Genomic DNA, 60,104 nt, shown 5'->3' on the forward strand with positions numbered 1-60,104 from the left:
GGCGCGATGCTATGCTCCGTCGGTAACTTCTCCGACTCCTTCTCATCTCAGCTCAGTTCTCAGTTCCAAATTTGTTGCCGCCGAGTTTGATACACAGACTGAATGAGTAATAGATACAATAAAGACCTAACCACCGTAACATCTTCACTGTTTACTAACCCTGTCTCTTGCGGGTTTGTGACGTCGCACGGTGACACAGCAGAAAAGAGACCGACAGGAGTATACTTCACTGGCAATGGGAAAAGAGACAATCGGCATCTATTAGCGGGTCTTCCCAGGTCTGAAAAACCTGCGTCAATGTGCTAATTTCGGTGGGAAAGGGGAAAAACATTGTCTGGAGAATAATGCATGAGGGGGCCCCACCCCCTTGTTTCACCTATAGGCCCCTGTAATCACTAAGTGTGCCCCTGCATGCTGCACATTTACATCTCAGTCAGCTATCAGGGCCCATTTTAAATTCAAATTAACTTTATTAGCATGATTTAAAACACAAAAGTAGTAATCATGGTAAACTACGGTTTTTATCTACGTCACGCCAGGCAAACATCAAATATTAGCCGACTAATAATTACACAGCTGGGACAGGATCCAATTAGACTCTTTAAGCAACTTAATGTAGCACGCGTCCTGAGCATCATCACAGGGCACAGACGCGCGCATTGGCTGAGGCGAGAGAGAGAGAGAGAGAGAGAAAGAGAGAGAGGGGGGGCAACCGTCTCCCGGTTTTATTGCACGAGGAGTCGCGAGAAGCCTCTGATGACAGACAGACAGCAGATCTGCCGCCTCACTGACTGCGACACCTGAACGAGCACCACACAGAAACGAAGGCGAAGAAGAAGAGGAGGACCGGTGGCTTTCCTAAAAAAAAATAAAGAAGAAGAGGAGGAGGTGGAACGGAGGAAAGCGGGGGCAGGCAGCTGTGTTCTGTGGCCGGGACACAGAGCCCTTCCTCGGGGAGAAATCACCGCCACGACCGCCTCATCACATCACAGCTCGGGGATGACAAAGGTGGGTGACGGTGTGCTTCCATTGTGTTATATCAGCATCCCTGTCCTACATGGCGCCTTTAATCCTCCCAGTAGAGTAAAAGTAGACATTTCTGTGTGGTTTAAAGAAGAAAACGAGGTCGGTTTGGTCAAAGAGCAGCGTTTATGTTTGTTTTGTGTTGTTTCTGCGCTCCTCTGTGCGATATCTGGACTATAACGCAACGTTTCTATAAACATTTATTGATGAATAAGGGACACTTTGTCTTCAGGAGACTGTTTTAACACAACAAACGCGTGTGTGGATGCGCGGCGGAGTGATTTCATTCAACACGACCCCAAAAAATCTAATCAGATGTGGCCCACATTTGGAGGGTGTGAGACCTTTAGAGCAGATTTTTGTTGTTGTTTATGTCCCGTGACAAGCCTCATATGTGTGTGTGTCTGTCTGTGTGTGTGTGTGTGGAGGAGGATGATGATGAGGGTAAGAGAGAGGGGGGATGTTTATCGTCTCCTTGAGCGCCCGAGGCTCGTCGGGATGATTGATTTCTCCCGTTCAGCCAGATTATGAGTGTGAACACCTATGCCACACCGGCAAATTAATTAAACTGCACGCGAAAGATTAACCGCGCGAGCTTATCAACGCGGACCCCTCGCGTGCACCCGGAGGAGATGCATGGATGGAGGGAGGGTGACAATTAATGACAAACTATTTATATCAGGAGGCTGATTGCACGTATGCGTTAGTAACAACAATTGTTGCACGCGTGTTCAATATTTTCCACAACGCAGGTTTGATTCCCCTCCATTAGCTGATTGGGTTAGAAGTTTTTCCATCTGATCCTGTTTCTCGGGAGTGGATCGATTAAATATTTTGTCAATATGTCAGGCAGGTTTGTATTGGAGCTGATTAATGTATCAGCATTAGAGTCATTGATGATGAAGAGTTGTTTGACAGTGCAGAAGCTCGTCTGACAAAATCTGCTTTGAGTTTAATGTTAAATAATAAGTCGATTAATCGATTGGACTGTTGACAAAGAATAAGTCAGGGTTTGTGTAAAGCAAGAAAATTCATCTGTGTGCGGGACATCTTTAAACTCTACGTTTGGATGAGGACAAACTTCATGCGTAAAATCCTTTAAGGCGAAAAAAGGGTGTAAAAAAGCCCACGGAAACAAACAGATGAGGCCTTCTTAACGATAAAGATTGATAACCGATTGGTAATTAATGTCAAATATGGAACAAAAAGTTGCTTGTCAAATATGAGTCCTTTCTCCTCTCTGTTTCACGTGACTGTAAATTGAAATAAAGTGGGTTTTCGGACACTATAAGTAGTTCTCTGAGACTTTGGGGGACTTTAATGGCACCATTACACAAAGTGCCATTTGAGCCGAGCGTGAGACAAACATACTGTTAAAGCAGAAGTCTGAATCTGCTCCTGTCCATCTATCCATCTGTCTCCTCTCCATGTGTCCGTCCCTCTCCTCCTCTGTGTCTCCAGGAAGTAGGCTAAGAGAAGGGAGGTGACTTAATAAACCCTTTTTTTTGCAGGCAGGTCATTTACAAGCACAGACCTGAAAAGCTCCTTTATTTCTTACCACCGTGTCCACAAGAAAGGCACAAGACCGAGTGATGAATGTGTGCTCTGTTTGGAGAATAGCAAAGCAGGGATAACAATAGAGGTGAAGGAGGGGAGGAGGAAGGGAGAGAACAGTAACACACACACACACACGTACACACACGCGCGTACACAAAGCCCCTTGAAAAAAGTCGATATGATAAAGTGTGCTGACTAAGATTCACTGCATCGTCGTGTTAAACCTCATCACGAGAGTCTTTTCGGACGGAGGATGCCCTTTAAAGGCCGCCGCTCTGGGGAAAAAGGTTTATTTATACAATATGAGACGATGATGTACAGCTCTGGGGCTGCTGGCTGGACACTGTGTCGCTGAAGATGGTAGTTTTCAGGCCCCGAGCCAAAAAGGCCGCACTGTTTACTGCTCGCAAGGAAACATCACGACTCAGAAATGTTGGTTTGTAACAGAACTTCTTCCATTTGTCGAAGTGCAAGGGCTTGTTAGAGACGCTGCCAGCTCAATGTTTCTTGGTTCAGAGGCCAGCATGAGTCATGTCCAAGTGACCTTTTGACCCCTCAGTACAGAAATATGAGCTAACATCTTGGAGAGAGTTACAATCATCTAGTTACTATAAGTAAAATTTTAATCTTGAAGATTTTCATTGAAATGTCTGTTAAGTCTGTCGCCCTATGAGGTATCACAATGGTGACTGATGAAAGCCTTTGCATTAGCAGTATTACAGACTGGCTGTCTGGTGCGAAATCACAAGCGGCGCCCAGTAAATTAGCGTGTTGATGCAGGTTTTTCAGACCAGAGAAGACCCGCTAAATGATGCAGATCGTCTCTTTTCCCATTGCCAGTGAAGTATCCTCCTGTCGGCCTCTTTTCTTCTGCTTCACCGACAAACACACCGGAGACAGGGTTAGTAAACAGTGAAGATGTTACGGTGGTTAGGTATTTATTGTATCTATTACTCATTCAGTCTGTTCATCAAACTCGGCGCAGACAAATTTGGAACGATGTTTGAGCGCTGCTCCCGCAATTTATCACCATAGGTGGCGCCAAAGAGAACGAAACTGAGATCTTCAAGATTACTACTTTTATTCTTTAGCCCTGAGTAGTGCAAGGTAGGGCTGTGTAGCCTGAGCAGTGTGACGCAGGGCAAAATAATCCCATTTATCAGAAGCAATAAATGGATTAGTAAGCCAATAGAAAATTAAATGATGATTATTTATGAAGTAAAACATTTCAAAATTTAATGGTAGTCATAAAATTAATCTTTGCGCCTAATTATGAATTATTGTTGTGATAAATTGAGTTATTATGAAGTATACAAGGACAATAAAAGTGCTAAATTATAAGTTCATGAAGCAACAGATGTTCCAATCGCAATTTACAATCATAAAAACAAAGAAAATCTGGGAATTCTAGCAATTTTAGACTCTAAAATTTGGGAGTTTTTCGTGGGATAAAAACTGCGAATGTTTAATTCATCATAAAAATCTTTTTACTTTTTCAGGCTGTCAAATCATGTTGTTTTAAATGTATTGTTTCGGCTCTATGGCTCAAGTTAAAGGTCGTAAGACGGAAGTTTTACATGGTAACTTTTGTTAGTCAGTTTCATCACTGATGTGTAATGATAGGTGCATTCTTCACTGCTCGTTCAGCCCGTGATGTTTGAAACGTCAGGATGATTTTCATAAATCCTGACACAATCAGAGAATTCACCTTGATTGTTTCACCCGCCAAGCCAAGGGAGAGGAACATCTTACTCGCCATGACGAGAGACGACAAGAGGCAAAAAAAAGGAGCGTTAAATAAAAAGGGAAGAATTGTACTGTAGCGCAGATAAACAGGGGTTTCTTCTTCTTCTGTTATAAACAGGAAGTGCTGTGTGTTTGGGTGCTGGATGTTGTGATGTTTGAGTCTTCTTGATTTGTGTCAGTGGAGGTCAAGAGTGGTGTTTAAGATGGACCGCGAGCCTGAGTGATTAGAGCCCTTGTGATTAAAAATTTACATCTCAGCTCGCCGCATGAGAACCGAGGGAATGTGTGTGTGTGTGTGTGTGTGTGTGTGTGTGTGTGCATTTATTTTGCAACATGTGGACGTGCGCCAGAACCAGATTAAAGCTCCATGTCTCACAAACCTCTTGGTTTGACCCTGGCTAGCCTGCAAACACAAACACACACACACACACACACACAAGTACCCTCACACACAACATGCACTCGATCTCCTGCTGGGTTAATGCTGGCCGTGAGCCGCTCTTCTTGCAGAAGCATATAAGCACACACAAACACACACACAGACACAAACACACACACAAACAAACATTGAACACGAGCCAACTTACAGCCACTTTGATGCATTAGAGCAAAGGTACATTTTCACCTCATTGTGGCCCCGGACCAAATTGATTTTGACGTGCCGGCGCGCTCGTGCACACAGACAAACTTACATTCAGATTAGAGGTGAGATTAGAGGTGATGCATACACAGAGGGGGTGTGTAAAGCTTAAAAGTGACCCCTCACCCCCCCCCTCGCTGTCTTATTATTGAGTCAAATCGATCCCCCAGAGAGCGCACAAGCACCCGGCTGAATGAGAGACATGTGTACATCAGACAGTCTTGTTAACGAGGCTCAAAAACACTGTCAAATGATAATAAATGTATTCTAAAGCGCCCTTTATCCCCTGTCAGAAATGTAAAAGGCTTTTATTGTGTTTGCGTGTCAGCCTCGGTTCTGTCTGCAGCCGCTGGTGCCAGATGCGGACAGATGGACGAGGGTTTTGTCGGGGTCTGGGCCCGGCTCCAGGGAGCTGCCCTTGGTGCGAACGTTTTCATCTACTTGTAGATGTCGGACAGACAGATTCCAGCGGACCCTGGATTAAAATGGTCTGGGCCGGAAGATTACGGGAGCAAAGGCCTGTATCTGGATGTCCCTTCTGTTCGGCATAAAACGGAATGCATTATTTATTATTAATGCTCGGAGCGTCTCGGTTTGGCTGTTGTTGTTGTTGTGGTCGGACACGTGTCTCTGAAGTAGAGACAAAATTTGAAGCTTGACCCGGATTTTTTTCATTAAAACTGTGATTATCTGATCCGCAGTGTTTTAGGAAAGCAGAGCCAAGAGGGGAGTTTACCTACATGTACTCAGAATACTGATAGTACCGAGAAAAGGGACTTTAAAAAACAAGAGTCATTCAGTTCACTGAGAAAATACATGATATATTGATATATTGAGGTTTGTAATCAATCTAATAACCAAGCGTGATAATTAATATTGGTTATTGTTGTTTAACATTTATAAATGAATAGAATGTGATGTATTATTATGCTTAATGTTATTTTTAAGACTTTGCTTTATTGTCTAATTGAGGTGCAATTCAAGCAGCAGTTTAAGAACATTAACTGTTAAATAGATGAATTTACAATCTTCACCTTGCAGTCACTACTCAGGGATAACAAAACCTCTATAGAGCCTGAGAAGCAAAACCCAGGGCAAAACGCACAGGAATATTATGTAAAACTATTTTCTATAACTTTACTTAAAATCATTTTTAGTTTCCTTTATTGAAACTTGATACTTTCTGGTCGATACTTTCTGACTAAGGTTCAGTTCAAGCATCATTAAAGGACAATATATGCTGCAAAATAAAATAATATTAAATCGTTTTTTAAGCTCTGAGTTGTGACTGCAAGGAAGGCGCATCTATTGAGCCTGAGAAGCAAGACCCAGGGCAAAATGCAAAGGATGTTATGTAAAACTATTTTCTATAATCCTACTTAAATCATTTTTAGTGTCCTTTATTGATACTTTCTGGTAGATAACTGTTGTTACCATTACTATTTGCAGACTTAGCTTTATTGTCATATTTCTGACTGAGGATCACTTCAAGCATAGTTTAAGGACATTATTAACTGCAACATCAAATATTTTTAATGAATTTATAACCCTGAGTTGTGATTGCAAGGAATGCACATCTATGAAGCCTGAGAAGCAACACCCAGGGCAAAAGGCAAAGAAATGTTATGTCAAACTTTGCTTTATAACCCTACCTATAAACTTTTTTAGTTTCCTTTAATGGCTGTAATTAAAACATTACTATTTGAGGACTTGATTGTCGTAATTCAGCTTCAGTTCAAGCAAAGTTTAAGAACATTATTAACTTTAAAACAAAATACATTTTTACATTTATATTCCCTGAGTAATGACTTCAAGGTAATGGAGCCTCTGTGTAGCCTGGAAGATGACGTGAATTATGATGTTCTGTATAGACTCATAGAGAGCGACTTCATTAAGAAAATACAATCTGAAATTGTAAGAGAATTACACCTTACATGTGAGCCCTACAGATTATATAGTCGTATTTTTTGGTTCAATTTAATACAAGAGATAATTTTGTATAATTAAGTTATGTTTAAGTTTTATGTTTTACTTTCCCAACACTAGGAGGCAGCAGAGAGTTCGCAGTAACAGGACTCGTGTAGAGGTTTTTGTGGCTGAGTTGCGAGTGTGTTGATAATAGCTGACAATATTTACCTTGGGTAAAGACTCCTGCTTCCTGATAAACAGAGATTGGTAAACAATGTGTCTTCTGCTTATAACATGTGGTATGTGAGGACATTCGGACACTCTTTTAAATATTCAGTGAGCTAAAAGTGAACACCATCAACAGATATGTTCAGGCCCACGTAACTAAAAATGTGGAGCAGAGGGATTCATATTCGTAATCGGTATGACAGATGTGTTTTATTTTGTTAATTGTATGTGGCCTGTTACATGTGCAGAATTTACCCACTCATGGTCCATTTGGTTAAAACTACATGTAAAAATGTTACGAAAGAAAGGGTTAACATGTTGTAGAAGAAAACAAATGATAAGTGATGTTTCATTCTTGACCTTGGGAACAGCAGCCAACAAAATAATTTGTAGTCCACGTCCATTTCGTAGCTGTTGCAGGACTTTCAATCACAGTAAATGATCTTTGATTGCAGGCAAAGATGGACGCATGAAGTCCTCAGTGGAAATGTGAATTTGAACATTTAGACCCCTCATCCTCGAGGATAACGACGTCTGCGGAGGAAGATCGCGAAGTATTATTGACAGCTCCGACTAAAGTGACCTTGAGTTGAGACTTTTATCAACAAATTGTAATATCGAGCACAATTTTTGCCCAAAAAGATGACATTGCGACTCATTCTGATTAAACTAATCGGATTAGTTTTTACATAACTGTACCTATAATGGGATTATTGCCTTAAATGGGATTACAGTGAATTATTGGCGTGCACACACACCAGATGTCATGTTTACTCATTGAAAGCTGGTTCCTAACCTTTCCCTGATTGAACTTTTCCTGTCCTGTGTCCCCAGTTTGAGAAGTGAGGGCGTGTACGTGTTCAGGCGTTGTGTTTGCGTCCACGGGGTGGCCCTCCTTCTGGTTCGGTTTCCCATGAACCCCGAGGAAACCCAAACCCCTCTGAGGAGAGAAAGACGAGGCTTGTAGAGCACAGAGCGCACGATCAAACAAAGCGCTATCGTCCAGGTGAACAAATGAGACTGGTCAGTGAGGACACAGTGTGTCCGGGGTCTGAAACAACGAGCCATTCGATACGTTATCTATAGAATCTGTCGCACAAAATGATCCAGGAACCAGATACGTCACACTGGATATCACCTTTCAGCGCCTTGTCCGAGCTTGGAGACGACTCCACTAAGTACAGTATATAATAAGGAACTTTTCCAGTTGTCTGGTTTTGATTGTGTCTTTATCTTCGCCTCCTCTGAGTAAAGCGAAGGCCTTCAAACTGAGCTTCTTTTTATTACACCGCCTCATATTTCCTCTTATTAAACAGCCGACAAGGTGAAAGCTGAAACACTGGGACGAGGATTAATACAGGACACCTTCAAGGTTTGAGCGAGGCTGACGAATGCGTTGCTATTCTTTGTTCAACATGAGCACAGATCCTTTTATACACTTCCTTCCTCAGGATTTAAGAGAAACGACTTCTTTGAAATAATTTGTTGACGTAATACTTGGGATTGGTTCGTACAAGAAAGGGATTTTACCTCAAGATGTTTTGTGTTGTTCATTTTACCCGACGACAAGATTATTTAGCGCTACCTGAACACACCAGAGGAGCTTATTTTAAGACACCTGGATCATTGCTTTTCAAGGACTGTGATTAAGGGCCGCGCCAGCACAATCGACTCTTCCTTTGATTTCGATTTTTGTTTCCTTTTGATTCATCTTCTTTCATTTCCTTCGCACACATCCTGAAACAATGTTCGGTCTAATAAACAGGAGAAACTTAATGAGTGCGTCGAGCTGCCCGGGCAGGCGAGTAAAAGCCTCTGTGAAGTGCTGAAGGTGTTTCCTCCTGAGCCGTTCAAACCCTGCCAGTGTTAGTTAGGGAAGGAGTTTAAACCAGCGGGGGCAGGCAGCAGTGTTTTGAACCTGCAGAGCGTGTGTGTGTGTTTGTGTGTGTCCACGTGCCCTTTGTTTGTTTGTGTGAATGTTTATGAGGTCTGCTTTCTTGCTGTGCATGTGGTTGTGCTTTATCTGTTCACACCTGTGTCTGTATTTATATATGTGTGTGTTTGTGAGTGTGTGTTGGATGGAGGGTTACAGAGGGCGGCCACCCCTGGAGGTTCAAGTCTGGCCTCTTAATTAATCCGTTTTTTGGCCGGAGGGTCCCTGTTATCAGGCCATTACAGAGAGCCTGGCTGCGTCCTAACAGCACGATCCCACTGAGCACAACGCAGGTACACACAGGAACAAGCACACACATTTGTTCCTCTGTACCTGTGAGGACGCTCTGATACTAACGCTTTCCTTCCTCCCAAACCTATCCTTTAAGAAGTATTCCAGTTTTGAGACATTGCAAGAAAGGAAGCAAGAAACATCAGCCGTCAGACGACAAACAAACCTTCAAATTATTTTCGACAGAAAGAAAGACAAACTAACCCAAACTATGTTGTTCCCATCCATCAACAGGCTGGCATCCTGGTTCAACTTTGACCTGCTGTGTTGAACGTACATGTACGTGCATGCTGTTCGCTCGGTCACTTTTGAGTTACCTCCTAATAACATGTTAACATCTGGCTAACCTTCCTGTATTGGTCATGTTTTTGCGCCATTGGAATTTGTTGTTGTGATGTTGCAGTCTGCAGAGATCTGAGATAGAAATGATGGCCAAAAATACAACCCAAGAAATACCCAAATGTTCCTGTAACCATCATAAAAACATGTCTTACCCAAGGCTTTAACTTAAAGTTAACTTAGCCTGAAGTTTAGCCCATTGGTGTTCCCAGCACTCTGCAATAGTTTGTTTTTCCGAGGTTTATCTTCAAGGTTTTTTGAAATCTCACAACTGACTATCTGCAGCTTGATAAAATTTTTAGCAGTGTGAAACCAACATTTAAATCCAATATTTCCACAGATCGGCAGTGGCTGGTGCAGACAGGTCACAAATGAGGCTAAGCTTAGCTTAACCTTAATTTAAGCCTAACCCTAAACCATATTTTAACCGTCAAACTGGCCTTTTAAAGAGGACCTGCCAAAATGTCCCCACAGTCCAAAACTAACCTCAATCTGTAACACACGGTCCTCACAAAGACATACAAACAAGAACACACAAACACACACACAAATAAAAGCAGGCATTGCAGAGGACACACAGTAAATACAGGTGTGCAAGCAGTTGGGTATTCACATTGGCATTCCCACACAATAAGTACACATAAACACACAAATCCCAACACACTCGTCTCAACTTGGCGCTCGCACACACACACACACACACACTTTCTCTCTTCTACTTTTTCTGTCGACAACACGCAGCAGTATCAGTTCAACTGGCTGACTGCAAAGGAGTCTGGGTGTTTGGTTGAGATGCTCAGGCGGTGTGTGAAATCTGATTACAGTCTAACACAGCTTTCCTCGGCGGCGGGAGGGCGACCGCTGTTACTGCCGCATCACTCACCAAGTCTGGCTGCCTTCAACCCAATATTCCACTTTCCCTCTGTGGGTCTCTTTGTCTGCATAACTACTCTGTAATTCAGAGCTGCAAGCTGGCCCCGTGGTTACACAGCATCTGAAAGGTCACATGTTTGATCCCTGCTACAGCCCACATGTGTGATCTGCTAAGGTGGTCATTGATAATGTAATTATTCCACTACAAGCTAGAAGCAGGGAACACAGCCATAGGACATGTTGTGTTTTGACATGCACAGCTTTTGATCTGTAGTTCTTTTCACCTTTACTTTAATGCGTCATATATAGAGTCAAAATCTGTAGTTCTCTCAAAATAATACGTCCTCAGTTTCACAAAAGTTAACTTAGCATTTCTAGCTTATGACCGGTTAATTTGTCGACAGAAACGTAGCCTGTTGCTAGTAGCTTATTTAGCTAATGTTATAAGCTTACTAATTAAGCAAATGTATGAGTTTGCAAATTAAGATAACAGGATTCCTTTCACTTTTGTGTCATATATACAGAGTCAAAATCTGTAGTTCTTTCAAAATAATGCGTCTTTGATTTCTGGTAGATGTTCACAAAAGTTAACTTAGCATTTTTAGCTTGTGACCAGTTAATTTGTCAACAGAAATGTAGCCTGTTGCTAGGAGCTTATTAAGCTAACGTTATTAAGCCTATTATGGTTAAAAATGCTGTGTCAAGTTTTATATGTAGCTAGTAAGCAAGTAAGTTTGACATGCTAATGTTCGCAGCTTATCTTAGAGCGATAACATGTTTTGACATGCACAGCTTTTGATCTGTAGTTCTTTCAAAATAATACGTCCTCAATTTCTGGTAGATGTTCACAAAAGTAAGTTTAGCATTCCTAGCTTGTGATTGGCTAATTTGTTGACAGAAATGTCAGCTAGTAGCTTATTTAGCTAACATTATGTGCTTGCTAATTAAGCTAATATACGATTTCGCAAATTGTGATAATATGGGATTTGGTTAAAAATGTTGTGTCCAGTTAAGAGCTAGTAAGCTAGTAAGTCTGACATGCTAATTTTAGAGCAGATATACACGTAGTTTCATCTATTTCTTTAACTTGTAGGTGTTTTTTGGTCTGTTTTTTTGGTTTATTTTGTTTTGGAGAGAGTTGAAAACAGAAAAAGTCAAAACAATTAAGAGCCTTTTGCACATTGTTTTAGCATGTGAAGAAATCCAAAGCCTGCCATGGCGGGTTACAGCCAAACAGTCAATTAATTTAAGTAGAAGAAAGCATTTGAATATCTGCCAACATTTGTTTTCTCCGTAGTCTTAGAAAAATAGTTTTATTAAAGCCTAAATGAGTTACAAAGCATGACACCGTTTGTGCATTTTGGCATTCACTGAGGGAGGCGAGCAAATTACTTCAACTTTTGTGTAGAAGATATTTAACCGTGGAAACAAATGTATAGACAGGCGGCTTACAGGAAAAGGAAAGTAAATCATGAGGGCTGTCACATCTGTTCGATGTGGAAGTGTTGTCCTTTTTATTTTTCTGTCTGCTGTTTCTGCTTGTTGCCTCCGACGACCTTCTGTCAACACATTTCCTCGCACTTCAACACATTTTCTGTTTGCCTCTCGTCTGTCTGATCCTTATCCATTTGAATATCTCGGTGTCGTCTTCAGTGAGGCGGAAACACATTTGTATATACACTCCAGCAGAATCCGTTGCCGTGAAAATAAGCAACAGTTATATTTTCACTGCAGTCTTATAAATTATTGTTGTGTAACTCAGCTTGGTCTCACTTCATTCACCTCAATCTAGAGACATTTTAAGGGTCCACAAATAAAACATGGCCACACCTCCCTCTTCCCACTCTTCCCTCACTTGCCAAAATAAATACTACTGCCTGACTTATTTTCTATCTTGCCTTCCGTCTGTTTTTTCTTGAAGCTCCATTCGCGCCTGTCTTTTTGCTCCACACCAAAGTTTTGCCGCAGGCAGCGTGCCATCTGCTTTGGACATTTTTAGAATAAGGAGAACTTGTGAGAACAGCGTGTTTATTGTTCCATTTTGGTTAATTATTCAGACTCTGGCTCTCACTTCAGCACGGTCGGCTATCTGAAGGCATCGAGCGACACAAAGCAGGACTGACACCCTGTGAAGAATCTGGAATTTGGAATCCGTCGCTCCGATTTCTGCTCCAGTCCAGAAGTGACATTTGGAGCTGACAGCAGAATGAAGCACTCCTATTGTCATTCCAGCAGTTGTCCTTTGACCCCTCGGCGATGATGAGTGCGAGAGCTGAGCCTCAAAGCCGTTACAGCCACATGGATGTGAGCGAAACATTTGCAAGAAGCCATCTTGCATGTCATATTCATAGCAGGGGACTGTTTATGAGTGGCAGCCGGCCGAAAGAGGGCACATGTGCAGTCTCGCAAAGCTTAATTCAGAGTCAGTTTTACAGCATGAAGCTAACTGCAAAACAGAATCTGTTTTGTTCTTGCTTTCCAAATGGACCCAGTCCCAGCCATGCAGTGGCAATGGATGGAATTAGGGGTCATGGGGAGGACAGTTGCTAACACTGGTGCCCCTTGTCCCAAAAAATGAGCCTCTGGGATACCCATGTGGTAAATAAGATAGAACATGGTAAAGTTCCCTCAACAGTGCTCAGTATGGCTCGTCAAAGCTTAATCCAAAGGCGACTGGACTTGGTTGAAGTTCTTGAAGATGTTTTACCTCTCATCCGAAAGGCGTCTTCAAGAACTTCAAACAAATCCAGTCGCCTTTTGGATTAAGCTTTGAATTACCTGGATGACTGAGAACCTTCACAGACTCTCTATAGCTCTTCTCCATGATTAAGAAATTATTAAGTTCCCTCAAGGGTGGGTTCTAGTAGAGAAAACATGATAAATTGTCCTAAAGTTTGCCCGTCCAGTGGAAAAAAACATGGAAAAGAGCCCTCGAGTTTACCCTTCTTCCAGTTGGAGAAATAAGAGTGCCAGCTAGTTCAGCCTTCTAGTGGAGAAAATATGTTACATTTCCCTCAAGGGTGGCAGTGGAGAAAATGTGATAAAGTAATATCTAGTTTTATCTTCCAATTGGGAAAATGAAAGTAAAGTGGCCTCTAGTTGGCTCTTTAGGTGGATAGAGTCGGGCTCAGCTGTATTTGTGTTTGGTGCCAATTAGCAAATGTTGGCATGCTAATACTAAACCAAGAGTCATAACATTCTAATCAGTACGTGTATCAGTATTAACAATATGTAGACAAACAGGTGAATGGAGAATATGTTCAAAGACAGGTATGCACTCCAATTGGCAGCTGGCTTCCATAACAAATAATAGAGTAAGGTGTACCATCGTTGGTTCCCTTCCTAAATATTCAGTTCCGGAGAAACACTTCCATTTCTAATCAGGAGTGGACTTCCTCGCTGCCGACTCCGCTCAGTAATTACTCCTGAAACACAGAACACAATATTATGGCTTATTTGCTTTTTAATTTGCAATTATCACCGCAGACCCAACCAGAATTAACCGGGGACCTCTCCTCTATCAGTATGATAAACGGGTGATTTGCTTGCTCCGGGGATAATCAACAAACTAGACACCCAATTAGGCCCATTTGACCCAATCATAATTGGATATGAACGAGGACGCAGCAATCTCCAGTGCTATCTAATGGCTCGCAGGGACTTCCTCCATCAGAGCCATGTTCTATTGATCCAGTATCTATTGATCTTGCTTATTGCTTCTTGCATGGGGGCTTATAAGCTCATTAGCCTATGTTGTGTTTGTAAATGCAGCAATGTGGGTGTAAATCCGACCAGGGTTAGGGTTCAGCGTCGGGGGTAATGGCAATCGATTTCAAGATCAGACCAATTGAATATTGTTTCCCTCCGATTGCAGTGTTCTGCTTTGCAATGTGGTCAATATTGTTTCCTACAACAAAACTGTTTTACATAGTAATTAAACCTCTAAGTCTGCCGCTGTTGGTTTCTGCTGCAGGCTTATTGGTTTTATTCACCTCATGGCTGTTCTACTTTTAATAATAAGAACCTCCAGTAAACACAGTCGCCCCTCAGGCCAGTAATAAAGCCTTAATGAACCTGTAGGTGTGTGTGAGCGTCTGGAGAAGTTAAATCCATGTGAAAATCTCAGATCCCTCAGCAAACACTGGCGAGGTGCGCAGGAGGAGCGCCAGTACAGCTGCTTAGTCATCAGCTGTTACAGCACCAGGTGTGGACGCGCCAACTGTGTGAATGTGAGCCTCTATAATAAGCATGCTTTTACAGCTGCACGGGAGGAAATAACGTTATTAATAAAGTATTAATTCTGGCTGAATAAATAGTTGGACAGACAATTTCTTGTATCAAAAACAATTGTCAGTTTCAAAACAATAAAACCGTTTAGATGATCCTTCCAAAATAAAGGTGATTCAGGTGTTTCAAAATGAGTTAATTTAGCCGCGGACCTACTCATGCAGATGCAAATGCCTTTCAAACAGGTGTTCTCCTACAGAATACTGGTTCGAATCCTGGGTCATTGTGGCGTTTGCATGTTCTCCCCGTGCATGCGTGGGTTCCCTCCAGATACTCCAGCTTCCTCCCACAGTCCAAAGACATGCTTGTTAGCTTCATTGGTTAAATTGCTCTAAATTTCCCGTAGGTGTGAGGTTGAATGGTTGTCTGTCTCTATGTGTCAGCCCTGGGATTGACTGGCGATCATTCCAGGGTGTAACCCGGCCTCTCGCCCAATGACAGCTGGGATAGGCTCCAGCCCCCTGCCACCAAGACTAAGTGATGATAATGGATGTATGGATGGAAAAAGTTGGGTTAGATCATCCAGGCTCCCTTATGAGGGCGTCTGTTAGTATTTTTAGAGTCTCCCAAGTAAAAACTCTTTGGTTTTTCAGTTTACTTTGGTGTTTTGACCCATTTTGCTGTTGTGTTTACAAGCATAACTGATGCAAATAAATCTTACGCAGCATCAAAAATGTATGAGCTGAGTTATTATTTAACACTACTTTAGAGTTGATAGCAGCTCCTAATCTTGTACAATGTTTCACACAGCTACCGTGTAAACAAGACCCTATTTCTAGTAGGTTATTACTTATTTCAATATTTGAGTGCGACTTCATTTGCCAACTTATTTTAGTGCAACTTCACCTGGAGAGGGGAGGTTGTCCTCTAGGGAATCAATCGTGGGTTGTGGCGTTTTCTCGGCCAACCCAAGTAAGGTCTGTATGGATGGTGCCTTTAGGTGTCCTATCCAGATGGGGTAACAGTAGGGCCAAGAGTACGTGGGCTTTTCGACTTTTCATATATGTTCAGGGTCTAATGAAGACCTACAAATACTTTGGCAGAAGCAGTTTTAAACCTTAATATTGCTTCACACAGAAAATCAAAGAAGCAGGCGGACATGTGCTGGGACTAGAGACTTTTCAGACGTTCAAGAACGTGTGTTTCTTCATGTGTTTACTTGTTGGTTCAGGTATTTGTACAGGCTTGAAAATGGATGCATTCAAAGGAAAAAAGGCCGTTTCCATCTAAACATGATATTCCTTAGTAGAAGTTGCAAGTCAGAGCCCTACATGCATGTTCTTCCATTCTGCAGGTCTTTTCCTTTTAATACTAATCAACTCGGACCACCCCGTCTGTGCGTCCACCGAAGTAGAAACTCACTAACTCGCTAATAAAAGCTGACAAGCTTTTGATACAAGCGTGTACATATTCCACTGTGGTGTTGAGGAGCCTTTAATGTTCCTTCTGTCTCCAATCGTGACGACTTGTCTGCTTAATTTCAGCTCTTTTCTGCTGCGGTGCTGGCAGAATCAAAGCTTGAGAGACCCGTGTTGAAAATATACTGTAACTCTGAGAGAAGCCGAAGTCTTTAGATTAATATATCTGGCTCATTTGTCACCCTGATGAAGAGGGGGCTTCTCTTTTATCTTTAGCAAGAAAGGAAAAACCAAAGCGGCACACTGCAGCAGAATAAACTGTCATCCAATAAAGCAGGAACACAAAATAGGAAGTGGTCCAAATGAACCTGCTGGATGGCTCAGCTCCCTCGGCTCTGCACTAGTAATTGGCGCCGAGCTTAAGTACAGAGCAGCAGCACGGGGGGCTTCGTGAAAAACCCCACAATTGAAGTTGAACAAAAACAAAGTTGGAACGACAAGGCGGTCAGCTCGGTTGATGTGAACTCTGCAGGGCGGGTCAGGCGACCGGCAGGAAGCTGTGATCTCGTCTGGTCGAGGAGCTTTAGGGCTTCGCCTCAGAACATCAAATTAATTTGGCAGAGAGGAAGCCTGCGTCTTATGTAAATGAACAGCTGAGTTGCAAAAGCACATTGAGTTCCCTGAGCGGAATATGAATGCTGATAAATAAAGAGGAAGGAGTGATATTTTGAAAAAGTGCTTCCCCCCAAACACACACACACACACACATCACCCCCTGCTGGAATGAACTGTACACAAACACACACACTCACGCCCAAACGAAGGAAGCAGAATAACATCTGAGTGTCATGGAGGGCTTGTGCATCAAATTGCTTTTTTTATTTCTTAGCAGCAGTCGAGCGTTCTGCTCGCACGAAAGCCAAAGTGTAGAAGCCGGCTGGAATAATTAGGAACCTCTTGATTGTTCATTTCTGGACGAGGCTGAAATTGAAGTGGTCGCCTGTTTGGTTTAAATCTGGTGCCTGCATTTTAAAAGTACTTCTATGTGGAATGGATTTTCTCTTGTGGAATTTAAGCCTCTATTATTTCCATAAACTTAATATAAACTTGATAGAAGATGCAAGGGTTAGTCTAGTTTCAAGCAAGCAGCATTCTGGAAACTTTTGGAGGATTTTCAATGCAATTTTTTACAGACATTCATGATCACCAAAGTGACAAATCCTACAGACTTGTTGACCCTTGACCTTGATTTTTCTATTTCTATTTTAATCCAAATATCTCAACTAACATCTAATATCTCTAATAGCTGATATGTTGACAACTTTGACTAAATAACCTAATTGTAAGACTTATTACATCCCTTTAGCCACAACTGTATTTTGTGTTTAGTGCTAATTAGCATGCTAACACACTTAAATAAACATAATGCCATCTAAACAATGTCTAACCTGTTGATATTAGGTCAACATCAACTCGCTAGCATCATCACATGTAGCAAGCATGTAGCCCAACACACATGTGCTTTCAGCCTTAAAGGACTACTAGCTTGATTGTTGTTTTTTTTAAAGCTAAATTATGGTATGTCAACATGCTAGCATCATCCTTTTGCACGTTTGCAAGCATATTTTGGCATTTAGCTCAGGCACAGTTATGCTTAGGTACGGCCTTAAAGGACTGCTAGCTTGATTGTGGTTTTTTTAAGGCTAAATTATGGTATATCAACATGCTAGCATCATCATTGCGCATGTTTGTTAGCTTATATAGGCATTTAGCCCAAAGCACACATATGCTTAGGTACAGCCTCAAAGGGCTGCTAGCTTGATTTTTGTTTTTTAAGGCTAAATTATGGTATATCAACATGCTAGCATCATCATTTTGCACATTTGCTAGCTTATTTTCACATTTAGATCAGGAACAAATATGCTTAGGTACAGCCTCAAAGGACTGCTAGCTTGATTGTTGTTGTTTTTTAAAGCTAAATTATGGCATATCAACATGCTAGCATCATCATTGTGCACGTTTGCAAGCATATTTTCACATTTAGCTCAGGAACAAATATGCTTCGGTACAGCCTCAAAGGACTGCTAGCTTAATGGTTGTTTTTCAAGGCTATATTATGGTATAAAGGAGGCCTACTTTCTGAAATAATACTGACCATTTAGTTTGAAGTTGTTCTGATTGTCTATAATGAAGGGCAACAAAAAAGGAGCCATAAAAAGACGCTTTAACACAGGCTGTTCAAGGCAGGACTGTAGCGCTGTTATTCTGCCTTGCCGCTTGGTATGAAAGGTCATAGTTAGACTAGTGGGGTAAAGTTGTTCCCACCATTAAGCCGACAGCTTAGGTGGTAACAGAGGCGTCACATGTCCGGTATTAGAAAGTCAGAAATGGTCGGATACAGCCCCTGCTAATCTGACAAGAATGGAGATGTTGTGAAAAGGGTTTCCCGGAGCTGTCTTTCTTCAGGACATTGACTGCGTTTCTTTCAAGCCACAGTTATTTTCAGACATCATCGCAAAAATGTTGTAGAGTCACGACCCAACACATCTCAGTGTGGGTATCAAACGCGAGGCGCTGTGGAGAGTGTTTATGCAGTCAGAAAAAGCACAGAAGACGAGCTTGTCATTTGACTTCGCCGAAGGGAAGATTGTCTCGCTGATGTTGCCGGTCTCCCCCCTTGTTCTCTCCGCGGGTTTGGCTTAAGGCGCTTGCCGGTAACAAATGATCTAAAGGGCTTTCATCAATAAGCGCACAAGTACAAGGCCTGATGTTGATCCTGCTGCTCAATCAGTCTTAGGCCTCTCATTTTCTCCTTCTACATTTTCTTGTTCTCTATTTGTCTCATGGCAAATCTCTTCCTTCAATCTCGCTGCTTCCCTTCATTGTTCTCATACCTCCTTTCACCCTGTCCTTGCCTCACCCTCTTTTCTCCCACCCTCTGCCGCGCTCTCATCACTCTCTCTGGGGGGTCATTTCGGGGGAGATAAAGCCTGTATCAGGGCGTCCACAGGGAGTCTACCCTGCAGACAAGTAATGATCCAGACACACTCTCCGGCACACTCATGCACAAGCCTGCGTACACACATGCACGAGAGAGCAGCTGCATACATCAACATACATGTTTGCGCACTCAAGTCGATTCTCTCTGCCTCTCTAACAGGTCCAGGAATAGGGTGGGGCAGATGCTTAAAAAGCACCTTTGGGACACAAGCCAGAGAGCCCTGTCTGCCTTCACTTTAAAGATAAAGGGTTAGAGGGTAGAGTGGTGGAGAGAGGGAAAGCCCAGTGGAGAGTTGGAGGATGAGGAGGAGGAGGGGAAGTCAGGGAGGTGCAGTTCAGATTAAAGTAATGAGGATTGGAGGGAGACTACGGGGAGAAAGCGATAAGAGAAAGAGTCAGAAGCTGTGATGTTCTTCAGCTCAAGGCTTCCGCAAAACCAGAAGTGTTTGATTCACGCTGAGACATGGCCAGGTATGTCGGCTGCTCTTATTGAGCTCCAACCTCCAAGTAGTAAATTCAGCTTGTAAGACACCAAATTGCTGTTGGTTATGAATAATAACAAATTGGACCCTGTAACCAAATTCAATTTGGGGCTTAAAATGTGCCGCGGCTTTGTGAGATTCTTTTTCCATCTCGGCTGCACGGAGTATTGAAACACAAATAATTATCTTTCGGGTTCACTGATAAAAAAAAGGCAAGACGAGGATGGGAATATATTAAATGTATTCCGTGATTTCACCAAACAGATCGGGTTTGAGTAGATTGGAAATTTTGAAGTTGAATCACGGCACTGCACTTTATAATACCATGAGACGGGATTTTACAACTATGGAAGATTAACACGGCAGCAATCATATCCTGATACTCGTATTCACTGTCTCTAACAGCAGAAATGTGATCATGTTACACAGCAGCCAAGTTCAAGTCCAAGGTCAACTTTCTTGTCGGACAAGCTTACTTTTCTTTGATCCGATACAACCATCACACGGAAATGAATAAGGAGCCTGCAGTTTGATGTCCCTCTGTTGGATTCTTTGAAGGATTGTGCCACATACTTTCATTAATTTCCCAAACTGACAATCTGGCATCGCGCCCACTTCACACAAGGACTGGCCAGGTATGTGGAGAAGTGAAAGTATGCAGGATTCTGATTCCTGCCTGCAATGGAAACATGACGGTATCATCAAAGAGTAAAAGAGTCGTACAAGATCTCGTAGAAAAGGGACGTTTCTGGCGACAGAGACAAGAACTGGGGGAACGAGAAGCCACTTTGTAAAATACCTGAACATCTAAATCCAGCTGCAGGGACTGGCAGGGAGACGTCCTTAACTGCTTGCCCCCACCATCCTGAGATGTTCTGGGAATAATGGAGCGAAACATCAGTGAAGGATGGTCCCCAGCTGAAGGGCGGCTGTGGCTCAGCGGTAGAGTTGGTCGTCTCTCAAACGGAAAGTCGGGGGTTTGATCCCTGACTGCTACGGTCACATACAGTCAAAGTGCCCTTGGGCAAGATACTGAACCCCAAATTGTTCCCGGTGGCATGCATAGCCATCGGGTATGAATGTGCATAGATCTGATTGGAGATTGACACTTAGGCCTTTGCCAACAGTGTGTGAATGAGTGTGTGAATGGGTGAATGTGACATGTAGTGTAAAAGCAGCTTTGAGTGGTCGAATGACTAGAAAAGCGCTATGTAAGTACAGTCCATTTACCATTTTACCATTTACCCTGCACCTGGTATCCAGGCACAGGTGGAAGAGCAACAAGCTGAAATGCTCTGAAGGCACCAACCTGTCATCAAACCAATACATGGATTGGGTTGAGCCCCCAGTGTACCAAACAAATTCAATCAGATTTGGATTTGGATTAATCCTCTGATTTACCGCCAACATCTACAATTGGCTTAGCCATTCACTTAGGGCTGGGGTTGTGCTTACTGCTTCCCCGGGTTAGCTAAATAGTCTTAAGTGCGGCTCCATAGGCGGGACTAAAGATGGGGACGGCATCCTCTTGTACACCTTCATTAAACATACAGTAGATGCAGGAAATTGAGGGTAGATGATGTCGTGAATTAGATGGACACAGTTGATGGCTCTGCTGAATGATCTTGCAGCAAAGCCGTACCGAGTTGAACCAATCAGAACAGCAAAGATAAATCACAATTAGAACACTTTGTTCATGTAGGACTCTGCTAGGTTAAGAAGCTTTTTTGAAATAAGGTTTACAAAGCTTTTATGGGCTTACTGTTTTAATGCTGCCATGGAAATGAGGAACCTCTAACTTGTCGGCCGTGAATGACATGACTCTCCGATATTGCCTCGATCTACAAAGCTAACCTTAGTATGAAAGAGGTTTAAAAATATCTCTGCTCTTAGGGATCTTTGGCCACACCAAATGCCATGAAGTGGAAGGGTTGAGCAGCAGAGGGGACGGGCGTGCAGCCACAACTGTGGAAAAATAATTTCAAGCCTCATATCAGGGATTGATTTGGGGGATTTCAGAGATAAAGCCTCGGACGTAAGCAAACAGCCTTCCTGGAAAATGAACGGATTTCTTAGATTGCACAGAAAGCCTTAAAGGATTTCTGAGAACTCAACCCTGCTTTTTATTCACCCTCAACCAACGCAGCCCTCATGGTTTATACAGAAGCCCTGCTCTGTTTCATAATTTAAGGAAAGGTCTTAGCACTGTCCAGCTCTTAAGTCAATCCTCAAATCATTAAGAAAATAGAGTCTTTGTCCTTGGGCTGTAAATCATTGGCAGCAGCAGATGTTAACAGCTAAGTAAGATTCTGTATCGGAGCAGCTGTTACCAGCAGAGCCTCGACTCGAGCGCCTGTTCGGGTGTTGTTTAATTTTTTCTCCATCAAGGCCACCTTGTGAACATTCAGTACATCTATAACAAAGTCGAGACAAGGTGACTGCACTTTGTAAATATTAATAAATAGATAGTGATACCTATTGATATCAGCAGGGCGGAAAATTGCCAGACAGCATGGGATGCCGGACACCAGGCGCTGGAAGGGATCCAGTGTCTGGCTCAAAGTTTATTTAAGCAGGATGGGAGCTTGATCTCTACCACACAGGCTTTAAAATTGACCTCTCGTTTTATTGAGGTAGCTGTGGTTCGTTTCTCCCGCTTTCAAGACAACCGACTCTGAGATTCCAATGCAATCAAGCTGAATCGAATAACCCCAAACGGCAGCAGGTAATACTATACCGTAATGACACTGAGTCGTAGTTTAGTTATACTAAAGATAGTTTGTTTACATGAGTTTGAAACTATGTCTACACGTAGACGGTTGTTGCTGAAAACAGAGTTTTGCCTCCTTCGTTTCCCAAAAAAACCCATCCACACGAGCGTGGTTACAAAAAATCCCCGTCCAAATGAAAACAGAAACGTCACGAGCCAAGAACACTGTTTACCCCGTCAAAACGCAGAGAAAAATCTACGTTTTGAAAAATACCTGTGTACATGTGGACATGGCCTGAGGTGCATGCATTGTTTCTGATGAGGGGCACACCACCCACTTTATTCAAAAATCAAGTAAGCAATAACAAGGAGTCTATCGAGTGTATTGTCTTTTTTTTTCAGAAAAAGATTTGTGACAGTCAAGGAAATACTCTTCAATCAATTCAGTGGCCATATTTATGACTTGCAAGCATTTACGTCATCAGATATCTCAAGACAGAGTCGGCCATTTAAAGGTTTTTAGAATACTGTGCATTGATTTAATAATACCCTGAATCCACTGAATTTATTACCTTGAATAACTGCCTCTAGCTAATGTTTGGTGGGAGTTGGAAAGTGCTTTTTCTCATGTAAGCCAAAGATTACTTGCTAGCTTGCGGAACATGAACTAGCATTTTCCACATTTTTGTTGAAGGGCCGCAGCAGAACGTATGTCCCCCCTTTCGTCTGAATATGTGAACGTGTGTGTGTGTGTGTGTGTTAATGTGCATGTATACACAGTGTTAGATGGTGAGTCCAGCTTTGCCCTTGGTCTCCCGCAGCTACAGTCATCCTGTTACTGATGGCCGGACTACAGGTCATCTCCCTGAACAGCTGCGTGCGTGTGTGTTCTTGTTCTTGTGTGTGTCTGTTTAAGAGGAAAAGTGGGGACGGGCTGAAATATAATGCAGGCTGGTTTAGATACACGCCACATGATACAGTAGTACACATTTTGATAAAACATGTCGGCTTAAAGTCTAAAATGTGTGCGTGTGTGTGTGTTTCTAAAACCTTACAGATCATTTGAGGTATGTGTCTCGGAGGAGAGGTCAAAGGTCATCACATTAGATCAGTGCAGATGACAAGATCATATAGCGTAACAGCTGCTGTTCTCCTCGGAGGAGTAAGCATGAAGCTTCCTTCTTACGCTCATTAAGTTGTAGTCAGCTGTGTGTGTGTGTGTGGTGAACATCTGTGTGTGCCTGTTTAAGTGTACATGTGGGGACTATAGTATTTTTTCTTCCTCTGTCCTGTAGTGCATGTTTGGTTTGTCTGAGTTATTGTCTTTCCGTCAGCGTGTGTGGTGTGTGTTACGTGTCTTTGAATTGTAATTCTGTATTTATTTGTCGCACTGCTGTGTATCTGCACAGCCCCCAGACTGAGAGACTCACCCCGGCTTTAAACTTAAAACTACTTCAAAACTTTTTCCTTTTCTTTTTTTATTATTGATTCATAACGGCTGACATTTTGGAGATACCACATTTTCACACTGCAGAGGCAGCAGCAGTGGAAAGAAAAGACCTCTGGGAGAGATGGAGGCAAAGGTTGGAGGAGACAGAAGGAAAAAATGTGCTGGGGAAAAGAGAGGAAATAAAGCTGAAATCACCTGCAGGGAGGATTTAAGGTGGATGTAAGAATAATTCCTTCACACTTCTTCATCCGAAGTCACATTGTGCCACAAGCAGACAAGCAAAAACAATCTTTTATAACAGACTGTGATAAATAAAAATGAAATAAGTTGATAGTGCTAAATTTCCAATATTATGATAATAATGAATATTACTTATTACTGCATGAATTACGTCCCAAATCTGTTCTTTCACATTATATCGCACCATAATGAAAATTTAAGTGCATAAATGTTTAACAGGCTGCATTCTGTATATTTGCAACATTGTTACCTGAAATTTACACTATATTAAAGAGCAGCTCTAGTCATGTTTTAAGACGTATAAAATGCTCTGCTTGAAATAATAAATTATGTCTGATATGTTTTTTCTGCAAAATACGTTTAATTACCATAAAAATCCTCCTTCTGCCTCATTAAAAATTCTGCGCCCACTGTGTACAATTCCAATCGCCCCCTCGTCACGAAAACAAAACACGTCTCTGCCATCGTTTAGTGGCAACTTGTTGAAACTTAGCTCGCTTGAAATGTAGTAATTAGTAGTAGTAACGTTAACGTTAGCAGTCAGGAGTGAGTTTCCAAAAATCACGATGACGGTTACAGCTGGCTCGCGTATCGCCGAAGCGGTTGCCACAGGTTGCAGATAATGATATGCATAGCGTCACCCCGTTCACTAACGTGATTGGCTCCTTAGGTTTGTGATGTCTCAAACCTGCCAATCTGAAAACGTGTTGTTCAGCCTGTCCTTGGTACACTGCAGGTTAAAAGCAGACAGGCCCAGCCATGGAGATGACTGCTGATGTTGTCCCTGATATGTCCTGTAGCACATGAAGAACACCACATGGAGGTGTTTACAAGGTTACACACTGAAGTTTCACTGGAGGGGGTCTTTAAGGTTAGTGTAAGATACAATTTCAATTTTAATATCACAGATATTATAGGTCAACAATATTTCTTTAGGTGAGTTCTCTGCTGCAAATGAGTGCATAAAGTTCACATCAAGGAAGACAGGGTGGACTTAAAATATTTCGGTTTTTATCAATATGTATTTTAAATAGTTTCAGGTAAAGTTGACCAACTCAAAATTACCTTTCAGATTCTTAATTTGTTATTTTAAAGTGCATCGTTTAACTGCAAAATATCCTCTTTGTAGTAACGCATCAATCTTTGCTAATGGATTCACTTATTATTTAAGTCAAACTGCTCATTGTGAGGTCAGTGATTGCTTAATTACCTAAAACAATATCATGCACTGAATGTTTTTTTTATGTAAAACTAAACAAACATGAGCTGATACTTCATTCATTTATCCTCACATACCAGTATCAGCCTCAGAAGTCCAGTACTGGTTGGACTCCAGCCTTTAAACACTTAAACGCACTTGTACTCTGGCTCAGTAATTATCACCCTCCTACACTGTGGTTCTAACCATATGGGAGCAACTAACTCCTGCCTCCTTTTACCTCTGAGTCAGAGGCGTTCATGAATAAACCAGTGAATGCTCTTACATGAAATCTTTGGCGAGTGACCACAGTGTAAAATGGATAATCCACTCTGAGGTCTGCATTAGAGGATTAGTTAAAATCCACCTCACATCAGGTGGTTCCTTACCTTCATGTCATGTGTTGAAATCCTTTAAAACAAACACCTCCTTGTGGATTATCCCGCATTTAATCATTAAATCAATACACAAGTAAGATAAGGTATCTTTTCTGCTGTCTACTCCTTCTACATCGTCGTCTGCTAAGAGACGGATCGGGTTCCCTCTCACCGTGCTTTCATATCTGCAGCGATCGCAAGAGAAACCTAATCAGACCATTATAATTAAAGAGGCCAGAGTGTTGGTGCAGAAGGCGGAGAGAGGAGGAGGAGGAGGAGGTGAAGGGAGGAGAAGATAGCAGCAGATGAGGCGAGAGGTCGAGTCTGTCCGCTGAAAGCCACTTAAATCCCTTTCTTATTAACTCTCTGTGACATATGATCTACCTCCATCCCCTCTTGGAAAGCACACACACACGCTCAGGTCTTCAAAGCAGCTCCTCTTTCCACAAGAAGCAGCCCCTGCATCTCTGCTGCATGTCGCTGCATCCCTCTCCTCTCTGAATCAGGTTAGTTTGATTCAAAACAGGTATTACAGTGACATTTCCCTATGCAAATGAACCCTCACCTCGAGCTGAAGAGGCCGGGGCAACTGAATGTAATTGACCGACCTGGAAAAGGTTACATTTCTTAGGACAGCGATGAAAAGTTCATCCTGTTCTTCTTCATGCAAGTGTTTTTTTTTTTTTTAAGGAATACAAGGATGTGGGGCTGGCATGTAGCTTATACACCTTTCTCACCTAAATTTAGCACATTGACACAGGTTTTTCAGATCTTGGAAGGCCCGCTCATAAAGGCCGATTGTCTCTTTTCCCATTGCCAGTGAAGTATACTCCTTTCTGCCTCTTTTCTGCTGCGTCACCGTCTGACGTCACAAACACGCCCAAATCTGGAACGATGTTCGAGCGCTGCTCGGACGGAGATGGGCGGAATTTGTAGCTGAGATGACGAGGAGTCGGAGAAGTTACCGACGGAGCATAGCATCGTGCCGGAAAGGGGGCGGAGATTAGCGTGTCGTCACGGGTTTTGTGTTCCCATCAATGCCAAACGAAGCCGAGGCGATAATTACCCTCTTACTCTGAATGCCAATTGAAGCCCCTCCCTCTAAGCAAAAAAGCCGGGTGTTATCGGGTTTTTTGACCAGTGAAAGAAAGATTTTTCAGCGAGTACGTCCCAGCAGAACTTCAACGTCCTCCTGGATGCGTCAGGTGATTAACAGTAAGGAAAGGGCGCAGATATGAACACACTCGACTCGGCCACAGTGAAAAAGAGATAAAACAGACACTCTGACAGAAGCACATTAAGGTGTCACGTTTAATGCGATTGATTATCCAGCGCAGGCAATCTTTAAATCACTAGAGGATGCTTTTTAATGCCGTACGAGATATAGTATATCTAAACTTGGATACCTCCAACTGTGCCGACTGTGTTCAGGACCAAACTGCAGCAATGTAAAGGTTAAACAGCAAACATGTTTTAAAAAAAGAACATTTTATTTATTTAAGAGTACAAAGGAACCTTTCCCCAACATGAGAAGTGCTGTGAGTAGTGCTGAAACTAACCACAACTTTCTCTAAAAGCTGAGTGGAAAAACACAACAATTTTGTCATGCTATATATAAAAGAGTACATCGGTAGGAGAACTCAGCCCTGCACTTAGAGCCAAACTGCGTGTTATTTGAGGTCTTGCTAGGTGAACTATTTCAGAACTAAAATTGGTTTGAAACGTGATGGACAACCGAGTGTCTGAATCTCACATTTTTATGTCAATGTTTTGTTACTGCTGTTACAAGCTTAAAAAAACTGTCTGGTTTCATCTTTTTCATCTTTGAAGACGTCATTGCAAATTAAATATCTTTGAACTGTAAATCAGATCATCTGGAGATAATGAAATGAAATGTAGTCTAATGGATTCTGCATTATTGCTTGTACTGTTTCCCTTGCAGAGACCAAACTGCTTCCCTCATCGTGTCGTCCATGTGGGAAATAAAGATTAAACCCAAACTGACTTCTCCTGAAAACATGTTAAAAATCAAAAACCCAAGAGGCCGCTTTGGTCAGATTATCGGGACATACGGTTCTGGCAGTGCCAAAAGATTAACTAAGCCACAACTGTGTCGACAACAATCTGTGCATCAATTACTGTGAGAGCATCATTGTTTCTGTGTGTCTGCACGTATATTCCAACTGAGCCCAAACCACCGGAGCAGCACAACCCCAGCTGTTCCAGCATTTTTGGAAGTGAAAAAAAACCCCAATTCCAGTATTCATGTTTGTCTCTTAATCTCCTCCAATGAGGTCAGCTGTCAGTTTTCACTGAATAACTAATTATTATTAGACAAGCATATCTTGATTTGAGTTGGCGCCGGGGGCTCATTTAACTGCACCATCATTTTTTAATAAGCACATCAGGTCTCATCTCGTGCCTGTTCATGAGCCTGTACAGAAAAGTTACCTTGTTTTCTAGTTGTTTTTATTTTGTCTCTTTGTTTATTAAATATTCCTGCAGACAAAATGACCACTTTTTGACAGTTAATGACCTAAGCTATTAGCATAAATTGCTAAACGTTTATTGGCTCCAACATTTCAAATGTGATGATGAGCCATTTTCCCTTGCTTTGCAAATTTTTTAGCTTGGTCTCTTTGTTAAAAAATAAAAGAGTGTCAGGGTTTCGGTTTAAACAAAAAGGTGAGGACCCAGATGCAGACTTAGATAAATAGGTTTAATAAACAGAAGGCAAAAAATGCAAAAAAACAAAATCTAACTCCAACAAAAGACAAAAGGGAAAATCAAAAAGGCGGAGCAAAAAACGAACAACAAAACCAGGAACAGGTAATCCAAGAGACATGAGGGGTTAGGGGAAGCACGAAGAATATCCATCATGGACATAGACAAAACTTCAGAGAAGGACGACACAGGATGGACGACATAGACTCACGTACGATGGATCACAATGAACAGGCAACAAGACGGGAGCACAAAGACTAAATAAACTTAGGAGGTGAGGCTAATCAGACACAGGTGAGACAATCAAGGGGCAGGTGAAAACAATCAGGGCAGGGCACAGAATCAAACAGGCGGGAAAACACACAAAGGCAGGAAGTGGACCAACACAAGAGACAAGGTGACAAAGTAAAACAGGAAATGATCTAACCAAAGAGACACAAGTGAAATACTTAACTAAACAAGACTAAACACTGACAAGAACACAGAATAAACTAAATACAAAACTAAACGATGAAAACTTATGACAAGGGACAAAGTGACAAGGTAAATCAAGAAATAATAACTGAACATCGAAATACAAGACAAAAACATAACTAAACTAGATTGGCTCATGACAAAGAGCTATACATTATATTTACATTATATCATTTATTTAGGGATGCATAATATTATCTGCATGGCAGATGGCTTGAAAATGACGTATCAGCATCTGCAAATATGCAATTTCTCTGCCAATATTTTCCGCCTATAAAACGCTTTAATTCTGCCTAAATGCTCAATGATTCCCTTAGAAAGCTTGATATAATGCTACGACATTAACTCTGCCAGAGTGTGCGCATGTACCGCCTGTGCAAAGTTAACAATATACAAATAAAGACTTAAAAGTCACTGAAAGTCGAGCCAATGAAAAGAAGTTAAACAACTTTCACAGCTCAAATTCTCGTCATTTTACCGCCTTAACAACATCAAACACGTAGAAAATACACTCGCGGTCACAGCCGACACTAACAGAGTGTAACATAAACATCAGTGCAAAACTAACTTACATATTCATGGACGCACACACGATAGAAAGAGTCCGACAGCGATCACTGATGTCTCCGTAGTAGCTGCAGTAAACAAGTCCGGGCATGTCTCCCTCACTGCCGTGTTTCGGGGGGTGCTGCATTCAGGTGCGCTCAGAAATGTGAGTGATCAGACACATGACCGTTTGTGCAACACTCTTCCGTCAAGCGTGAAGAAGGCTGCAAGATGTCTGCAGCATGGCAGTTTTTGGCCACTACAATAAGAGTAGGCATGATATCAATTCCACTACAGGGGAGACTTGATGCTCTCTGCAATTAGGTGGAAGAAAACGTGTGCCTAATATATCAGTATGTCGGAAATCAGCGTAAAGGATTGGAAAATATCATGCATCCCTAATTTTTTTAAAATTAATAATTAAAGTGATAATTAGTTGCAGCCCTGAAGATAGAACATATGGCTCTGTTTGATTTCAAAGTAGATTCTTGTATGTTTGGCCAACTTATTAGGCTCCAATACCAGAATCCTCTCTGCCCAGCAAACCCTTAATGATCCTGTTTACTTGAGTGGGTGTTAGGAACACTGCCATGGTCAGTAGTTTCCCGCTGGGGCCATTCATGCTCAAAATTGATGCACTCATGCTCCTCCACCATAACTCGGAAAAAAGCCTACGCAGTGTAAAATACCACTGCCTTAAGTAACACGAGCTGGCGTCCCTGACTGTTGGCATGTGCGTGGACGGATAACCGGACAGTGTAATCAAGGAGAGAGTCGTGTGGCCATTGTTATGCATGCGAGATGTCGTGGAGAGAGGCTTGGACTCCTTCCCAGGTTCCATTGCTGCCGTAGCATTTTGGTAGCACGGGTCAAGTGACACGGGGAAGTCTCTGGCACGAGCACTCTCGCACTCCGAAGTGCTGTTGGTTTTTTACATATGCACGTCCCTCATTACTGACAGGACTTAATGTGCAGCGCCATCTGTTCAAGGTTTGAGCCAAGAGAATATAAAAGAGTGTGAAAGTGAATGTGACTATTACAGCTGTGGAAGGTAATGAAGGTATCATTCACTGTATTATTACAGAGTGACAAAAGCCAAGCCTCACCACCCTCTTTCACGCTAATGGATCCCTGCCATTATTTGCTGGATAAATCCTCCTCACTGTGTGCGTCTCTTCCTTTGTCTCCCCTTTCTCCCCATCCTTCCACTCCTCATTTCTGATTCCTTTCATCTTTTATACCTGTGAACCTTCCTCTTGTTTCCTCCTCTTTCCGCCTAATTTTCACCGTCATTCTCCTTCCACCTCATCCTCATTTTCGCTTTGCCGTTACACCTCCACATGCCCTCGCTTTCGTGCTTTCCTGTCTCCACCTTAACTCATGTTCTCTCGCTCGTCTTGTCCACCTCTACTCACAGTTCCAGTGAAGCAGAGAGAGATGTCGCAGAAGAAGATATTCCTGATCTGCGTCGCCATCAGTACCGTCAGTCTTCTGCTGCACCATGGGGGCCACTTAAACTGGTGAGTGATCGTAACAAGTCTTCCATATGCAAACTTGAGCTCATATAATCTCTATATAAGTCCATATGCTGCTAATTACTATGAAACATCAGACAATAACAGCTCATGTCTTTTACTTTTTAAGACAAGAGTGGGACACGCTTATTATTATACTCATATGGAGACTGTGAGTGTTGAAGCATTGCTATGTTAGGCAAGGGACCAATTATAAAAGTAGAGGGGTTGTATGTATTTGACAGCGTTGAATTCTCACCTACAATATTTGTTCATAAAACCTTTTCTAATTAATGTTTTTACTGTCTCTGAACCACTGTATCGTGATAACATGCTGTAAAACTGCATCCAATATATAAGGACCCAGTGCAACGTAAAACTTTCTGTGATTTTATAATAAGATTCTTTGCCATGGTAAAATTGTTTCTGAACTAGACTAAACTCATACTGGCTCCATATTTGGGCTGGGGCTTACGGCTGAAATCAATATCACAGTAATACCAAAATAAAATCAATTCAGACTAGGGATGTGCACTTTAACGGTTAACCGTTAACCGACCGTTAAAAATTTGAACCGGTTAATACCAGTTAAACGGCTGAATAAAATTTCGTCTTTTTTAAATATACATATATATTTGGGAAACATGTTTTGTTGTCGTTAATTGAGCTGAGCCTGAGAGGAGAGCAAAATGAAACAAACTGTTAAAAAAAAAATGGGACATCACGGTACCGTCTGAGCGCGTTCTCTTCTCAGTCAACAGACTGCGCACCAGACTAACCCCACAGCATGTCGTCCACATGTTGCTATTTCATTTCCAAAATCTGCAGACCGGGTCCGGGCCCCCCTCCCTGCGCGAGGCTTTGTCTACGCTGAGATTGTCAAGATTAGATTTACACATCTTAAATAAAATCAGTAAAAAAGCATTTACTTGATAATCAAAAGTCTGTTCAACTATAAAAAAAAATTTTTTTTTGGTCCTCATTCAAATATAGTAGCTAACTTGTAGGCCACACCTCTGCGAACTATGATTGGTGTTCATTTTTGCCAATAAAGGTTTGGAATTAATCATTGTTTTGGCGTACAGGTGTGCAGGCTAGGGGGGCTCAGCCTATGATAAGGACTGGTGTAGGCCTGGCATTTTATTGGAAGTTGGAAGAAACGAAACTTAACATTTACGCATGATTAATTATTTAAAACTCCAGACACGTCCTCAGGTCTGGACAATATCTTATGTTTTTTAAAGTTCTGTTTGCTGACCATTAAAGAAAGGTCGGCTTTAAATGTTTATTTACTTATTGTTGCTGCTGGATCACATGCTGCTAAAACGGGCACCGGAGAGTGTATTAATATCTGTGGGCGCGATTGTCAGTGCCACAGGTAGCTATGTGTGAGGATAATAATAAATTGATCTCTTAGTTGTGTGTGTGTTTCTACGAGCATCAGGGAAAGCGTGTATGGTGGAGAGCTTGTTGTCGGCCTCCGGCTGTTCTTTTTGAATAAGACTTTTATCCAATCTAAAGAGTACATTTTAATCTTGTTGGTTAACCCGGATATTAACCGTTAAGAGTGTCGGTTAACTGGTCAAAAAAGAAATTCAAAATGCACATCCCTAATTCAGATGCATCAAATTTTATATTCTACTGTCAGCTCCTGATACTGATGTCTTCTAATTTTAGTTTCTTTATTTTTGTACTACCTGCATCCTTTACGACATCCCAGTCTCTTCAATTATTATCCATCCAGTGTCTGTGCAACAACGTCACTAATGTCAACGTTTTTTTTTAAGTAGCTGTGTCCTTTTTATTTTGGAGTAAATGGAGCTTAAAATTCATTATTACGCCTTTTTCTTTCTCCAGGACCATGGAGGCCTTCCACCTGAGTTGTCCTGGCCTCCGTTCCCACCATGTCTGGAGCCAGAAACCTAAGCACACCAATGTGGCCTTCCTAAAGACCCACAAAACGGCCAGTTCCACCATGCAGAACCTGCTTTTCCGCTTTGCAGAGCGCAATAATGTAACGGTGGCATTGCCCATTCAGGCCTGCAGCCACCAGTTCTGCTACCCACGCACCTTCACCTCTCACTTCGTCCATCCGCATACGATACCACCAAACATCATCACCAACCACATGCGCTTCAACAAATTAGAGCTACAGCGCCTGATGCCCAACAATACAATATATATCACAATTCTAAGAGAGCCCGGATCCATGTTTGAGTCCTTGTTCAGTTACTACAACCAGTACTGTCAGAGCTTCAAGAGGGTCCCCAATGGCTCCTTAGAGGCTTTCTTAGAGGAACCTTGGCGCTACTACCGACCAGATGAGAAGGATTCGATATATGCACGCAACACTGTGACCTTTGACTTGGGCGGAGACAAGGATCGACCAGCAGTAGATGTGGCATATGCCCAGGCCTTTCTGGCAGAGGTGGAGCGACTTTACTCACTGGTGATGATTGCTGAGTACTTTGACGAATCTCTGGTTCTCCTTCGCCATCTCCTGTCTTGGGATCTAGATGACATTCTGTATGTTAAGCTCAACATGCGGACAACCAGCTCAAAGCGTAGCCTGACACCAGGCCTTTCTGCAAAGATCCGTGCATGGAATTCCATAGATGCACGTCTTTATGACCACTTCAACGCCTCATTGTGGCGCCAGCTGACCGCTCTGGGCCCTGCCTGTGTGGCAAGGGAGGTGCGACTCCTTCGGCAAGCCCAGGAGAGGCTGATGAGAAGCTGCTTCGGTAGGATGCCGCTTCAACGCTCGGCCACACAGATCAAAAACAAGGATCTCCGCCCCTGGAAGCCCAGTGGAAATGTGGACATTGTGGGCTACGATCTCCCAGGAAATCTCAGTCGTGGGTTCTCAGGCCAGGCCCAGGAGCTCTGTGTCAAACTAATCATGCCAGAGGTCCAGTACACAAAAGTTCTCCTACGTTCTCAATCAATGCGCTATCGTCGAAGCTACCAACTCCGGCCACCTCAGCAGTCACGTCTCCCCCAGCAGCCTATACGCACAGTCCTGATGCGGCATCCTCAAGGGCAACGCAGCCAACCACGCCCTGCACCCCCAGGCCCTGCATCAGGAACAGGGTCCAACTCCACCACAAAGCCTGCTGAAGGAGCTCAAGATCAGATCCCAAAGTTAGGGCCTAAATCCTCACAAAACGAGGCCTCAGAGACTGCAGAATAGAGACTTGAACATAATCTGAGTGCCCAACAGACTGCATTGTTTTACCCATCCTGATCCTTGAAACAATGATGCTTGGTTGGTTGGGGGCGTTAGAAACAAGGGCATCTTTGGGAAATCAATGTTTCTCCTGTCCCTTCCAGACAGTTTGTGATAAAAATACATGAGGACAAAGAAGGGAAAGGGGGTTAGTAATTTCTGGACTTAAACTTGAATCTCTCCCCTCTGTGGTCTGTGAAACAGTATCAAAGTTGGCAGACACAAGAGTGGGAGAAATCTACACTAGGACTCGGCTCAAATGCACGCCTCTGCACACGGATTGGAGAGGGTTTTAGGTGAAAGTGGTTCTTTGAAGCAAATCTGTTATGTGCGACAGGGACTCAATAGGGAAGTGGCGATATCAGGCCTATTGTGAGGCACAGAGTGGGCTTTGTGTGTATCACACTGGTATAGTGTCACGTTACTTGCTTTCATTCTCTGTTTCGCGAGCTCCCTTTCGCTCTCTGTCCTTAACATATGCCATTTAAAGTCCTTGAGAGAGACATAATGACATAAAGGGATCAGCTGTCAGGCTTCCAAAGAGCCTCCTAAGAATCCAGACAGGCATTGAGATCACCTTCGCCCATTAATACAACAGCACAATCAGCAACTCTTCTTCACTTACGAACTCTACAGGCCTAAAGCAATGGTGGGAGAGGGTTAAAGTGCAAGGAGAGAGACCAAAGGGGAAGCAGAAAGATAGCTGGATACTCACTTTGGCCACCCATTATTGCTGTGACTCACACAGAGACTGAATACACTCATAAAGCCTAGGTCCCTTCAGCTTTCGTCCTCTCTGGCTGGCTCCCTGCATCTTCCATCCTCTGATCCCTGCTGCTGCCCTCTAGTCAGGCTCTCAATCCAGACAGCAGCACCGACATCTTGCTCTCTTTGCAGCCCCCCTCAGACCACCAGATGAGCTCACATCTTTGCATTGTAGAGACTGTACATTGAAGGCTGGGTTTCTGGATGTGGGGTGTTATTGCAATACGATCCCCAGGCCTTCATTCTATATGAAAGGCATGGATTTAATAACCTACCAGCAACCCCACACAGTGGCACAAACAAAAACGTAAAGCAACTTGACAGGACAAAGACTTCAAGCCTGTGGGTCGCAGTGTTTGAATATTTAATCGTCTCCTCTCATGGCCCTCCTATGGCCCATGTTCTTGGGTTACATGGTCGTATATTTTTCATTGGGAATGCAAAGACCAGGCAAAGCTGCTCATTCTGAACCAGGAATCACAGGTGGACAAAGCGGCATCATCGGCGTAGGATGCTTAAAGCCCTGCGAGGCTGGTGGGCCGGCTGGGTTGTCTGGGAACTGAAAATGTCATCACTTATCTCAGCTGTGATCCATTTTTAATGCATTCTGCTCTTATTTAATGTGTCATTTATGTTATTTTGTTCCTCCAGTGATCAGCAGGGTACTGCTAAGTGACTGAGAGGCGGAGGAAGGATGTCTGAGTGTGTGCGTGAGTGTGTGACAGTGAGTATGTGGGCCAGGGATGTTGTATTTTTTCCATGGCCAGCCAAGTTGGCATGGCAACAAAAGGAAATAATGTGTATGAGATTTATTAAAATTATGTATTATTTATTATCGGGACCTAAAAAGTCCCATTACTGTATTTTGAACTGTTATTTTTCATGAACCACTGGATTAAAACTGTTCTTTGCCATCAAGTTAGAGGACCTTAAGGTGATCAGAAAACTACTCTGCGGCAACAGAGATGGTCAAAGCATGTGGTGGCTATATAAATGATTAATTCTATGTATGTTTTACATAATGCAAAACTACTAAAACCACTTCTACAAAACCGCACATTGAAACAAGTGTAGTCGCTTTAAGGTTCATCTTTCATTCAGCAGTGCTTAAGTGCTCAACCACACAATGCTTTTGTGGTCGGGAGTCCGTCACACTGTAGGTTACAATAATGAAGAACGTACAAACCGCTGCTGCTCTGACGGGTTTAAAGAGCGGGGAGAAAAACCTGCACGAGCCGAGGAGACACAGTTTGATGTGGCTGTGAATATTCAAATTTAAAGTGTGCTTATTTCAACTTGAAGAGGAAGGATAGCTTTGAAAGCACGGGATTCACAGCGTTCATTATTTATTCACACACAGGTATTTGAAATGTGTTATATTTCTTCAAGGTACATACACTGTTTGTTTTTTTGGTTTTTCTATACCAACAAATCTCGCACAAAAAAGACCAAAACCAACAATGTGACATTTTTAAAAACTGTCTGAAAACAGCTGGGAATTGTAGTTCTTTGTAAATGTTACCAAAACAAGTAAATCATGCATTGGTTAGGGATTATTTATAGCAGTGGATGAATACATATTTAGTGAACTCATATCAGGCTTTGACAACAGTCTATACTTTTTGGAGGATCGATTCATTGTTGAGTTTTTTTAAAATGGGATTTGTTGACTATAGGAGAAATCTAGAATATCAACAGCGTTATTCTTTATATCAGATCATAAATAATCTGTTTGAATTCAGCTGCTAATTGTAATAAAGTATTTTGTCAGTGAATTTGCTGGAAACTACTGAATGATTACACAAAAAACTCTGAATTTATGTTTGTATGTGAACCATGGAGACACAAAGTGTTCGATATTAAATACATTTAAATATACAATGATGTGGATCGAAGCAATCAAAAGATATATTCATAAAATGGTGACATAATCCAATAACCTTTGAAGAATCAGCTGATTGTTTTTATTTAACTCTTTTGATAGGAAAATTCACTTTTTGAAAAGTCTGCCGTTATTATATAAACCAAAACTGGGCGAAGGTAGCTGTGTAATGAGGTGTTACTTTGGTCTGAATTATATCACAGCTTTGGAAATGTTGGAATAAAAACTGCCAGAATGAGAAAAAAATCCAATAAATAAACTCTTTTGATGTGTGAAAAAGCAGAATGATATAACATCTGCATTAAAAAAGAGCTGCGTTTTGACACTTTGTTGGATTATGTCACGTTTTCATGGTTATATTACAGATTTTGTCTCATGTGTTGGGTCATTTGTAGACAAATAACGTTACGTAAACGAAAAAGTTTAATCAAAATATGTATTTAAAATACTTCTATGACTGACTGGGAGCCAGCTGTAGGATTTTCTTTTATTTCCTCCAAACTCTTCATTTATTGTCCATTTCTCCACGCCTGTGAGTCTCTAAGTGCTCTTTTGATTGTACAAGTCGTTCGCCCGGCTGTTCGGCTTCTCGTGAGCGAGCTTCACTAATGGTCATGCTGTCGTGTCTAAAGTGCTGAAGCAATTCTTCTTTCAAATTGCCAGAGGGGCTGTGGAAACAGTATGCTAAAATCTCATCATCTTCACTTTTTTTTTTACATCGCAAAAAATATTTTTTTTAATTTGTTTAAAAGAAAGAAAAAATTGGATTTTTTTTTTTTTTTTGTTGAGTTTTTATGTTGCAGGGATGTAAAACAGAAAATGGACATCTTGCGAAAGTGGTAACTTGATTATTCTCTGACCATATTTTCCTCCGATGAACTCTGTAATCTGCTCATCATTTATCTCCATCCTCTGTTTATGAATTTATCAGAAGGAGACTTTTTCTGTTTTATTTTGGTGACCGACTGGAAGAGTTTGGGTGGGTTAAGGGGCTCTGAACAAACGCCTAACGACAATCAGAGCTAGGGGCCCCAAAGCTTTGTAATGATGGACTGTGAACATGATGAATAAAGTTTGAATGATTTGAATTAATCTGCGAGTGACCATGCTTTTGTCTGTTTCCAATGCAGATTTATTCAGATATGCAGACTTGAATTATTCTGAATATTAGAGCGCACACACACACACTCCATCAGCAGCGATACGTAACACACCGCGACAGTTGCTCAATTAAGATTCTGATCCTAAATGGTTTCTATTTCCCTGAAGACCCAGACCAAAGACTTCAGCCTGCAATCAGTTGTTTGAAATTACCTCCATGCAGCACGCCGGCCTAAATGAATGAACAAATTGCTTCTCAGAAGCACAAAAACAAAATGCGAAGCCGTGTATTTGATATGACTGTGATTGAAGCAATCACTAAGCTGTGCCCCCGTCACCCTGTCTGTTATTATGGCCCGCTGAGAGGTGGCCCTGCAGACTGCGGGCCTCGGCATCTCTCTGTCTTTGCTGCTCTTCAGTTTTAAATAATCAGAGCTTTAAGAATAAGCTTAATAATCAAAGTTACTATCATCATAATGACCATATGATATAATAAAGAAGAGGCAAATAAAACATACCACATTATCAACAAATACGCTTCAACAGCACAACATGATAAATAACGAACACTGTAGAGAAAATTAAATTAACAATATCTGAGATGTCGCAGGTTAATTCTTGCTTTAGCAGCAGGTAACTCTGACGCCTAAAATTCACTTAAGATGGTAAATCAATGAGGCGCTGGTTTAGCTCAGTTGGTGGAGCAGGTGCCTCACATACGACTCGCACCCTCAGCCCTTTGCTGCATGTCATCTCCCACTCTCTCCTCCCCGTAGTTCCTGTCTCTCTTCAGCTGGCCTATCTAATAAAGGCAAAATGGCCAAAAAAATCTTAAAAAGATGGTACATGAACACATGAACTTACTGACAATTTACAAAGAGTTAATAATTAATGAATGATTTCATAAGTCTTTGATGTTTTAGCCATGCTAGTGCCATCGCTCTTGGGATGCCACCACTTTTGTGTCGACAGAAATATCCCAACAATAATAAGATGGATTTTCATGAAATTTGGTGCAACCATTACTTGTCCCAAGAGGATGAATGCTATTGACTTTCGTCATTCCCAAAGCTTTCCCCTAGCGCCACCAGCTGGTTGACATTTTTGGTTTCTAGATAATAATCTCAACTATTATTGGCTGAATTGGCACGAATATTGGCGCACACATTTATATCATCATCTCATTGACTTTAATAAGCTTCACTCTTTCTGTAGTTCCATCATGAGGTAAGAACATGCGCAATATTTTAGCTTAAGGCAAAATAACTGCAAAACTAACTACATTCCCTCCAGTCGCAGCTGTGCTTTGTGCTAATCAGCAAATGTTAACATGCTAACACCCTAAACAAAGCCGCCCAACATGCTGTATAAACCTGCTAAGTGGGATAAGCTGAGCTCAACAGCTAGCGTTGAGTCTTGTGTTGCATGTGAAGCAGGAGAGGTAATGAACTTCTGCTTATAATCACTTTGGGAAACACACAAGTTAAGATGGGATTCTGCGTATAGTTATTGCAACAAGCCTCCTGAATGATGCACACCTTCCTAATATCGTATGTTATTAGTTACACAGTGAGTTCTTTCGTGGTGTGGTCACATGCAAGTTTCCATTCTGCAGAAAAGGGATTGAAGAAAGACATAGAGAATAGAAGGGGTGGTAACAAGATCATTCAGGTTATGTCCCTAATAACGCACAAACAAACACACAGCTGTGTACTGTGCCTCGCTTAAACACATAAAGTCTCTTGTTAATCTATAAACAGGCTTTAACACATGCACACAAGGACCTTTCAGACACAAATTCCCTCACAACAATGATGCAATAAACACACAGAGGGAAATTGAAGCTCTAACAATCCAATACAATGGGTCTCATTCATACCGTAACCATGTATTTATATGTCGTGCACATACTGTTCTGTGTAGCAATTTATACGATTATTCTTTTTAAAGTGCACAAGTGGAACTCTGGGTAAATTGCAGGCGGAGCATTGTCAAAGGTTACCTCAAGTGGTTTGCCTTGATTGCACTTTGATTGGGCCGTAAATGTCAGGCACCTTTTCATCATCAAGGAGAAGGTGAATTTCCATCCTACAGGGGAAAATCACCTGGATTAAGTTTGTTTGCGCTGGAAGTTATGAAAGTTTCTGGACATTAAAAGACTTTTTGTAAAGGACATCACATATTACCGGACCATATTTCTATCTTAACACCATCTGGAGTGACATCCATATCTCCTCTCTCCCCTCTTTTCTCTTGTTTTCCGCCTCTCTCTCTTTCTCTCTGTCTCTCTCTGTGATTATCTGGAGCTGGGCGAGGATCCACACACCTTGCTGCCAATCCAGCCTGCACACCTGCCGCTCATCTGCAATCAAGCCGCCCACACACTCTGCAGGATAAAAGCCCGGCTCAGTCTTCCACTCTTTGCCAGATTGTCCATTTACCCTGCATGTTACTCAGGCTCTTTTTTGAAACCTAGTTGCATGTTATTTACCTCAACCTCTGCAATCCGGCCAGCCCCCAACCCTGGAAATTCTGGAAACTCTCACCCCACAACCCCTGCTCTTGCAATCAAGGACCTTCTCATTCAGACAAGCCAAAATCACCTTTCAAAATAAGACTTTGCTACAATAATCTCTGTTCAACCTTAACTCTGAGACTTGTTTTGTGTCGGCCCCAATCTGTATTTGTTATAACACGTATTCTGCCCTCATCAAGATAACTCCCATAAATGATGGATGTATTGAGCACCATTGCACCACCACCAAATCTATCTAGCTTAAACAGATGTAGGTCATATTGAGGGCAAACGTGGCCTAACCCAGCCATCCAAACAAACTATAAACACTGGCGTAAACATAAGCGCCTTAAAAACCGTACTTACAGACAATGCTGCTAAAAGTGATTCCCAAAGGAGGATTGACGTAGATGCTTTCAGTAGAAGAGTGACACAATTGGCTTTTACCAAGCAGTGGAAGGAAAACCAAAATGTCCTCCTAAAGGTCTCAAACGTCAAGCCATGAGGCCCATAATATGCAACACAAAATTAGCACCACCTAGTGGCTGCAGGATGAACTAACAGTTTTGTTTTCTCAGGTTAGAACTCGATCCTCAAAAGATGAGACCAGTGACCTGTAAGACTTAGAGAGACTTTGCTAATGAAGAATAAGGATTTCACTTGGGCCGGCCCAAAATGAACAGAGACAGACTTGCATCAAAGGACTTGATGCTTGACCCCCTAAAGACTTGATTTGAACTGAGACTTAAACAACTATAATCTAGTTCATAGACTTGGAAGCCCTTCATCTTTACTTGACTGTGGCTCGTCTTGTTGGAAAAACTGCAGACTTGGACTTCAGATTGTTTAAATGAGGACTTGAGAACTGACTAGACTGTGAGCTGACCCTCTATAATAAAACACACTGAAGAGCAAGAACAACTTCATTCTGAGGTCTGTAAGACATGGATCTCCGCTTTTAGTGCAACTGCATCTTGACTTGCAATTTGTTCATTGAGACGAAAAACTCAGTCTGTACCTCTATGACTTGACCTGGGACTTGCTTTGGTAAACCTGATTGATTTATATGGATGTGTCTGAAGGAATATGAGACTTATAAAGCCAAACAGAGACCTGACTTTGATTCAAAAGGCTGACTTGTCCCTCTAAAGGCTAAATTGGCATGACACTAGCTCACCGATCAGAAAGACTTTTCTTATGAAGAATAGAGACATCACTTAGACCTCCCCCTAATGACTTGACAAAGAGAGAGCTGTAGACTTGTGACTGAGTCTGATATCCAAAACACAGACTACAGCACTCGACTTGATTTGACTGTAAGGGACCCTTAAAAGGACAAAAACTGTCAAATTAAATGCTAATTTATGATCGTAGATTTTCACTTTGTAAGGTTTATCTACGTTTTTCTGTATTATTTGTTAAACGGTTTTAGGGGCTTTTATTTTGAAGGCGGGTTTTGCGAACCTGCCGTCAAACCGGAAATACAACGCCAGTCATAATACGGTTGTGTACAGCTATAGAAGTGTCATCCTCATCTTCCTACCAGCGCATTAGCAAACCAGCTGGGAGGTGTACAGGTATGATTACTGTTGTGTTTTGGACTGTTTGCATGTAAAGGACGCTCTTTGTCTTTGTTCGCTTTGTGTGTGATGCTATCCTGCTAGCAACACAGCTGCCGCTAGCTTAGCCTAGCACTTGTAACGTCAATGTTGTGTTTTGGATTGGTTGTATTGTGGGTAACCTTTTAGCAGGTTTAAGTGTTGTGTTTTTTGTCTTCACCGTTTATTATCAAGTCAAGTCTCTGTTTACTATATAGCTTCATGTCAAAGTACCTTTTTAAATACTTTTAAACTTATGATCTACTTTGTGTGACTATGTTAGAAATACTTATGTTGATTATTGTTTATGTGTGTCTCAAAAAACTTTAAAAGAGACAGCAGGAGACTTGCAACTTGGCCTAAAATCTGGTGAAATTTAAGTAATGAAGACTTGAATACCTTTAACATTAACTTGTCAAAAAGAACTTATTAGACTTGCAGGCTAGAGTTTAAGAACATTTCTCTTTAAGACTTTTGACCGCCGAATCTATCTACAGCTATAAAATGATGCCCAAGAAGTACCATATAAAAGTACCGTAGAGTTTGCTTTGACCTGACCTTAATGACTTGTCTTTAGTCTTATCATAGAATTTCATCAAACTAAAATAAAATTTGGTAACTTCAGTCACACCTGAGCCATCTAGATTTAGTTAATACTTTCAGGTATGTCAATAATAGTTGAGTCAGGAATATGGAGTCTAAAATCAAAGTGTGTTAAAACAAAACACACCTCCATCATAAAAAATACAGAGGAACGATCTCAAACAGTAATTTAACCAAACTTCTCACTAATACTTTAAATAAATGTCAAATTCAAAAGGTTTCGTAACTTCATGTGCCATTTCTGTCACAGTCCTGAGTTTGGTTTAAGTGTTTCCTGTTTTATTTTGTAGCTTGTGGCCCCATGTGTGTCATGTATTGTTTTAGGCCTACTTCCTGCCCCTACGTGTTTCCCTCTGGTTCCCTCTGCATCTGCCTGCCGTCCTGCCTGGTCACTGTAGCTGCTGTCATTTGCACTGAGCTGGTTTCATGACCGAATGACCTTTTTGAAGAACTGTTTGATTTAGTAGATTCTTGCTTGTTTGTAGTTATTATGGACGAAGAAGGACACTTACAAAGACTACAAAGAAGCAGTGCTTAGTATGGCACACAGAGAAGCATCCAAGAAACCTTGGGTAAAGAGTTCTTTGCCTGAGTGGCTTAAAGACTTTGTGAATACTCCTGGCATGGCTTCTTTCTACTGTTTATTACAGAACCACACACACACACGCAATAAAGTGGTGTAAACTGACTAATGGACTCAGGATCATCATTCATATTAAGTCTTGGGGGAACATAGAAGAGTGCATTCTAACAGATGTGCACTCCACGATTATTACTGAGAGCAGCCAGTTTATAATTATCCAACCCCCGCAACACAGCTAGTCACCCACCCAGGACCTCAGAGTCCCAGTTGCCCAGAGACACCAGCCCCTGGTTGTCCATCTGTGTCCCGGCCGACACCAGCCCCTACTTCTCAGTGGGTGGTCCGGCCGATACCTGCTCCTGGTCCTCCGTCGACGTCCGACCGATACCTGCTCCTGGTCCTCTGTTGGCGTCCAGCCGATACCTGCTCCTGGTCCTCTGTTGGCGGTCCGGACGATACCTGTTCCTGGTCCTTTGTCGGCGTCCTGCCGATACCTGCTCCTGGTCCTCTGTCGGCGTCTGGCCGATACCTGCTCCTGGTCCTCCATTGGCAGTCCGGCCGATACGTGCTCCTGGTCCTCCATTGGCAGTCCGGCCGATACCTGCTCCTGGTCCTCTGTTGATGGTCCGGCTGATACCCGCTCCTGGTCCTCTGTTAATGGTCAGGCTGATACGTGCTCCTGGTCCTCCATTGGCGGTCCGGCCTTCATGTTTTATTTTGTAAGTTCTAGCCCCATGTGTGTCATGTCTTGTTTTACTTCCTGCCCCTGCGTCTTTCCCTCTGGTTTGATTGCCCTCATTAGTTTCACCTGTTTACCAGCCAGGGCTCTCCTACCCACACACCTGTTGTTCATTTTCAGCTCAGCAGCATATCAAGCTGGTTTTCTTTGTTCTCTGCGAGTTCATTGTATGTGTCTGTTTTCCCTGAGGGTGAATCCTAGTCTGTTCTATATTTGACTCTAGACCTGTAAGGCTTCTTTTCCTGTCATTAAATATCTCTTATTTTTTGCATCTGCCAGCCATCCTGCCTGGTCACTGTAGCTGCATGGGCCCAGTTCCCGTTCATGACAATTTCATAATATTTAATTTCTTACCTCTTTTTTTTGCCATGCTTTAATATCTCAGCGTTAACACCAGCAGGCAGATGCACACAGCTCTCCAGCTCTTTTGTCAGGCTGTGTTGGCGACGGATGTTGCAGGCTAAATGTAGTCCAGCTTTGTGAGTCACAGAGAGCAAGGAGGCACCGCAGCACCGAGGTTTTAATGTATTTTTGCCTTTTGTGAGTCAGAGTGTGTTGGAACAATGCAGCAGAGCAGGAGGCTGGCTGGGTGGGCTGTTAGAGCAGCTTATCCCTGATAATGTGTGATCATCCCCTCTCTGAATAACCGCTCCGCCGGCATCAGGGGTGCCACTGACATCCAATCTACCTTTTGTTCTTTCTTTCACTCTCCCCTCTACAGAGATGGAGTTTATAGTTTTACATGTGTTTCTCTGAGGCAGGAATTATATAATTGAGTGAGTTAAACCTCGGCTGGTGAGAGAGTCACAGCTTTTCCAGGCTAAAAAGTAGAAAAGTTCAGAGGAAATGGCGAGAGTGGGTAGCTAAACTTCCATTTGCTCAGGATTTCTAAGTTTTCAGGTTAGCTGATTGCGTAAGATCTACCTAGCCACACAAGTCTGTAGCTGTTTTGGCAATCTAACTGTATCCAACTACCACAGATAGATAATGTAAGGTGTCCCATCATTTCATCTTCCTGAAGCATCCACAGAGCATCTCACTGGACTGGCATTGCGTTCCAACTGGACAGGACCAACACAAGAATCAGGCAAAGGTATTGCAAGGGACAAAGCATTCCTCTGACCTTACAGGGGCTCCACAGATATTAGAGGAAGCAAGAGATGTTCAACATGTTGGTGTTGGAAGGTAAAAACCATTTGACTGATTAATTCATTTGATTTTAGGCTCCTGGGGGCTGAAACAAAGAGTGGGTTGTTCTCCAGTGTCTCCACTCTGCACGTGCCGAACTTGAAATCGCTATCAAAGTGTGTTTGAGTGAGTTTATGAAGATTTTAAGATTTCTTTTACACACGACCCTCACAGCAGGAGATTTTCAGATTTACATATGATGTGAAACGTACACTGTGTTCGCCGCAACTGGCAAACGATCTCGTCATGAGCCCTCACAGCCAGAACTCCCGAATCTCTTCATCTATCCAATTTGCATACATCTTAGCTGTTGTCGTTAATGATCCTTCTTCTTCAACCTGGTTTTTTTTTGTAGACGAGTCGCTCTTCTGGTTTTGCACTGGTCGCATGATCGGTAAACGTCATCAGACTATTACCTGCTGCGTTCACACATGGCCTCACCCCGCCTCAACCAGCTGAAAAATCCGGCCATTTGCTATCACACATGCAGCCCACTCGGACAAGGTCGGGAAACTTTCAGGAGTGTGTGAAAGTGGCTCAAGTCCGTTTAACTTAAATGAACCTACTTTGAGTTTTTAGAGAGTTGTCCAGATTGCTGTCTCAGCTAGCTATCGCATTTAAAGCATTCTACACTTTGCACCTTTGGAGACAGAGAGCATTTCTTACCTCACCTTTGCTGTGGAGAAAAACAAACTAACAGTGAGGTAAGGTAAGAGGTAAGAGTGACCTGCACTTCATTATCTTTCCCCCTTAGCAGTGCATCCTATAGACAGTTTGTCTCATTGTCTTGCACATTCGGTTGTTGTGTCGTGTTTATAAAATGTTTCTCTAACGGGGAACTTATGCTGCTTTTGTTTCTAGCATGGCGCACTGGGGCCATTTTGCCATCACATCCTCATATTCCTTGCCACTCTCTGGACATAATGCAGCCTTCCACATAGACAGACGTTGGGAAAAGAGGTTGGATGGATGGAATGAATTGTGGAGCGATGAGAGGGTCTGACATGTGAGGAAAAAGCCTGACTGTGTGTGTTGAGTGGACTTAAGTTGCCTCTGATCTCCCACAACAGACGGCCGGGACAGTGATCAAATATTAGCCAGAGGGACAGACGGATGGACATCCATCAACCAATTCTTGTTGTTGTTTCTGTTTACATGAGCCAGTGAGAGGATGGGGGTTAGGTCTCATTTCTGTGAGCGACTTAATTAGTACCCATCCCTCCTCCTTCTCTAGTGTGTATGTGGGATGTGGATGGATGCCTGAGGGAGAAAGAGGAGATAAATGGTGTCTGCATTAACATGAAATAAACAAATACTTCAGCACGAGCTCAACAGTGTTGCAGGAAAACGCAGCTCATGCGTGACTTGACTCACAAAGTGACACGCACTGACATGTGGATTCACAAACGCCTTAATTAAACAGTATCACAGGGGATGGCTACCTCCAAAGCTGTCAGTGAATGCAAATGGAAACGCCAGGAGTGAGAAAAGGCAGTAGGAGGAGAGGCTATGGGTTGTGTTTCAATTGGTGTCTGATAGCTTTGAAACTACATTTAGCCTCTGCAACAACATCCATCCATCCATCCATCGCTGGTCTCGGTTTGGGTGGTAGCAGGTTTAGAAAAGAAACCCTAAACACCCTTCTCCCTGGCTTTCCCTGGCCCATCTTTTATTGGACCAGGCCATACTTCTAAAATACTCTCTTAACTGTGACTTCGGTCTTCTCCTAGAGAGTTCGTTTTTCACAAAACTGAATCCAGGAGGCTCAAAAAACCTCAACTGGCTGCTCTCAATAAGGAAGAGCAGTATTTTAGATGCTTGCAACCCACATCCTGTAGCCAATGGTGAACAGACGAAGCCAAGACACTTGGACTGCTTGTATCTGCTAATGTTAATTAACAAATGGTGACGCATATCGTAGATCAGTGATTCTGCTCGGCTGTGTTTGGTGTTGTCACGACTGATTTATTGCATCAAAGTTTGTCTCCAGAGTCATGCATTTGAGTCTTGCTTTTCTTTGTTTAAGCTCTGTTGTTGCAGTAAGAAATGGCCACAATGGACTCAGCCAACTCCGATTCAGTGCAGACGGGAGGCAGCCATATCGACCACCATGACAAACCACTACTTACTACTACTTACTTCAATCTGTCTTGGATTGGGTGGCTGTGGCGCAGTGGTAGAGTCGGTCGTCTGTCGGAGAAGGTCGGAGGTTCGATCCCCAGCACCCTCAGGCTACATGTCAAAGTGTCCTTGGGCAAGACACTGAACCCCAAATTGCTCCTGGTGGCATAGCCAACGGGTATGAATGTGATAACTGATTGACAGTTGGGCGCTTTAGGTATCAGTGTACCTCTGCCATCAGTGTATGAATGGTGTGATATGTAGTGTAATAGCAGCTTTGAGTGGTCGCAAAGACTAGAAAAGCGCTATATAAATACAGTCCATTTACCATTTACCATCAGAGAACTGCTGGAGCAGCACAAGAGCTTCAAGGAATCTATCTGCAGCCAGTCTAGCCGACTACCAGGTCGACTAATGGCACCCATTGATACGTCTACATCTACGTCTCCTGCATCATGAGTTTTAGTCCTGCTTTTCCTGGTCAACCTGTACAACTTCTATGATAATAAATTACAAAATGACAATGTGAAACAATGTCAAATAGGTCATCCATTGTTTTAAAGATACAGCGACTTTACAGAACTTTCCCTCAGGAGTTGGTAGGGACCAAATCAGAACTAAAAGAGGCCGACATTTGTAAGGTGGTCAGAAACACAACTCTCAATGAATCCGAATGTTACGACTTGTGAAAACATTTTAGTTTTTTTGCTTTCCCAAGTGGCTAAAATAATCAGTTGTTGCAGGTTTAACAAAGTCCGACATTTAAAGATGACTAATTGTGGTTTCATGGACGGTTCCAGGAGTTACATAACAGTTTCTCTGACTTCCTTGCAGTCTACTCATTTTGCCACTGTTTTCTAAAATTTCCAAATGTTCCTTCTAAATAGATCAACAACCACAAGGCAAGCGGCAAAGCAAACAGCAAAATAATTTAGCAGCTTGAAGCACTGGAGAGCTCTTTGGGCCACCGACCATCTGGTATTTTGATGCGTTCAAGTTTGAAGAAATATGACGGAAACGCTGAGAGCAACCTTGCATCAAAGCTTTGGAAGCTAAAAGGGGTTAAAACAGAAGGAAATGAGGAAAAGTGATGATTATGGATGATGAGTTTCAGTGAAAAGATCAGAAATGAGAGGAAACACATTAAGAAATCATGTGCTATCAAGCTGGTTGTGTGCCGGATGCCTATGCTGATTGCTGATCACACACCCCCACTGAGAACACACTTAATCTGTCCACCGCACACACATCTCTTACCCTGCTTGTACTGCACACTACTCTAATCCAATCCTACCAAAGTTATTTAAACTTTATAGATGGAGGTATGCACGCTTTGACGCAGCTGTTGCATCCCACATTGAAACATTTACATGCCAGAAAATACACAGATATTCACAGGAAAAAACCCACAGCTGTCGTCTTTATCGAACTGCAGAGGCTCCAGAGGATGAATCAAACGCGGACCCAAAGCTTCCACCTACGGCCTCAGTGTTTACCGAGACTCCCATGACCGCAGCTCAACACACGCCTCATACTTCCCTCTGCAGCGCGCAGCTCTCTGACCCCGTGCCCACACAGGAGCTTTGATCTAAAATAAAACAAACACTTTGTTCTCTGCAGAGTGAAGCCCGCTCGATAGCGAAAGAGAGAGGGAAAGGAGAGGAAACCTCCGAGGGACATGTGGTTCTTTTCAAACTGGAGACGAGTTGGACAATCCCGAGGGGGTGTGTGTGATATATGTTTTACTGAGCAGACGTGTGTGTATTGAGACATATGCATGCTATATATACACCCTTACATGTGTCCCCCAGCAAAGAGTCTTTTTCTGTCGGGGAAGCTTCTGTCTCTATGGATCCACAACTGTCTGAGTTTTTCTAGCTGCTTTTATTGGCTGGTTGTGAAAACTCGTCCTTAAACATTCATTAGCTCCAAACATAAAGAAAGACATAAACCCCAGCTGCTGGCTGTGTGTGTAGGTGTGCACAGCTACAAAGAGCATACAAAACACCACTGACTGAAGCTGGGAAGAGAAAGTTTCCTTTTAATCATCGGTAGCAAACACTGTAATGTGATTTAATAGAACAGTGTGAGCGGCATGTCATTTACAATAATGGTGGTGAACCATGTAATTAAATCTAAATTTAAAGCGGCTGATTCCTCTGGTGATCCAAAAATTGAAGTATCGTTTCCTCATATGCACAACAAATACAGTTCAGAAATCATTGGCAATTAAATTGATAGTTTCCAGGCTTCGTCCAACAATGCTCTTACAAATATCTAAGACAGCACGAGTGTAGATGCTTTTTGCCAACAATACAGTTGAATGTAGCATGAAATATTCCGCACGTGTCCGTAGTAAACAAGATTGAAATTTGACCTCGACAGTTTCTTGGAATTTGCTCAATTTGCCAGATTACCGGTCCAAGCCTGTTAGCCAAAAATGCTATCTGCCCCCCGGCTGGAATAGCAATGAAGGTAGAAAACCCCCTGATGCCAAAAATAAATAATCATTGTCCCACACTAAACTTGGGCAACATGAAATAGACAACCACCCACGGACAGTGCATTTGGTAAGAGATGAGATAGGATAGAACTTTATGAATCCCAAAGGAACGTCTAGATTGCCAGATTGCTCCAAAGTTACAGCACAACATACAACTAATACAAAATAACAACTCAAATATAAGTGAAATATACAATATAAAGTGTTTAAGGGTTAAATGCAAAGAGAGAATGATAATAACAATAGTACAAAGCAGCTATGTAGGAAGTAATGGTGGCAATTGCATTGACAGTCGTATTTGCTGTAATAATAATAATTAAAGCTGCTGTGTGACTTTTCACTGTGGGTGCAAAATGACACAATTAGAGAACAATTTAGTAGACAGGATGAAGAAAGATCTAATAAATGTAACCCTTCGATTCCACAGGATCCGTCTCCGGCGCGTTCTGCGTGCGCCGCGACTTGCGGAGTCGATCGCGCCCATCTCCGGTGCATCCTAGAAGCGCGTCTCCGTTCTGCTCCGCTAAAGATATGCGCCGGGTCTATTTTTGACGGAGGATGCTTCAAACACGCGTCAAGCTGAACAGAGCAGATCGTTCCAAACAGGAAGTCACACACGAAAGCAGCATACAGCATCCGGTCATTTCAAAATAAAACACCATGTTCAGACCGGTACAGACTCCCGTTTTTTCCCGTTTATTTTAAGATCAACACACTGAAATCTCAAAAAAAGAACACTTTTAATTAAGTCGTGTACTCTTCCATGGTAGAAGCACAAAAATCACGGAATGATTTCTAAATGAGCAGATGATCAACCTCAGATGTGCAAACTGAACTGTAGTTTGTGTGTTGCTCTGCTAACATTGATGTTATCGCGTGATTTCTCAATTCTTGCGCGATAATGTAGTTCTCCCGCGATCTTGTGATCTCGCGAATCCAGCTTGGGCCAGTGCTCCGCTGCGCGAGTATCAGTACAAAGTACAAAGTAGTGTCATATTGATGAGCTTCAGAAATCAGAGTTTGGGTTATAAAAGAAGGCAGACTGATTTCAGAAAAAACTGCAGATGTTCCTGTTTGATATAGTTGTTAAAATGCTGACAATTTGGAGATTAAGTGTTTTAACCTGACAGAAACAGTCCGGGTGGCTTTGATCTCACAGATAAACTGAGATGTCAAAGTATGTCTTTTGGCTGAAATTGGTTTGATTTTCTGTGTATCTTTGGTTAATTAGGGGTCTTTTTTAGACTAAAGCACGGCTGAATGAGCAACAGATTCAAGCTGCTGAGCCCTTTTACTTTTTAGCTGTGAAACTCACTAATGAGCCGAGCATCAGCCAAACATTTCATATTTTCAAAGGATTCCTGCTGCGTGTAAATCCTTCTCCCTTGTCTGCTGCTTTCTTGCTGAACAAAATTAGCAGCACAACACAAACCAATCTCATTATGTCAGTTGTCAGCAGGTGACTCTGGTGTTAAATGTTCCAGGTTTGAAGTGCCTTCAAACCCAATGGCCACCCACACAGGTGTTTCCACTTATCCTGCTTGATTAGACCTCTTCTGTGGGTGTGAACAGACTGTGGCTAATTGACTCTGCTGCTGTTAGCTTCGTTACACCTGCTAGGTATGAGACAAATTATACCTTCATCATTCATAATTATACGGCCATTTTAGTGAACTTGCATGATTAATTTCATAAATACACTCAAATTAAGTCTGACTGAAATTGAGTTCACTTCAGTTTTTGGGTATAAAAGTATTTTGTAGCATTACTAGGTTTTAGCCATGCCAGCAGCGTGGCTCTAGATAGCAATGTCAAGCTCTCGGTCAGTCCACCACTTTGCTCCAGACTGAAATATCTGAACAATTATTCATTTAAAAATATGTTTCTCAGAAACTAAAGGTCCCTGAAAATGTGTGATATCAATGTTATCAATGTATCACCTCTGATGAGCTGCTAACGTTTAATGTAGTGATACACAAATTAAAATTTTCAGTTTATCCGATTCCTTACCTACAAAACTCCTGTTAAAAACCAATGTTAAGTGCTAATTAGCTGATGCTAGCATGCTAAAACACTGAACTAACATGTTAAGGAGGGATATTGCTCTTTGTTTAACATTAGCATGATAGCATTGTCATTGTGAGCATGTTAGCGTGCTGAAATCAACATTTAGCAGCCCTACAGAGCTCTTAACAAAGCTGTAGACTGTATATAAAAGTTTTGTTTGCAAAGCCTCGACACTGTGTGGGCGTTTGTTAAGTGATAACTGCTAGCATACACCATGGTGAAGCCTATAATCAACTGGAGAATGCTGTTAGCTATTAGCATTAGCGATTCAACATTGGGAGGCCAAATAGGGCTGCAAAATTTGTACTAAAGTCTGTAAGTTAAAGCTTTTTTAAAGAATAGCGCTAACTAGCTAGCATGAGTAGTCTTTCTTAAGGTGCGTTCCCTCTGGTCAAAAAACCCGCCAAGCGGCATTCAGACCCAGGTAATTATCGCCTCGGCTCCTATCTGCATTGATGGGAACACAAAACCTGTGTCGACACATTAATCTCCGCCCTCTTTCGGGTGCAATGCTATGCTCCGTCGGTAACTTCTGCGACTCTCTCAGCTACAAATTCCGCCCGTCTCCGTCCGAGCAGCGCTCGAACATCGTTCCAAATTTGTCACCGCCGAGTTTAATAAATAGACTGAATGAGTAATAGATACAATAAAGACCTAACCACCGTAACATCTTCACTGTTCACTAACCCTGTTTCGTGCTCGTTTGTGACATCAGACGGTGACGCAGCAGAAAAGAGACTGACAGGAGTATACTTCACTGGCAATGGGAACAGAGACAATCGGCATTTATGAGTGGAAACCTTCCCAGTCTGAAAAACCTGCGGTTTAGGTGGGAAAGGGATATTATATGGTAGCAGACGCTGTGATGGAAAATAGACTACCCACAGCATGATGAATGATTTAAAACGTGTACGTCTGTACAAAAATTTGCACCTACTGGGGGCGCTATCACCGCAGGAAGATTAATACATTTTTAGGAAACACCTGAGCTGAAGTCTAATCATCCTATATAACTCAGGTTTTCAACTGCCATTATAGACTAAGAACCAGACATGTATTATGAAACTAGTCCCTTGTCAACCTGATTTGTCATAAAATGTTTGTTGCGTGACCACTCACTCGCGTCCCCGAAAATCCACTCTCGTAACCATGGGCACAGAGTCAGCATTACTGTTCTTTTACCACAAATTGGATTATATCTGTATGACGTTTTCACCTGTCACGTGCAGCTGACGATGCAGTTCAGGCAACAAATCCAGTTAGGATTGAGGTATTACTTTGATTCCCGGTAAAGTAAGATTGGCTTTGGGTAAAAACCAACAGATGAAAAACTTACTTCCCTGATTTCTCCACGTCTTCACATGTGTACAAAGACGAGCATTATGCTCAGTCTTTGTATATTATTAACTTTGATTGATTCCACACACTACGCCTACAGCCTCACTGAAGCCCTTTTGTTTTTGTTCCTCTTTTGCTATAATAGCATAATGAGAAAGGCAGCAGGCGGTGTCAGAGAGATGACGGAGCCTGTCTCACTTTCATTAAACCTCACATAGACCTGTCTTCACCCGCAGATAAAAGAGCAGGAGAGGAAGACAGGAGGATAATTGGAACAGGAGTATATGCAAATATTTAGGCATTTAGGGGATTCTGGGATGTCTGTGTTTGTGTGGAAGCAGTGGGTGGTGTGTGGGAGTGTGTGTGTCTATTCCAGAGTGTCTTTTAATGGAAGTTTTTTTTTTTTTCTGTGTGTCTTCTCCCCAAGCGGCTGATGTCACTCAGTAGCCGAGCGGAGGAGCATCTCCGGTTTCCCGGGCTCACAAAGAAAATAAAGGGTGCTCTGTTGCAGCGCTCCATTCTTCCAGCAGTCTGCGGAGACCTGGTGGGCTTTACAGGGGACCCCTCGCCCCGCTCATTATCAGACCCTCTTTTTATTTCTCTTTCATGTCTCTAAGACACAGATTGTTTCATTTATCTTCTCTCAAACCTACTTTTCTCTCCGCAATCCCAATTTCTCTTAAATCCTTTGGCCTTCACTTTTATAATCTCATTTCTGTTGCCGAAAAAGAGAAAATATATTGTTGGCAAAAAGAATCCCCTCAAAGAACGCCAAAAGTGAAAATGCAAGTGTAAATACATCACCTTTTTCCTCACACAATCTCTCCATCTACTCTGACACCTCCGACTTGACAAAACACAGCTGAATTATGCATCCCGAGTCTGTGTTCCAGCGTTTTTTGAGAAAAATTATGATTCACATCAAGTGAGGTGTGTTGGTCTCAGAGTGTCAGAGAGACTGCATCTTTCATCGAGGAGGGGCCTTGTTTTCTGTTGCCTTGCTTCAATAATGCAGCAGTCCAAAGCATCTGTCCATACATCATTCAGAGGGCTCAACTCCACTTTCCTCTCGCCTACTTCCTGAACTCACCTCCTGCAGATTTCACCACAAAAAAACCCTGGTTTAAAACCCTTTCTAACATTATTAACATTAATCTTATCTCCTAATGCAGCTTAAAGTTTGTCTGTTTTTGTTGTAAAAAGATGCTAATCACATTGATCTTCGTTAGCTGAACTGCAGTTAGCATCCTGTTGCATCCTGGGCGAGCTAGCACCCTTAGCATTGGCTCAATCAGTAAAGTTACAACCATGAGACTGAACATGATTGACAACCATCACTAGTTACACAACTGTGCTTTGTACAGTTAGCTACATTGTTCATTGTTGGATAAAATGAACACTGTCTGTCATAGTACAGTTTAGTGGGCGTTAGCTAGTGATTTGACAAGCTAGCCAACTTACAGAATACTTGTTTCTCAATTCGGGGGCTGCATCCTTCGAAGGACGCGGCCTAGGGAAGATGGGTCATTCTTTGCCCATGTAGACGCTAAGGCTGAACTGAAATGAGACGGTCTGGTCAATGGAGGATTTCCTGCTTGCATCACCAGCTGTTCCCTCCCTAAACCTTGCATCACCAAATTGGTCTCCTGTCTCCCAACAACAGGTAGCTAGCGGGCTAACATGCTATCATAATGTTGAGTAAATTGGGCCCTGAAGGCTGCACCTGTTGGATCCTTCATGGCCCGGGAAAAGTAGGATGCATTTGTTGCCCGCATATGAAGGAGCCTTCAAAATGGGACAGTCTTCTACGTGTCGCTGTGACGCCCCTGAGTAGGGACACAGCTATACACTCACATTATGGTTTGCTAGCTATACAATTAGGGAGCAAGTACGCTGAGGTTAGCCAGCTAAGTATGTAAGCTAGCAATTTACCAGCTGAATCACCTTTGGGAGTCTGGGTGAGGGTGCTGATGTTACAGGACAGTATTTTGTTATGTTAGCTAGCTAGCAAATCTAATGTGATAGTTAGCAAGCGTGTGTTGGCTAACAAAACCAAACAAATCCCTATAAATTGAATGCTAGAACGACTCTATGCTGAGGTGGGTACTGGTCATTTGTTGATGCTAGCTAGCGTTGATGCGAGCTACTTATCAGCTTAAACCGACTGGATACTTTGGACTGCACATCAGCAGGTTGAGTGGTCGGACAACTAGAAAGGTGCTATATAGGTATATTGTCTCTTTACCACAAACGTTAAGTATGTGATGTAACAGTTAATTTAAACAACTCAGTGTCGCTCAGACTGCTCTTGTCAGCTAGAACCGACTGGTGGGGGAGGTGTGAAGTGTAGGATGGCAGGTGTGATAATCAGACCTCTGGATGACTAATCTCTTGTCTGTAATCGACAAATGAAAGTGTTAAACGGTGAGAGGCCGGGATGATTGACGGATGGATGGATGCATACAGGAAACTATTCCTTTTAAGCAGCAAAAGTCAGAGAAAACAACCACACTGTGCTGATAATCAGCTCCTTGAAATGTGATGTCGTCGGAACAGCACTGTTGAACAAACTATCAGAAGTATCTAATTCAACTCTCAGGTGGTTGTAATGACTGAGAGTCGATCTGCTCTCAGACTGAACCAATCAGAGCAGAGATGAATTCCACTGTCTGGTACTCACTACAGCAGCAACATGGCCTCCATGGAAGAAACCCTTAAAGAGCTGCTCCAGTCGTGTTTTAAGACACATAAAATGCTCTGCCTGAAATTTTAAATTGTGTCTGATCTGTTTTTTCTGCAAAATACTTTTAATTACCTTAAAAATCCTCGAAGGCATCTCCTTCATTAAAAATTCCAGAATCCGCATAGTCCCCGCCCACTATGCACATTTCCAACCACCAACAAAACGTCTCTGCCATCGTTTAGTGGCGACTTGTTGAAACTTAGCTAGCTTGAAATGTAGTAATTAGCAGTTGTAACGTTAACGTTATCCGTCAGTAGTGAGTTTGCAAAAATTGCGATGACGGTTACAGCTGGCTCGTGTATCCCTGAAGTGGTTCTTTTATGTGTTCTGCTACATAATATACAAGATCAACACCATTTGTCACCTTAGCTGGCAAAGTTATTTGTCAAGCTAGATAAATGACATACACACTATTTTGGTAGTCATAACATTAGCAAGCATGCTAAGGTTAGCTAACTAGCTCTAACATAAATACACTGTATGACTCCGGCATTGTGCTTCGTAACCAAACGGCAAATTACGCCGGCGAACCAGTAAATCATCCAAGCATTAGCGAACATTAGCCAGGCGGGGCAGGGCGGCTGGAGAGAGCTGGGATGAAGCACTTGTGCTGTGACAGAAAAAAATGCTGCACCAAGTGAGAGAACGCGGCATGCAGGTTTTGTTTCTATGACAACAATAAGTTGTGGGTCTGCTTTGATCCCCAAAAGCGATCGAAGGTCTCCATGATTCGCCCTGTTGATGTTGACTCTAGTTTGACTCTAGAGGCAATGGAGGAAGTTGGGGAAGGTCTCAATTTATCAGTCCCTCTACTATCGCTTCACACATTGGCAATAAAAAATGATATTTGATTGATGAATATATGTAAAATCTTACATAAAGCCCCTTTAACGGGATTTGCTCCTTAGGTTTGTGACATCTCAAACCTGCCAATCTGAAACGTGTTGTTCAGCCTGTCCTTGGTACTCTGCGGTTTAAAAGCAGACAGGCCCGGCCGTGGAGATGACTGCTGATGTTGTCCCATCTTTAAGAAGCTTTTATTTGGCGAGCATTGCAAAAGAAATATTAACTTCCTATAAAAGCAAAATGACAAAGCATGAGATTGAGGTTGTTTGAAAAGTTTAGTTGGAGGAAACTTTTCTTTCTCCTCTCTTTTCTCTGTCATCTTCAAGATCCCAAAAAAAAAGAAGGCATGAAACTTGAGCCTCGGATAAAAGCACTTAGTTATTGGGTTATCGAACAAAAGTGTGGGGGGGAGGTGAGGCGGTGGTCTTAACTGTCCGCTGTCTCCCCCTCCTCCCTCCCTCTGAGAGAGCGGGATTTAAAAAACAAATGAGCGGTTACAACACGAGGGAGAAGAGGAGTAATCTGACCCCTCCCCTGCTTTGCATTGACATTAAAGAACTACTCTCGGCTACTTCTACACACACACACACACACACACACACACACACACACACACACCAATCCTCCTCCTCCTCTGAAAGACAGCTCTCAGAATTGGATTACCAGCTCTGAATGGGGTCGGTTCCCCTCCGCTGGGTTTCGTCTCCATCCCCTGCCGGGACTAGTGGTCCGAACACACACACACACTTACACTCACACTTACACTCACACTTACACTCACACGCACACACACACACACCAGTCCTCCTTAATTGGTGGGCTGTGCCCTCATTACATGTCCAAATATATGCATGTGCTGCTATTGTCTCTCCCCAAAGACTCCCTCTTTGAATGCGGATTGGAAGCGTGCGTTTGTGTGTGTGTGTGCGTGGTGATCACAGCTGTGGACGGGTCCTTGATGGCGGTGAACTTGAATCTCAATCTGACCCTATTCTTCTCTTGGGGCCGGGGGGGGTAAAGTGGGGGTTCGTAGACAAAGCTTCATACTGTCTATTGGGACACCCTGAGCACTCTTTCACACACCGGCCTCCACACACACACGCACACACACACGCAGGTGAGCTCAGTGGGAGCTCGGAGGAAGAGATGCGGTGTCTTGTTATCTGCTGCAGGCTGTTGCTCGCTCTGCTTCGCGCTGATAAATACCTCTGAACAATTAGCATAAAATATTCAAACACAAGTGAGGAAAAGGAACAATTATCTTCATCCAAACCAAACACGGAGGCAGCGAGGGAACAGAAACATTATTTATGGTATTCTTAATTTCAGACAAGATGCTGGCTGCGAAATGTTGGGAAAAATACACCTGAAGATTCACAGCTTTCCATGAGTTGTTCGGTTGTGTACTTCATTTGTATGTTCATGTTCCTGTTTTATTTTATTTACGACCCCTGTGATGTTCCACTTCCTGCCTTTGTTTGATTATCTGCCCCGCCCTTATTGTTTTCACCTGCCCCTTGATTGTCTCACCTGTGCCTGATTAGCTTCACCTTCCCGGTGTATTCATGCTGCGTTCCAGACAAATTTCTGGAAGTCTGAACGCAGCATATTTCCGACCTCTGGAACGCCATTCAAAGTCGGAGTTCCTACTTGTGAACAGACTCGGAGCAGATTCATCTACCCCGACTTCGCCATCGGAAGTCGGAAATGTCTCCTGGGAAGTTCTCGAGTTCCCAGTTTTCTGGAACGCAGCATTAGTCTCTGTCGTCTCTGTCCCTGTGCCAGTTCATCGTCTTATCTTTGTGAAAAGTTGTGTCAAACCTTTTGTCAATCCCCCCGTGTTTTCTCTTTGTGTCACTCTCGTAGCTCCTTGTGTTTTCACCTGTGTAGCTGGACTTTAAGATGGACTTTTGTTACCTGGACTCTTCGTAGTCTGCATCTAGGTCCTCTCCAAACGTGACATAGCTATCTGATCTCCTTGTAGCAATTTGTAATGCTAACAATGAGATCTATAACGCAGCACAACATTTTTGGCTGTCCACCGGGGTCAGCCCTACACTTGGGTCTGTATGTGACTGACTGACGGTGAGTGAGTGACGGTACTTTCAGAGCCAAGTAACACCAACGGCCTGGGAAACACTTCAAAATAAAAGCATTGTGTACAAACGAGGGGAGTCAGAATTCCAGATCGGGCTTTTACTTTGAAAAAGCATACAGGAAGTGTTGACGTACTTTACTCTCCATGCCTGTGACTTTCACTACAGGAAGAGATGTTGATATTGCTGTCAGAGATCAATAAGACTCATCACAATTCATTTTCACCGTGTATTTTGGCGAGCCTCCTATTCTCTACTTTTTCGATGAAACTGAACACGTCCCGCAGCCGTCACGCACACACCACGCTTCCAGTGTTGCCCACAAAAGCGCACATTGACCTGAAGCGGTTAGCCACATGCTAGGTTTAGCCCTAGTCTTTCTTTCTTTTCAACAGGAAAATATAGTCCTGTTTAATCTCCATTTTGTGTGTTTCAACCTGAATTGTTAGGAAATCGTACCAACGTCCATAGAAGTGTATACGAGCCTTTTTAATATCAACAATGACTCAAATGTCCACATCGATTGCTCATAGTGGCTCACAACCTTCTAAAATACTTAAAGGGAACTTGAAGACCCGGCTGTGGCTCAGAGGTAGAGCGGGTCGCCCTTCAATTGAAAGCTTGGTGGTTTGATGTCTCGGCTTCTCCTGATACCGGAGCTGTACTGTATGTGTGAATGATTAGCTGATTGGTGGCCTTGTAGGCCTTTGATAAGCGTATGAATGTGTGTGAAAAGAGTGACATGTAGTTGAGTGGTCGGACAATTAGACAGGTGCTGTAGGTATATAAGCCTAACGTTATGTTCGTGATGTAACGGTCTGCACACCGCTCACAGCGACCGGTGGGGGACGTGTAAAGTGTGGGATGGCAGGTGTGATGATCAGGCCTCTGGATGACTCATCTCGTCCACAAATAACAGTGAGAGGCTGGGATGATTGACAGATGGATGGATGCGTACAGCAAATGGAAAAAAAGATGCAGAAAAGATCCACTCCGAAATATAAAACGTATTATTTTGTGCTTTTATTTCATTCCTCGTTCCAGTCACATATTTCTGCCCCCAAACAACAGTGCAAAGTGCGAATAAACACTTCCCTCCATCAGTTTGATAACAGGGACGTCTCCCTGCCGCAAAGTGGCTTCTTGGTTGACCCAGTCCTTGTCTCTTCTCTGAAGCCAGAAACTTCCCCTTCCTGCTTCTCCGGAGAGATCTCGTATGACTCTTTTGACCTTTGCTGATGTGAAGCCAGTGTCTCCCAGGATGACGCTCGGTTGAGAGGCTCACACAG

The 60,104-nt window shown here is 42.6% G+C and overlaps 1 protein-coding gene across 1 annotated transcript; it reads left to right on the forward strand.

Annotated features, from left to right (window-relative positions):
• Positions 1-716: 716 nt before the first annotated feature.
• gal3st3 (galactose-3-O-sulfotransferase 3) lies at positions 717-37,866 on the forward strand. The gene is made up of 3 exons (XM_069672836.1): positions 717-1,008; positions 30,802-30,904; positions 32,756-37,866. Exons 2-3 carry the CDS (start codon positions 30,822-30,824, stop codon positions 34,089-34,091), a joined length of 1,419 nt encoding a protein of 472 aa, XP_069528937.1. The 5' UTR covers positions 717-1,008; positions 30,802-30,821; the 3' UTR covers positions 34,092-37,866.
• Positions 37,867-60,104: the final 22,238 nt, after the last annotated feature.

Source organism: Semicossyphus pulcher, unplaced genomic scaffold (assembly GCF_022749685.1).
Source record: "Semicossyphus pulcher isolate SPU_LCO1_2020_fin unplaced genomic scaffold, fSemPul1.0.p SCAF_21, whole genome shotgun sequence".
Lineage (NCBI taxonomy): Eukaryota > Metazoa > Chordata > Actinopteri > Labriformes > Labridae > Semicossyphus > Semicossyphus pulcher.

Excerpts from the sequence above, each read along its gene's own strand:
- gal3st3 (XM_069672836.1), top strand. The coding sequence starts at position 30,822 with ATGTCGCAGAAGAAGATATTCCTGATCTGCGTCGCCATCAGTACCGTC. Across the intron at positions 30,905-32,755 it reads CATGGGGGCCACTTAAACTG|GACCATGGAGGCCTTCCACC; the intron begins GTGAGTGATCGT and ends TTCTTTCTCCAG.